Source organism: Hibiscus syriacus, unplaced genomic scaffold (genome assembly GCF_006381635.1).
Source record: "Hibiscus syriacus cultivar Baekdansim isolate YM2019G1 unplaced genomic scaffold, ASM638163v2 tig00111942_pilon, whole genome shotgun sequence".
NCBI lineage: Eukaryota > Viridiplantae > Streptophyta > Magnoliopsida > Malvales > Malvaceae > Hibiscus > Hibiscus syriacus.
In genome coordinates this window covers 5541-77629 of record NW_024063218.1, presented here as the reverse complement: position 1 = coordinate 77629, position 72089 = coordinate 5541, and the positions used below count along the sequence as shown (strand labels likewise).

The 72089-nt window shown below is 34.2% G+C and overlaps 2 protein-coding genes, 1 long non-coding RNA gene and 2 pseudogenes across 3 annotated transcripts; 2 read left to right on the top strand and 3 right to left on the bottom strand.

Moving 5' to 3' along the window:
* Positions 1-17027: 17027 nt before the first annotated feature.
* LOC120173223 (putative lipid-binding protein AIR1) lies at positions 17028-17387 on the bottom strand. Its single transcript, XM_039180453.1, has one exon. The coding sequence runs from the start codon at positions 17385-17387 to the stop codon at positions 17028-17030; it is 360 nt and encodes a 119-aa protein (XP_039036384.1).
* Positions 17388-21959: 4572 nt separating this feature from the next.
* On the top strand, positions 21960-22667 carry LOC120173289. The gene is made up of 3 exons (XR_005521046.1): positions 21960-22179; positions 22325-22378; positions 22602-22667. It is a non-coding gene; the product is annotated as an uncharacterized LOC120173289 (long non-coding RNA).
* Positions 22668-36643: 13976 nt separating this feature from the next.
* Positions 36644-37362, bottom strand: LOC120173248 (14 kDa proline-rich protein DC2.15-like). Its single transcript, XM_039180467.1, has one exon. It carries the CDS (start codon positions 37311-37313, stop codon positions 36897-36899), a length of 417 nt encoding a protein of 138 aa, XP_039036398.1. The 5' UTR covers positions 37314-37362; the 3' UTR covers positions 36644-36896.
* Positions 37363-63896: 26534 nt separating this feature from the next.
* LOC120173222 lies at positions 63897-66123 on the top strand (annotated as a pseudogene).
* A 2544-nt stretch (positions 66124-68667) lies between these two features.
* LOC120173265 lies at positions 68668-69292 on the bottom strand (annotated as a pseudogene).
* Positions 69293-72089: the final 2797 nt, after the last annotated feature.

The window sequence follows — 72089 nt, the reverse complement described above, 5'->3', positions numbered from 1 at the left end:
CGAAGTCAAAAGTATTTTAAAAAGTATACATGCCAACACAAAGTGAAAAATTTTCTGATCTGATAGTGTAAGGAGTATATTGTCTTGTTGATAGAGTTAAATTGTTATGTTATATTATATGTATGATTATGATAGGTTCCAAAGTGAAATACAAGGCAATAGACTGAATGTAATAGCATTCACATGCCCTGGCCAGGCATGGAGAAGAGCGAACACCTCAGGAAGTGCCTGTATAAAATTTGGAAATGTATTCATCATGTTGAAGAATGTTCTGATGTGTTTTCCATTTATACTTCTTTAACTCATAAAATGAATGTATCAAATTAGTTGAAAGAGTTACGAGCACCCGAGTTCAAGGGTGAATTTGAGCAATGTTCTATTATTATAGACATTTGATTAATGATAGGAATATAATGTTAGAAGGTTTCTATTTCTCCAAATTGGAGTAATTAAATTGAGTAGTTTCGTTACTACGTGGGCAAGCTAGAGTATGGTGGACAAATTTCACCATGAGAATGTTGAGAGACTCAATGATGTGGGTATTATTTGTAGAAGAATTCAAGAAATGGTTAATTGCGTTAAAGTTGTTGAGAGAGCTCGGAATAAAAGGATTGAAGAATAAAGATCTTAAACGATTAAGAGAATTAATGCTTCATAAAGTTAAGCACCATAAAAGAAAGATAGAGATTATGGTTTTCAACTTTAAAACAGATATGAATTAGTTGTATTCTCCGCTAGAGAATAAAGCCAATCAGTTCAGACAGATGGGAAATTGTAGTATTAAAGAAACTTTATTGTTCTGAAATAGAATAGTTTCTTAACAGTATGGGTAAGATAAAGTGGAAGAGATTGATGTTAATTGGAGAATATTAAAAGACCAATGAAGGGTTTAAGAATATGTATATCAGTGATCAGTTATAAGACAAAGGTAAATGGAACGGTTGAATTCGAACCAAAAGAATTGTATTATAGAAGAGTGAGAATAAAGGTTTGATAAGTGAAGGAAATAACGAATGCATTATTTGGACTGGAAAGAATACATATATGGATAGTTTGATGAAGGTATATGTTTTGATTGACAGAAATAAGTTGAATAATAAAGTAGTGTGATAGTGAATGTATTAAGGTTAAATGATTTGTATGTTTGACGAAAACTAATGATTGATAGAAAAGTTGAGAATGAGTATGTCGGTGAACTTTATAAGACAAAGAAAGTTACAATTGTTTGATTTTAAAACAGAGGAATAATATTGTATTTGAGTAAGAGTCTGAATTTGAAAAGTTGAGTAAGATACAGTTGAGGAAAATTTCAACGAAAAAAAATAATATGAGTATAAACAATGATTAAGATATGATAAAAGGTTGGAAGATATATGATTGGATGATTAGGGCTTGTGCCCTATATTGAACAGTTGATGTTTATTAACTGTAATAGTAAAGGTGATAGAGTTGTAAGATTTGGAAAGGATATACGGTTAAGTTCATCAAGTATGATGAATTTGAATTTGGTTGTGTATTTGGATTATATAGATATGATAAAGGCAAAGAGAATAGTATTTACAAGTTTTAAAGGGAGCTTTGAGAAAGAAAATACAACTGCAAGAGATGGTAAACTATGAGGTTCTGTATAAGTGAAGTTGATTATTAATGTTATGAAGAGGTGATAAATATATGATTTGTATATAAGAAAATCTTGATTATAAAAGGATAATTGGATAAAGAAATGAAAGGATGAAGTTTTAAGTAAGGGAAGCATTTGGAGAACATGAGAAGATATGTTCTTATCAAGATGTGTAGTGAAAATTCGAGGACGAATTTTCTTATAAGGATGGGAGAATTGTAACATCCTCAATACCGGGTTAGTGATCAAATTGTAAAGTTTCAGAATTTGGTAACTAAAGAATAACAATGGATTAGTTCAATGATTTATTTGGAAATAAATCCTAAAAGTTGTTAGTAATTATTAGATGAATTAGAGGGCAAAGTGGTCATTTGAATTGGAAAGGATAAGATAATGATTTATATGTGATAAGCTTGAGAGATTTCTCTAAAAACTCTCTTTTCTTCTTCTTCTTCTACTTTTCCTCCCGTGTCTCCCTAGCAAAGGTAAGTTTTCTGATTTGTTGATTATTTTTTGATTTTAAGTATGGGTTTTGATCATTAGATGATAACTAAGTTTAAAGAAAGCTTAAGTTATCTTAAAATCAAAAGATAAAGGAGTTAGAGAATATTAAAGATTTGGAGTTCTTGAGTGAAATCTTGAAATAGAGTTTATAATAAGAATTGAAAGTTAAATTTGACTTGTCATCAATCTAGTTAAGACATACGAAGTGTTAAAAGTGGAATTAACACATGTTGCAAAATTAATGTAATTATTGAATCTCATATGAAGGATAGGATTTTGAGGTTTAAGATGAAATAAATGAGTACAAATTGGTTTAAGTATGTGTAATGGAGTTAATAATGAAAAAGGGGATGAAACATGAAGGATTTAAGCAAAAATGGATGAATTTTTGGGTTTAAAAAGAGATTTCTGGACAGAGTGCATCGGTGCACATTCAATGTGTATCGATGCATCAATGTTAAATCCCAGAATTTGTTGAAGGTGCATCGATGCATAAGGAGTGCATTGATGCACTCATTTAAATTAAATGAACATTGAATGCCATTAATGCATCGATGCACCTGCTTAAAATACAAACATCGAATAGGATTTATGCACCGATGCATGGGTAGTGCATCGATTCACCCGTCAAGGGATGCATTGATCATGGTGTATTGCATCGATGCATACCTTTAATAAGAGATGGAAATAGCTTTCTTTTAGCCTAAGGATTTATAGTTTGAAATATATCAATTCGTATGCTGATAAGTATCAATGTATTACTATGTAGATTTAGAGCGTAATCTCATTCCAAAACAATCGAAGGATTAGAATCGAATCAAAGCAAGGCTAAGGTGAGTGCAATTTAAATTGTACTTATGTATTAAATAAACATTGGCTTGCGATGAGCCAATGATGGAGTTACTATAGTAAGAAGGGACTTCTAAAATGTTATTTGAATTGTGATTCTTATGTTTACATGAGTACATGAAAATGGGTACATATGTTATATGTATTGCATCTGTTACATGAATTGAGTGAATAAATGTTAGTGTGATGAGTTATGTGAATTGGTTTAAGTAGTGTATGTAATTATATACGTTATGTAATATAAATATGTGATTTAAGACATAAGTTAAAGAACTATATGATATGAGATAAGATAGACACATGCTATTATAAGTGACTATAGGATCACAAACTATATAAAATAGCAATGATTTATATGATAACAAGAGAAAGGATATAAATTACATGAGTTAGATATATATATATATATATATATAGGAATTTGTATAATCAACTTATGAGATTAGATGAAAAGTGAGATAAGTTAAATAACATTGATTTATAGGACAATATAAGAATAATATATATATGAGGAGACATTGACAGAAGTGATTATATGAACATGAAAAGTAAGTTATACGGAGAGGATTTATGAGCTGAAATGAACATATAATATATGAGTCATATGGTAAAGATTTATGAAGCTATAGGAAAATGTTATGGGAACTATGTGATGATAACTTCTGAGAAAATATTTATATAGGTAACAAGCTACGTGAAATTGAATTAAGTAATATATGAAACTAGAATATAATTAATGTGAAATAAGTGATTAGGTAAAACTGTGAGAAGTTATAGGGCATTGTTATTCGAAGTATATGAAAGTATGTATATGGATACCTGTATAAGTTTATATGTTATACTATGTTCTATGTGATGTATATATGAACATATGTGAACAAGATATGACATACGAGTTTATATGAACAAATGAGGAATGATATAAGTCATATGAAATGATCTACGTGAATATATGCACTTGTGATACATGTGATATGATATGAAATATATGGTTACACATACATATGGTATGTGACAGAAGAGAAAGAACAAGTGATATGAAAAGTATAAATGATAATGCCCATGTTATATGATATGAGAGCTAGTGGTATAGTTGGCATGCCAAGAGTCAAGGATATATTAGTCCTTTGGGACGTATCCAGTGGTCCTTCGGGACATAGTAGCCCTTCGGGACGAATACTAAACAAATGTTTGGTGCCCCATGAGGGAATTTATACGAGCTGTGGTGACAGCATTAGTGCACAACCTCAATGTACTCACATACCTTAAGTTCTCACAGGTGTATATGGGCTAATAAAAAGACAATAACAAATTCAATACATATGATGCATATGTTTTTGGTGATATGGAATATGTTCCATGAATTATATGATATTATGTATGTTTATTTGAGAAATGATAAATGTGTTATATGATATACAAAAATGATAAATACAAGATCATATGATAAATGGAGATTTAGAAAATAATGGTATATGTACATGTATATATTTTGATATATAAAATGTACCATGATTTCTATTATATATTTTATATGTCTCACTAAGTCAACGACTTAGCGTGTGATTGTTTCACACGTAGGTACCAAGAAGAGGAAGAATGATAAAAGTTAAGAAAGACAGGTCAGTTCCTCCTTTCTAAAGATCAGATCAGAAAAGCATTGTATAATTTGTATTTTATAATACGGATGGTAGTTGGCATGTAAATAAAGATTTGAATTTGATATGCTCTAATTAGTTTTTCTAAAATCATATAAATATCTTTTATGTAATTTAGTCAGTTGTTTTAATAAAAGTTTTAAAATTATTCACTAGTTTGTACAAGTACCGGTTTTGAAAAGTCAATGTGACACCTCGGATTCATATCCGGGTCGGGTACGGGTTGGGGGTGTTACATTTAGCCTTTCCCCACCTTTACCCAAGCCTTGTTACAACCAATATAAACCCTTTGATTTATGCATCTTGTTCTTATTAGTAGTGGGGATTTGATTTCGTGTCGTTTCTGACATTAAGCGTTTCTATACCCCAAACACATTGAGTGAATCCTAGTAATGTGTTAAGTTATGGGCATTAAGATTGATGAATGAATGGATGTTACAATTATATTTAACTTGTTCCAATTGGTTATGTTCAATTGATTGGTGTCTTGAATTGGATGATTATTGTGGTCTCTACCTTGCTTCATCGAATGTGAGACTTGACAAAGGAAGGTAAATGTAATTTTTGGTTGATTTGATTATATCATAATTGAGGACAAGAATAAGATAAGGGAGGGGGAATTTGATGAGTGTTCTAAATCGATAATATTTGATTGTCCATTATTCGATCTTATGGATTTATTATTGTCGATTTGGTTGTGTTATACTTATTTTTGTGTAGGATTTTACTTTCCATAGTTAATAGTAAAAAGGGTGCATTCTATAATTTTTTTATTATTTGGTCACGGCTGGAGACATGGGAACGAATCTGAGCATAACACGTTCTGACGTGGCAGTTTCTAGAAGGTTCAGTCAGTAGTAGTTTTCTAGAAGATCTAGTCAACACATTCTAGAAGGTGGACGAGCAGAGATATCTTAGGAGATTTATTTTTAATTTTAAAGTTTGAATTTAGAAAACATTTGGAATTATCTTTAGGATTATTTTTCTTTCAATTTATATGTTTATCTCTAGGATTTTAGAGGCTATAAATACCCTCTTGGGGTAAGCCTAAACTCACAACTCAGATTTCACTCTTCTTATTATTTCTTTTTTTATAAAGTTTTTTCTTCTCTTTTCTTTTTATTTTCAGGTTTTCATTTTTATTTTAATTTAAGTTTTACTTTTAAACATGTTGAGTATGACTTATGTCATGTTTAGCTAATTTTCTCATAAGCTGAGAGCTTAACAGATGACTCAATTCCAACGTGATAATTGAAAAGCACTTGAATAACTTTGGAATATCTCTCTCAATCTCTGCGCTTATTTTCAAAATCAAAATGATTTTCAAAATCAAAGATTAAATTTGATCAAGATGTTGTTGCAATTAAATGTGTAGGAGGAAGGGTCGACTTATTGAAAGCACATTCGACTTCATGGGAACACACTTGGTGCGATTGTCTTGCCAAGAGGGAATTGAGATTGGAATTAGTAGTTATTGAAACAACAATCTGAGTCGGTCTTCACAAACCTAAACGGTTATTGATCTACGACAATTGATATTGATCACATCAATTTTCGAAGATGGAATCAAAGATTGCCTTGGGTATTCGGTATACAAAGAAGAGTCACGAGGATTACCCTTGTAGACAAAGTAATCAAAGTGAATCCAGAAGAGAAAATCTAATTCAATGATCAGAAGGAAATTGAGTCAAAGCAAGGCTTGAGGCTATTTTTACCATATTCATTTTCAACTTTATTTTCTTTATTTTTACTTTATATCACTTTTTATTATTTAATCATTTTTGCCAAAACCCCCTTATCATCTACTACATAACGACTGGTCAGGGCAATTCAAACCGAAATTTAGGAATTTTCTAAGTCTCTATGGATCAACCTACATATATTTACTATGTATTTCCTTTATTTATTAATTGAGAAGAATGAATTTATTTTGACATCAAAATGACAGTTTCAATCCTAGAATCGAATAAGGAGATGTTTTTAGAATTCGAAATTAGGAAGCAAATTATGGAAGTGACTTAAAAAAAATGGAGTGCAAGAAACTAATTATTGAAGTACTTCTAAGTGGTGCGGAAAACTTGAATTAACGTCAATAAGGGGTTCGATTACAAGATTTTGGTTACTATGGTGTTGAAGTCAATGAATTGAATTTTGATTTTAATAGAACATGTATGTAAGTTGAAGTCAACAAAGGATTATCTTAGGAATAGGGGCTTGGAGTTGGAAGGGTTAGTTTGCTCTTGTTGGTATGGCTTGGTTAGGAGAACTCAAACCTTCTGTTTGGGGAAAATAGATCCATTGGATGCTTTTGGAGGTTTTTTTTTGGATAATGGTGGGGGTTAACTGAAGGAAGTGAGCGATGTTTCAAGCCTTATAAAATTTAATTATCTATTCAACTATCTAGCATGCTATGCAGTGTGTAGTCAATTTCTATTGTGATTTGGTGCATTTGGTTGGCTTGTCATGGTGTGGTCTTCATTGAGAAATCAAGTACTCTTAAAGATCTCGTGTTTTTTTAAAAAGCTTTGAACTTTTTGCGTGGATGGAATGGCCAAGGTTGGAAATGCAGGTCGTGTTAGGATTATTTGCAGGATGTTGGTACAATTAGAGCTTTATGTTCTGAACCTGCTCGTGAAATTAATCTAAATCAAGCAAGGCCATTACTATAAAACAACATTGAAATGGTATATTGAGGCAAGTGGGTGGGTTTGTCTTCTTGGCTGTGGAGATTGAGTCTTGGATGGTATTAAATTAGATTGGAAAGCTATTATATTGTCCTAAGATTTATAGAATGCTTGTTTGGAAATAGATGCTTTGTTCAATCATATTGGTAAGATTAAATTTTGAGAGAAAATGAAATGGGATAGCTGCATGGTTGGCTAAAGATGGAATGAAAAGCGTATCAATCTTTAAGACTCGATGGTAATATGTCTATTTGAAGTATTATTTAACTATGTGTGTAATATTCAGTTGTTTTGTCAGTGCTGCAGATTAACAGATTATTGTTTAAGTATTCTCGTACTATTGGCTTTAGCTTTTCTGTGTGGTTGTGGGTTTTGCTTCCGCTATTTATATATACTATTTTCCTTTATTTAAGATTATGGAGGTTCTCCTCTATTCAGTTGTTCAAACCAAAACAAAAAATGCTTTCGTTTCCATTCTTTGTGAATATTTGTTAAATATGAGCAACGGTGTTTGAAGGAGAATAGAATTTCTCTACCCCTTTCATGTCCTTATATATGTCTCACCACTTATATTATGATATATGCATTAATGATATTTTAGTAAATAGGTGAAGTTTATCATTTTCTTTGTTTTCCTTATTTTCATTTAATTTTTTATTTTTTACTACAACAAAATCAACATTACTTTGATAATATTTTTTAAAATGTTTAATAATATTAAATTATTTTAATAAATTTAATTTAGTTAACTTATTTATTAAATTATTTTTTATTAAATTTAATTTCATTAAAAATTAAATCATTTATAATAATTTAGTTCAATTAATTTTATTTATATTTTGATTTTGATTTTAGCATTTAGGATTTAGGGTTTGATTTGAGGTTTAGGATTTATCGTTTATGAATTAGGGTTTACGGTTTAGGCATGATTTAAATTAAACAAATTAAATTCACTAAAATTAACAAAATAATATTGAAAATTTAAAAAAATATTACCAAACTTATATTGATTTTGTTTTAGTAAGAAAATAAAAAAAATTAAATAAAAATGTAATTAATAAATGTGGGATAATATAAGCGGAATAGCATATATAATAGAGACCTGGAAATTCTATTCATTTGAAGAGTTTGGCAAGATTCGAATAATTTAAGATGTTATAAAAACTAAAGATAATAACTTCTTTTATGGTGTTATAACTCATCAAGATGAGAATCTTATTAATAATCATGATTTGAGTATTTATCCTCTGAATTAATTATTTTAAATACTTGTATCATGGTATTATAAGACATAGTATTATGATAGCATTAATAACGTGTATGTTCTACCATATGGTTTAGTACCTCAAAATTGTTATAATTTTGAAGTTTTTGTCAATATTTTTTTAACTAAAAGAAACTGATTTTATTAAAAAGATAAAATATTCAAAATTATAATGAAAGTTGATAATTATAGTCGTAAATTAAATATATAATTAGAATATTTTTCTATAACTATTAACATAAAAAACTAGTTACTTGATATCATAAATCATACAAGGAAAAGTTAAAAATTAACCATATAACTCGAACAAAATATAGATATAACTAAATATGACTGCATCTACAAACGAACCACAAAAATAGATCAAACTACTGAAAAATTACCGAAGAACTGTAATTGAAGTAAAACGACTTTAGAAAACTATCTACTAACACAATCTCGTTTAAAAAAAACAACTCTCTTTAGCATGATGTTGCCTTTTTAGCTCCACCCTTAACTGTTTTTATCTGATGATATCCTTTCTTACCTTGAACCTTAGGTGATTTTAGTTGATCCATGATACAAAATTAAGATGCATTTTTTACAGTATTTCAAAACATCAATGCATAGGTTTGGATTCGCAATAACATCTAAAAGAGGGGTGTGGGGGGGGAAGTTAATCACTTATGCAAAGGTATCATAAAAAGCAGAGTTGCAACAATTATTTTCGTGACATTTTATAGATTAAAATACTATGATTACATAATTAGAACCACATCATCGGAAAGGAAGGTGATACCCATCCGTCCATATATAAAAAACGTTAAACGTAGAAACAATTATTCATGCATGCAGGACAACTAAGACCTACATCATTCGTGGACACGATTATTCATAATTGCAGGACACCTGAGTGAGAGCTACACAAGTTTTAATAGTTAAGAGGGCAGGTGTAGGTTTTGGTTGTTCCAATTTTGCAATAACTGTTGAGAAGAACGTTAAGATCAGCGTCAATGTTGAGGCTGAGGAAACCAAAGATTTGGAACTTGACCATAGCACAAAGGCAAAGTTCCGCATCGGCAGCGACCAAGTTTCCAAGGAGGGTGCAGCATGGGCTACCCTGTGTAAGACCTCCCCCGAGAATCCCGAAGGGCAACACGTTGACGCAAACATTCAGGTCAGTGCCGGGGCATTGGGTAAGTGTACCAGTAATGAGAGCGTCGGTCATTGAGAAAAACAGCAGGTTGAGGGAGAGAAGAAGGGCAATTGCTGCTGAAGCCTTGGAAGCCATTTCTCAAAGGAAACAGAAACTTAATTTGTGTTGAGAATATTATAAAGCCTGGTGGAGTTGATGAAAAACATTAGAGTTGGAAGAGGCTTTTTATAGATGGAGGTGGGGAACAATTTGGATGCTAAAATATAAAAAGATTATCCAACTTGGAGTGCCAATGGGAATTTATATATACCGAAGTCAAATGGGATGGAGATAGGATCCCGTTATTTGGGATTTTTAAAACCTTGTAGTAGTACTGTGTCAGCTCCATAGATGCTTCGTTTTTTTCCTATGAGTTTCCTAGGCTTCCTGCTCCAGAGCCAATGATGTATTTCGCTCATGAACATGCACATTTTTAGGGCGAAAGCAATTGCATTACAAATCTTACGGCTAAACCTATGCTTTAATGCTTATACCAAAAATATAATAGTGTTTATGTAGTGTAGTGTTTGTGCATTACAAATCTTACGGCTACACCTACGGTTACACTCGTGGGCAAACCAGTGGGAATGGTATATTACTAGTTTTTCAAGGTGAACGTATTACGTATTTTAAAGGCGACTCAAATGAGGAAAAAAAAAACTATTTAAATGTGCCTGTCAATTAGTTTTGAGCTGGCCTTACAGTACATGTATAAATTTACTTGAGAGGTAAAACCGGTTGTTTATGAACCTTAAATAAATGTTGAATTTTGCGTCATATTTATATACACTAAATTATGATGGGTTCATCGGTAATTTGAATGATTGTCTAGTGAATAACGTTTGAAACTAGTATATATATATAGTTATTTAGTTTTACATAGATTTATAACCGTTGCATAAGTGGACTGCAGGAAACTAATTATCAAAGTGCTTCTAAGTGGTGCGGGAAACTTGAATGAACGTCAATGATGGGTTCGATTACATGATTTTGGTTACTAGGGTGTTGTAGTCGAAGAATTGAATTTCGATTTTAATTGAATATGTACGTATGTTGAAGTCAACAAAGGATTATCTTAGGAATAGAGGCTTGGAGTTGGAATGGTTAGTCTGCTCTTGTTGGTATGACTCGGTTAGGAGGACTCAAACCTTCTGTTTGGGGAAAGTAGATCCATTTGATTCTTTTGGAGGGTTTTTTGGATAATGGTGGGGGTTAACTGGAGGGAATTGAGCGATGTTTCGAGCCTTATAAAGTTTAACTTGTCTATTCAACTATATAGCATGCTATGCAGTGTTTAGTCAGTCTCAATTGCGATTTGGTGCATTTGGTTGGCTTGTTATGTTGTGGTCTTCATTGAGAAATCAAGTACTCTTAAAGATCTCGTGTTTTTTAAAAAGCTCCGAACTTTTTGCTTGGATGGAATGGACAAGGCTGGAAATGCAGGTCGTGTTAGGATTCTTTGCACAGATGTTGGTACGATTAGAGCTTTATGTTTTGAACCCTCTCGTAGAATAAATCTAAATCAAGATAGGCCATTTCTATAAAACAACATTAAAATGGTGTATGGAGGCAAGTGTGTGAGTTTGTCATCTAGGTTGTGGAGATTAAGTCTTGGTTGGTATTAAATTAGATTGGAAAGTTATTATATTGTCCTAAGATTTGTGGCCTGCTTGTTTGGAAATAGATGCTTTGTTAAATCAGATTGGTAAGATTAAATTTTGAGAGAAAATGAAATAGGATAGCTGCATGGTTGGGTAAAGATGGAATGTAAAGCGTATAAATCTTTAAGACTCGATGGTAATGTCTATTTGAAGTATTATTTAACTGTGATTATTATTCAGTTGTTTTGTCGGTGCTGCAAATTGACATATTAGTGTTTAAGTAGTCTCGTACTACTGGCTTTAGTTTTTCTATGTGGTTGTGGGTTTTGCTTCCCCTAGTTGTATATACTCTTTTCCTCTATTTAAGATTAGGGAGGTTTTCTTCTATTCAGTTGTTTAAACCAAAACAAAAAACGATTTTGTTTCTATTCTTTGTGAATATTTGATAAATATGACACTACAACAAAACAGAGTTTTAGCGGCGCTTTTTTAGTCCTATAGCGGCATTTTTAAGCTCCGCTAAAAGCACTTACGTCGATAGGAAAAATGCCGCAAGAAGCGCCGCTAAAGTTAGCGGCGTTTGAGAACAAAAAATACCGCAATAGGTCAAGATCTATAGCGGCATTTTTGGAACAGACGCCGCAAAAGGTCGATATCTATAGTGGTGTTTTGGAAAAAAATGCCGCAAAAGGTCAGATCTATAGCGGCGTTTTTGGAACAAACGTCGTAAAATGTCAGATCTATAGTGGTGTTTTTGGATACAAACGCCGCAAAAGGTCATATCTATAGCGGCGTTTTTGGATACAAACACCTCTAATTACCTTTCTTTAGCTAAGATTAATTGATTTTGAATATTTCATTTCTGCTCTACATCACCTAAATTTAATATCATGTAGCTTTATCTAATTAACAACAACCATACATTTCAATTAAAACACAAGTTATGCAGAAAAATACTTAACAACAAAATAAATTAAAATTTATAAACATTAAAATTAAATGTAATGTAGTTTGACATTGCTCTCTAGAATTTAGTCTAGGTTCTTTCACTTTCAATTAAAAAAAATATTGTTCACTAGAATTTAGTCTTCATTGCTCCTTCATGGGGAAAGAAAGTAAAAAAAACAGTTTTCCTTATTTGATGAAGCATCGTTAAGTTCCCCCCCCCCCCGTGTAAACTGTATATGGAGAAGCTCTTCATCCATTTCACCAAATAAATCCCCTAGATCCGGTTCACCAAGAAAACTCATTGCGCGCTTCAGTGCTTCACTTGAAACAGATAACGACCTTTCACCTACGGTATGAAACTTGATTGGAGGTGGCTTGGGAATTGAATCAAACATTAAAAAATTTAAAAAAAAAAGAGAAGTGTTTACTTGGAGTAACAGTAGAGGCAACGTCGTCTTCATTGAGGATAGATAATGCTTTTGCAATTGAAGATTCTTTCAACGCCATAGATTTCCCCAATTCGGTTCTAAACATCGGGTATTTATCCACTCCTCTATCATCGTTCTCAATAAGCTTCGAACATCCTGCATGCGTACGATCTATGAAATTTGAGAGTACAAAATAAAATATTCATAATGCACGCAAAATAGAAACAGAGTTTAATCCCGAGCTTAGTTAAAGAAGAAGGAGAAGGAACTTGAAATAATGTCATCAACACACATAGAGAAACACATTAAAATTTATACAAGTTCTTACAAATTTAGATTCACCGTTATACATTTATCGGTAAAAAGAAAAGGGGAACTTGAAAGAAAGAAAAGTTACCTCCATACCTGTATGTGACATACGACTCCACTTTCTGCAGCATCTCTATCACACCCTCAGTTGCCTTTACAAAGACACCACTAAAAAATTTCCTCAATCTCAACCTGTACAAGTTGTTCCTAGTTTTTGGACGTATATCATTTTTGCTGCAACAAAGGGGAAAATCAAACTAAAAATTTTGAAAGCAAAAATATTGAACAAGAACAAGATGCAAAAGGTCATCAACCCTTGTATATGTATAATGAAAAGTAAATTTGACCTCAGTTTTGGTATCATCGACTTTGGCCTCTTTTCCCTCTGTTTCATTCTGATCAGATCCAACTCCTAAAATCCAAAAATAGATTTAGATTATCATTACCTTAATTAGCTATCTTACTATGTTAAAGAGTCAGAAATGTGTTGGATGTAGATAATTCAAGCAAAATGAAGATTCTGAGCAACATTAGAAAGTAAAACTACAAGGTGCAAGGTGTTGATCTGATACAAAGCAAAGCAAAGCTCAAATGAGCCTTTTACATTTCACCCTCGAGCTCAGCTTAAAAAACCAGTCAAGCTACACACGACTTGATTAGGATTAACATTACTCAAGTAGGGAATTTGAAACATGACTCGAGCTTGAGTTTGGAAACATATAAAATGAACCAAATCATATGTATACATCCATATCAAATAAAATAATAAAAATTCAAAATCCATGTTAGGCTCACGAGTAGCTCGATTCAACTGTTAATGATAAACAAACTTGACTCAATTGATTACTCTTACCACCCAAAATTTGCTCGAGCCTAGTTAGAAAAAAATCAAGATATAAAATACTTAATTAGAATTATCATTACCCAAAAGAAGAACTTGAAACTTGACTCTAAAAAGAGTTAAAACAAACAACTTTGAAAACATGTAAATAAAATCAAAATCTTGTTGGGCTCGTGAGTTGCTCAATTCATGTATTAAAGATATTCAAATACACTCAATTTGATCTCTAATTACTCCGATTTAACTCGAACTGCACCTTAAATTCGGAGAAGTTGTGTTTGAGTACTCAATAATTACTTTCACTCATATGCAGTTACAGACTTACAATCAATACTAGAATGTATACCATTATAGTTAACAGAAGAAATAAAGTAGTAAAGCTTTGAACACAATAATACATAGAATCAAATTAACAGTATCAAATCAACAACCGATTCAGGAAACAGGAAGCGTAATCGACATGCTAAATAGACATAAAATACCCGATGCAGTAAAGCTTCGAACATTTTCAAATACAATAATCCATAATCCACACAAAATAGAAACAGAGTTGAATCCCGAGCTTAGTTAAAGAACAAGGAGAATGAAAAATTTTCCAACCAACAAAGATTGAAACTTTAGGTTCTAGGGTTCCTACATATTCAGAGAAAGATGGAAATGGGCAAGAAAATGGTGGGAAATCAGCAAGCTTTACCTTGGAGGGAGAGGGGGTTTGAAATTTTCAAAAATATGAGCTGCTTCCACTCTTTTTACAGCAGATTTAAAGTTGGCAGTCGCTCATTCCTTTCAAAAACCCTAAAATAGAAGAGACAAAGAGAAAGCTTTATAGTGTGTGAGTTATTAAAACCCGTGTTGGGAGGGTTTCTAATATAGCGGCGTTTTTTACACAAATGTCACTATATATCGAGCTATCACGTCGTTTTTTATATAAACACCACTAAACTATGCGTGTTTAGCAACATTTGTTGGAAAAAAATGCCACTATAGATTAACCCTATTGCAACGTTTGAATAAAAGCGTCGCTAAAGTACTATTTTGTTGCGGCGTTTGTATAAAAATACCGCTAAAATACTACTCTTTTGCGGCGTTTGTTGAAAAAATGCCACTATAGATGAACCCTATTACAACATTTTTATACAAACACCGCTAAAGTACTACTTTTTCAAGGCATTTGTTGAGAAAAGCCACTATGGATGAACCTATTGCGGCGTTTGTATAAAAACGCCGCTAAAGTACTACTTTATTGCGGTGTTTGTTGAAGAAACGCCACTATAGATGAACCTAATTGCTGCGTTTTAATATAAACGTCGCTAAAATACTACTATGCCGTGGCATTTTGTATAAAAACACCGCTAAAGTTATCATTTTGTAGCGTTTAGGATGTAAATGCCGCTATATGTTTAAAGTTAGTGGTGTTTACTCTCAAAACGCAGCTAAAAATGCCACTGTAGAATAATTTTGTTGTTGTGTGAGCAACAGTGTTTGAAGTAGAATATAATTTTTCTACCCCTATATATGTCCCACCACTTATATTATGATATATGTATTAATGATATATTAGTAAATAGGTGAAGTTTATCATTTTCTTTGTTTCCTTATTTTCATTTAATTTTTTTGTTTTTTTACTACAACAAAATCAACATTACTTTGATAATATTTTTTTAAAATGTTTAATAATATTAAATTATTTTAATAAATTTAATTTAGTTAACTTATTTATTAAATTATTTTTTTTATTTTTTAGTAAATTTAAGTTATTTAAAAATTAAATCATTTATAACAATTTAGTTCAATTAATTTTATTTATATTTTGATTTTACCGTTTAGAATTTAAAGTTTAAGATTTAAGGTTTGGATTGAGGATTTGGATTTATGGTTTATGAACTAGGATTTAGGGTTTAGTTACGATTTAAATTAAACAAATTAAATTCACTAAAAGTAACAAAATATTATTGAAAATTTAAAAAATATAAATTGCCAAACTTATATTGATTTTGTTTTAGTAAGAAAATAAAAAAAATTAAATAAAAATGTAATTAATAAATGTGGGATAATATAAGCGGAATAGCATATATAATAGAGACCTGGAAATTCTATTCATTTGAAGAGTTAGGCAAGATTCGAATAATTTAAGATGTTATAAAAACTAAAGATAATAACTTCTTTTATGGTGTTATAACTCATCAAGATGAGAATCTTATTAATAATCATGATTTGAGTATTTATCCTCTGAATTAATTATTTTAAATACTTGTATCATGGTATTATAAGATAAATAATACTATGGTAGCATTAACTACGTGTATATTCTACCATATGGTTTAGTAACTCAAAATTGTTAGAATTTTGATGTTTTGTCAATATATATATATATTTTTATTTTTTTAACTAAAAAAATTGATTTTAATAAAAAGAGAAAATATTAATAATTATAATGAAAGTTCATAATTATAGTCGTAAATTAAATATATAATTAGAATATTTTTCTATGACTATTAACATAAGAAACTGATTACTTGATATTATAAATCATATAATGAAAAGTTAAAAACTCGAACAAAAGATAGTTATAAATAAATCTGATTGCATCTACAAACGAACCAAAAAAAGAGATCAAACTACTGAAAATTACCGACAAACTGTAATTGAAGTCGAACGACGTTAGAAAACTATCCACAAATACAATCTCGTTAAAAAAACAACTCTCCTTAGCATGATGTTGCCTTTTTAGCTCCACCCTTAACTGTTTTTATCTGATGATCTCCTTTCTTACCTTGAACCTTAGGTGATTTTAGTTGATCCATGATACAAAATTAAGATGCATTTTTTACAGTATTTCAGAGCATCAATGCATTGGTTTGGACTCGCAATAACATCGGGGGGGGGGGGAGTTAATCTCATATGCAAAGGTATCATAAAAAGCAGAGTTGCAACAATTATTTTCGTGACATTTTATAGATTAAAATACTATGATTACATAATTAGAACCACAACATCGGAAAGGAAGGCGATACCCATCCGTCCATATATAGAAAACAGTAAACGTAGAAACGATTATTCATGCATGCAGGACAACTAAGACCTAAATCATTCGTAGAAACGATTATTCATAATTTTAGGACACCTGAGTGAGAGCTACACCAATTTTAATAGTTAAGAGGGCAGGTGTAGGTTTTGGTTGTTCCAATTTTGCAATAACTGTTGAGAAGAACGTTAAGATCAGCGTCAATGTTGAGGCTGAGGAAACCAAAGATTTGGAACTTGACCATAGCACAAAGGCAAAGTTCCGCATCGGCAGCGACCAAGTTTCCAAGGAGGGCGCAGCATGGGCTACCCTGTGTAAGACCTCCCCCGAGAATCCCGAAGGGCAACACGTTGACGCAAACATTCAGGTCAGTGCCGGGGCATTGGGTAAGTGTACCAGTAATGAGAGCGTCGGTCATTGAGAAAAACAGCAGGTTGAGGGAGAGAAGAAGGGCGATTGCTGCTGAAGCCTTGGAAGCCATTTCTCAAAGGAAACAGAAACTTAATTTGTGTTGAGAATATTATAAAGCCTGGTGGAGTTGATGAAAAACGTTAGAGTTGGAAGAGGCTTTTTATAGATGGAGGTGGGGAACAATTTGGATGCTAAAATACAAAAAGATTATCCAACTTGGAGTGCCAATGGGAATTTTTATATACCGAAGTCAAATGGGATGGAGATCGGATCCCGATATTTGGGAGTTTTAAAACCTTGTAGTAGTACTATGTGTCAGCTCCATAGATGCTTCGTTTTTTTCCTATGAGTTTCCTAGGCTTCCTGCTCCAGAGCCAATGATGTATTTCGCTCATGAACATGCACATTTTTAGGGCGAAAGCATTTGCATTACAAATCTTACGGCTAAACCTATGCTTTAATGCTTATACCAAACATATAATAGTGTTTATGTAGTGTAGTGTTTGTGCATTACAAATCTTACGGCTACACTCGTGGGCAAACCAGTGGGAATAGTATATTAATAGGTTTTCAAGGTGAACGTATTACGTATTTTAAAGGAGACTCAAATGAGAGAAAAAAACTTATTTAAATGTGCCTGTCAATTAGTTTTGAGCTGGCCTTACAGTACATGTATAAATTTACTTGAGAGGTAAAACCGGTTGTTTATGAACATTAAATAAATGTTGCATTTTGCGTCATATTTATATACACTAAATTATTGTGGGTTCATCAGTAAACCATCCATCATACTTAAGCTCTGCACCATGTCTGTAATATCCCAAAAATCAGGACTAGTGACTAAAATGGAAGTTTTGAAAATTTGAGGTCTGATTTTGATAGATTGAATGTTCAGGGACTTAATTGAGAATATTTTGTGAAGAATTGTTTAGTAAATATTTGATGAAGTAAAGGTAAATTTGTCTTTTCAAAGAAAGATTTTTATTATCCCTTTATAAATGATATAACCACTTGGAAATGAGAGGGGAGAAAGGAAAGAAACATCTGGAGAGTTGGGTTCAGCTTCTTCTTCTCGTGAGCTCAACTAAAAGGTGAGTTCTTACAAGTTGATTATTCCTTAATTTTTATGATGGGTTTTGATTCTTGGAGGATTAAGAAAGCTTATGGAATGCTTAAGGTGACTTAAAACTCAAAGGTGAATGAGTTATGAGAGATTAAGTTAATAAGTTTTTAAGTGAATTATTGAAAAAGAATGGGTAAATGGATTTTTAAGTTGAATTTGATTTGTCAAGGGTCGAATTAATAAGTTATAAGTAATAGGAATAAATTACAAACATGTTGGAAATTGCGTAGGATTTTTGGTTTCAAGAATTAAGATGAGTTATTAAAGATGATGATAGGTTATATGGATATAAGATGATTTGAATAAGTGTAGTTAAGATTAAAGGACTAAAAGAAGGTTATGGTAGAAGAATTAAGTAAGTTTGGTAAGATTTTCGGGTAAAATAAATTAATTCTGGGCAGGGGGTATCGGTACTGTTCATCAAGTATCGATACTTCAAAGAAAAAATGAGTGATTATTGAAGCATGGGTATCGATACTTGTTGAATGAGTATCGATACCATTGGGTACAAATTTATAATTTGTTCAAGGAGTATCGATACCAAGGGAGTAGTATTTATACTGAGGGTATCGATACCATCTAGCAAGTATCAGTACCATTTTGAAATAAGGATGGCAGAATCGAATTAGGGTGTCGATACTGTGGAAGGGTATCGATACTACAAGCATAGGGGTATCGGTATTGTGCTTGTAGTATTGATACTACTTGAGTTGGAAATTAAAGATTAGTTCTTTGATTAGATTGCAATAGTAAGAACCTTTGCAAGTAATTAGAATTCCGATACTTGTTGAATTGTATGATGGTGAAGATATTGATCGAGAGCAAAGTTCGGACAAGTCGACAAATAATGATTATCGAGAAAAAGATAAGAGATCGGTATTGACTAGTGAGGCCAGGTGAGTGCATCTTATTTTATAGGATTATATGGAAATTGGACTTGCGATAAGTCTATTTCCTATCATTATAGTACATGAAGTCTTGATTAAAAGTATGTGAATGACATGAAGTGTATGTATACTTAATTATATATGTTGATATGTTATGTATGATGTATGTAAAAACACTATTAAGTGATAATGGGAGAATATAAAATAAGTTATGTAATTATATGAATAATACACTACAAGAAAATATACCTTTAATGACACACGAACAATGACACACGCTAATTTATGACTTGTAAAACATGTGTGTCATAAAATAAATGTCATGTTTTTTAAAATCTGAACGATTTATGACTTACAATAATGTGTGTCATATTTAATAGTCATAATACAACAAATTTATCAAAACACGAAGTACACTTTTAATTGTGTGTCATCTATAAAAGTATTTTCATCCTTTATCGCTTCTATTCCTGGCCTCCTCTAATCAATTCACGGACGCATATGCTTCTCCCCTTCTCCTCTTTTTCCCTCCTAGATGGTGAGAAGAAAAAGATTGAAAAAATGTTCAACATGGATAACATGCTGAGTTTGTCCTTTTTTTGTTGTCTTTTTTCCATCTCCTTTCCTCGGATAACAGGAAGAAGAAAAAAAAACTTAATTTAGGATCATCAGCTTCAATCTTAAGAATCAAGTATGAAACCCTAATTTGATTTATAGCTTCTCGTGTGTGCAAATATTTCCGTGGAAAAACCAGCAAAGGAACCCCAACGATTTCTCCAAGGCCATGGCAGCAGATTTGAGCACTTCACACTCTGAACCCAGGTTTTTATTTTTACTATTGTTTTGTTGCACTTATGTCGTTTCATGTTTATTTCGTAGTTTAATTTTCATTCGTAATTATTATTACTTTATTGTTGATTAAAAGGAATGTATTATCAGTTGATATTCCTTGATTATTGTTTATTTTTTGCAGAGAAAAGCTAGAGATGGAAATTAAGGATCCAGTAGTTGCAAGAAAAGTTCAGAAGGCAGACCGTGAAAAACTGAGGAGGGACAAATTGAATTAGCAGTTTTTTGAGTTGGGAAACACGCTTGGTAACTTAGGACGATTAATCGATTGTTTATTGCTGATAATTAATCATATGGCATTGGATTTGTAAATGTTACTAGGAAAACTCAGCCTTTACAGTTTCTAAGAGGTCTTCATTGAGTAGTGTAGACACTATTGAACTCGGAAAACTCGTCCTTTTCGGTAGCTAAGAGGTCTTCATTAGGTTGGAAGAGTGACAACTGAACCATTGCATTGCCATTTGATTGTTGATGCTCATCTGATGTATTCGATTATTATATATCGTTGTGTGTATGCAATCAGTTCAAGGTCGAGTTTGGGATATCTACTCAACTCGGTTAACTTGAAGCTTCTGGTCAATTTCATGTAATTTGTTTCATGTTTTGAGCACATAGCTTAAAAGTATTGCTTACGGCAACAAATAATAAAAAAGAGTTGCTTGGATTATCATGTTTTGTGGAAATGCTCATCTTTTTAATAAATTGTTTCACTCTTTTTTGATACATATTTTAAGATCTATTTGAAGTTAATAGAAAAAGTATATATGTTTATTCATTCTTGTAGATGGTAATTTGCTTCAATTGTAAATGATAGTTTCATATCTTCTTCTCACATTTTTTCTTGTATCAGCCTTCTGCAACGACAGATAAATCTTGCTCAGCATCAAGTTAAGAGGGTAGAATCTAAACTATTTACTTTGTTAACACAACCACCTAGTTGTCATTATTTTCTCTAAATGTTAGCAACATTTTCAATTTACAGGAACAAAATCAAGGCATTAACTTGTGGAGTACCCTTCCTATCAATTCAACCACTCCCTATGGGGCAAAAAAAGGCAAACTTCCAGTGACTTGGCCTCTTGTAGCAGGTTGTCTTGCACCTTCGTCTGGTTTGAGTTCATGCTGGAAAATCTGATCTCTTTTTTACTTGTGTATATTTGAAGATGGGATGAATATTGGATATCTGATCTATTTTGACAAGAAGAATATGCACACAACATTGGCTTTGCTTTATTTTTTTGGCATTGAAATTATATATATGTTATATATATATATATATATATATATATATATATATCAAAGTTGTGGTTTTTATCTTTTCAGGCTTGAATGAATCAATTGACCCAGCACCACTGAATGGATTGCCTTTGGATGTAAGTGGCATGTTAATTAATATTTGTTGGAGCCTTGCGAACACCAACTTTTACACTTTTTGACACTGTAGATGTTTAAATCCTGCCAAGTGTAAATAGAAGTTTGCTTAAAGTTCCACTAACAGTTCTGTAGTTGAGCTTTCTTACTTGATTTGGGTTATAGTTTAAATTTACTCTTTCAGGCACCAAACTATCAGCAGCAATTTCAGATATTGAATTGTCAACCAGAGTTGAGAATAACATACTGGTCAATTGAAGCAGTAACATAAACTTATGGGTATATATTATTGTCATTTTGTTTTCGGTAAAGATAATATGTATTTTGCATCTAATGGATTTGTCACTAGGTACTCTCTGTAAGATGTTATGATGATATGTATGCTATCAACCCTCCTTTAAATAGTCATAATTTAAAAAGAGATCTTACAGTAGTAATTGCATGCAACTTAAAACTTATATGGTTGTGTTTATTGGTTTCACTTGTTAGAAGCTCTTTCACTCTCGTTTTGGGGGGAAAATTATCATGCTTATTTTCTCATTAGTGACTGATTGGTGATGAACCAGATGCCAATCCAAACAGCACAAACAGAAGAACATCAAAACCAATATAGTTTGCTGCAATAACTGCAGGTAATATACAAGTAATTCTTAAGGAAGGCTGATGCTAATGCTGATGCTATTGCATCTTCCGTCTTGGTTGAAAATCCTAGAAAAGTCTCTGTCTATGTGCATGTATAGTATGTTATCTTCTTATAATTATATTTTCTTTGATCAGACGGGTAGAAAGAAAAAGAAATTATCAAATTCAACAACAGCAGATCAGAAATTGGTATGTCATCAAACTTCAGAAAATATTTGATGTCTTTTCCTTTGCCATTGACCTGTGATATATGAGGGGATTTATTCCATGTTAGTGGAGAATGTCGTCATATTTTCTTGATCTATACTTTGTATGATCTTATTTTTTTTCTTATTCTTTGAGTCGATCTTTTCTTCTTCTTCTTTTGTTTGCATCATGATTGTTGCATGTTTCATGGAATGTTCATCTGCAGGATTTTATCAAGGCTGAGGAGCATAAACCTGTCGATGACACCGTTGATTCTTTTCATGTAATTATCATGGAAAATGGCGGGGAACAGATGTTGCTGTAAAGAGAATAAAAAAGCTTGATAACCTTTTTCACTTAAGTCTCATGAACTCAAAGATGAAAGATGAAGCTTATGAGCAATCACATATGACACCAAGGATGGTGTTTTTAGAAGTTTAATGTGCATATTAGGAATGTGTTTGTTCTATATATTGCAACTAATTTTAACTGTTACAATTATTTTCAATTATTTCTTGTGTATACGCCCGGATGGCGAGGGTATATTAGTATAACTTTATTATGCCATGATATTTTGTATCGACATATGATTACAATATTTTTGATAACTTAATGTGAATATATTGTATGCAAATGGATTGCTTATATATAATATGATATATATATTTAGTATTATGAGGCATTAAATGTGATTTAGTTTGATTATTTGTCAATCTACAATATATATATATATATAATTTACGAAATACAATCACGACACACGAATGTGTGTCATTTTCATTTATGACGGGGGCTTCGATGACACGCAATGTAAGTCATAAATGTGTGTCATAAATTTATAACACACAAATGTGTGTCATCTTCATTTATGACGGGGGCTTCAATGACGCGCAATGTAAGTCATAAATGCGCGTCATAAATGTGCGTCATAAATGCGTTTCATAAATGCGCGTCATAAATTTATGACGCACAGTTGCGCGTCATCTTAAATTCATGTCGGTGGCTTCAACGACAGGCAAATGTGTGTCATCCGCACCCATAGATGACGCGCAATGCGCGTCATTAAAGGGGTTTTTTCTACTAGTGATAGAAACATGAGTTAGGAAATTAAATAGTGGTATGATCATTAAAGGGGTTTTTTCTACTAGTGATAGAAACAAGTAATATGAAATGACTTGAAAAGTTGATATAAGCTATGCAAAAGTGATATATGTGTCTATATGTATATGTGATACAAATTATGTGATATGTGATTTATATGACAATGAGCTATGAGGCTATATGAGAATGTTATATGATATGATATATGTGAAAAGAAGATACGAGATTACAAGTACAAGGATATAAGTATGTGATAAGTTATGTGATTATATGAATATGTTAAGATATGATAAACATATGATAATGCCCATGTTATATAAAATGAGAGCTAGATGTATAGTTGGCATGCCAAGAGTCGAGGGTTCTACGTGGTCCTTTGGGATGTATATATAATCCTTTGGAACATATATGCGGTACTTTAGACACTTATTTAGTCCATTGGAATATGTATATGGTTTTTAAGGAGTGGTTCTTCGGGACATAGTGGTCCTTCGGGACAAATCATAAGTGCCCCTAGTGGGAACCATACGAGTTGTGGTGACAGCATATGTGCACAACCTCTATGTACTCACAGATCTTTAGTTCTCACATGTGTACATGGTCTAAATAATATAAATAAACTTGATATGATCATATGTTTGATTCCTTGTGAAGTGATATGTATGATATATGATGTGTATAAATGATAAGTATATGATCATATGATAAAAGGAATTATTGATTATACTAAGAATGAAGATGATGATATATATGCATGTGTTTATTTGTTATATTAAAGGTATGGTTTGAAATGCTACAAAGATGAACTATCAGATTATATATTCTAAATGGATTAATGATTGTGATAATGACAATAATGTGACTAGGATAATGATGATATGTGTGCATGTATATAGCTGGTTATATGAATTGTTATATGATGTTTGTAGTACATTATGTGAAATAGGAAATGTTCATGCATTGTTAAGTACCCAGAGTTTCTATTATACGTGTTTTATGCCTCACTAAGTCAATGACTTAGCATGTGAGTGTTTCACACGTAGGTTCCAAGAAGATGAGAAGGGATCGTGGGCATGCAAGACATGTCAACTTCTCCTTTCCAATAATCAGATCAGAAAAGAATTGAATCATATGTATTTTATAATATCGATTTAAGTTGGCATATAAATAAAGATTCGGATCAAGTATGCTCTGATAGGTTTTGTAAAACCATATGTTTTATATAATAAAGATTATTCGGTTTTATTGTAAATGACAAATTGCATATTTAGTTCTTTTGTAAAAATAAATGTTTTGAAAACTCAATGTGACACTCAGACTCATATCCCGGATTAGATACGAGTTGGGGGTGTTACAATGTCACCCTTTGAGATCAATGAAAATCACCGCTACCAAATTGCCTAACCTAACAATTTCATTCATTTTAATCTCATAAGAGACCCACTCATCAATAAAATTGTTAGAATTTTGATGTTTTATCAATATATTTTTTTTATTTTTTAAGTAAAAGAAACTAATTTTATTAATGAAAGATAAAATATTCATAATTATAATGAAAGTTTATAATTATAGTCGTAAATTAAATACCTAATTATAATATTTTTCTATGACTTTTAACATAAGAAACTAGTTACTTGATATCATAAATCATGTAAGGAAAAGTTAAAAACTCAACCATATAACTCGAACAAAAGATAGATATAAATTAATCTGACTGCAACTACTAGCGTACCACAAAAGGAGATAAAATCACTAAAAATTTACCGACAAACTGTAATTGAAGTCGAACGACGTTAGAAAACTATCCACAAATATCCAAATCTATTTAATTTTTTTTAAACAAAAGTAAAGTCTATCTATAATATTAAATAGGATAAAGTACACAAATGATCCCTCGACTATAGGATATTGCTTTATTGAGTCCCTTAATTATTAAAAGCTATAAAATGATCCCCCGACTATAGAGAGTTGCTTTGTTGAGTCCCTCAACTATTAAAAGTTACAAAATGATCACTCGACTATTCATTATATTCCAAAATCATCATTTTCGTTATAAAATTAACGATCGTTTGAGCCGAAAGTTAACATGTTAACTGAGATAGATAGTTGTTTGAGATTGTGATATCATATTTTATCATATCTTAGTCATCATGTTAATGTACAGCTCAGACTACCGTCAATTTTTAACAGAAAATGATGAGTTTGGAACATAATAAACAATCGAGTAACTATTTTGTAATTTTTAATATTTAATGGACTCAACAAAAATAACCCTCTATAATCAAAGAATCATTTTTTAACTTTTAATAGTCTTAATTAGTACTGAATAAAGTATTATCTTATAGTCGATGGATCATTTATATACTTTATCCTATTCAATATAGGTAATCAATATTAGAAAAAAATGATAATTTAATGATTTAAGTTAGGAATACTACAACAATGCACCAACTAATTAATGTTCTAATTCGAGAAAACTATTGCTGGAAATTTCAAGTAAAAATAATATTATTTATTTATCATATTAATTAATAATAAGGGGTATTTACAAAATAATACTTATTTATAATTTTTTAAATCATTTACAACACAAAGCTCTTGTAACTTTAGAAAACAATATTCTCTTTAATCGTCAATGCCATTAAATATATAGGGCAAAATCAACGAGATAATGCGTTGAAAATTTTTTTTCACGAGATAGTGGGATCGCCAGATTAATTGCTCAGGTGGTGTGGTCTACAGTTCCGGGGGTAGGTCGCCATGCACGCCCGGCGACCTGGTAGGTCGCCATGCACGCCCAGCGACCTGGTAGGTCGCCATGCATGCCCTGCGACCTACCAGCACCTCCATGCACGCCCATGCACGCCCAACGACCTTCATACACGCCCATGCACGACCTCCATGCACGCCCAGGCACGCCCAACGACCTCCATGCACGCCCAGCTCGGCAAAGGTCACCATGCAGTCCATGCTTGGACTGAACAACTTTGGGCCATGCAGGATAGGTATCCATACAATCCTCTCCACTTGCAGCTGCTCAGGAGAACCTATTCCTCGCGTGATTCCTCTTACATCTGCTCAGGAGACTCATGCATGCAGGTGTAATAACTGTATTATTGCAGCATGATTTGAGCTGCAAAGTGTCATAGATTCGTGCCCTAGCTTCTAGCCATAGCTGGTCCTCATGCCATAGCTTCGAGACTGTTCACTATTGTTATCATAGCTGTATTGGTGCAGCATAAAATCAACTGTGTTGTATTATTGCAGCGTTCAACGGTTGAAAAATTTACAGCTTTCAACGTGAATTATACAGCTCAAATTGATTGCAGCTTACCTACCAACCGTTGAAATATCATTATATATTGGATATGAGGGGTTTAGGGTAGAATCATAAGAAAGAAAGAAAATTTGGCGAGAGAAAGGAAATGAAAGGAAAATAAGAAGAGGAGGAAATGGAGATAAAGGCTCAAACATCGTTTGTGAGGTAATTTTTAATTGTTTAATTTAGTTTATTAATATGAAATTATGAAATAATTAGTTTGTTAGTTTAGGGTTTAGGATAAAACAGAAATTTAGTTAATTAGTTTGTTAGTATAAATTATTAGTTTGTTAGTTTAAGTTATATTATATTAAATTGTTAGTTTAAGTTATATATTAGATTATATAAAAAATTAGTTAATTAGTTTCTTAGTTTAAGTTATTAAATGTAAAAAATATTTAATTAATTTGTTAGTGTGTTTAAACGTATATTAGGTTGTTTGTTGAAGTTTAAGTTAAAATATTAAAAAAGTTAATTAGTTCTTAATTAGTTTGTTAGTTTGTTATTTTAACTAAATTATATTATAATAAAGAAATAGTTTATTAGTTTAAGTTATATTATAATATATTAGATTATATAAATTTAATTTTTTTAATATATTGTTGTTTAAAGAAATAATTTTTTTACACGTACAGAGCATTATTCCACAACATTTTTCCACGTACATATTGATTCGAAGAAAGAAACAATAAAGGAAAGGAAAGGAAAGGAAATGAGCAACAACTTTTTCACGTTATAATGGACAGATTATGGAAAATGAGATCGGAGTAGTTTTTCAGTCTGAAAAACCAATAAATATGATATTCAAAAAAGAGATCACATTTATAGAAATGAAGCATAAGATAGAAAGAAAAATTCGAGTTGCAGTTGATGGTTTGAGGTATAGGTTTATGATATGCCCCAACCCAGTCAAATATGCTGCAGTTCCACTTGAAGAAGATGATGATATTGGAACCATGGTTCGATTCCATGAGTTAACCAATATAGCAGTTATTGAGTTATTTGTTGATGTGCATAACATATGTGATGTTCCTGGGTCATCAAGAGGTGTGGCTCAAAATCCATCTGAAATGACTTTATATAGTCAGTTTGAGGAGCCGACATACAGGTTCCCGAACAGTTTTATGGCACTATTGGAAAGTGTAAATGAAGTCGGGGGACATCTGCAACAGAAGAGTGTGAGACGAGAAACATACCGGAATTGGTTGTTGATATTGACGCTGAAAATCGATGGGGAGAAATTCATGATGATTCAAGCGAAGATGAAGAAACCGAAGAACTCGTTTTGGGCGGTGACGAAAATATTTTTGGTGGAGGTGCAATTGATGAAGTTCCGGAACCGTATGAAGCTACTCCTCACATGTACGAGATAGACTATGATGCGATGAGGGCACCTGAATTCCCAGACATGCCACATTTACCTCCATACCAAATGACTGCATCATTCGATAATTCTGGTGAATTTTCAGTTGGGGTGCAATTCAGAGGAAAAAATGAAGCTACGCTGGCTATTAAAGAGTACTGCATCAAATGCCATGTTGATATCCATGTTGCAGAGTCCAACCAGAAAACCCTATACGCGAAGTGTGTAAAATATGGCCTAGAGTGCAAGTGGAAGATCAGAGTGTCGAAAAATCAAAGGCACGATGTTTGGGTCATCACGAGGTACAATGGTCCGCACACGTGTTTGCGAAACTTCATCGAACAAGACCACCGACTATTGGACTCCGATGTAATATGTGAATACGTGAAGGCGATGGTTGAAAAGGATCCAAGGATATCTTGTTCAGTGTTAGCTGCATCTATTCGAAGCCAATTTGGATATCAAGTAAAATATGGCAAGGTGTGGAATGCGAAAATGAAGGCAATGAAGTTGACGTATGGAGATTGGGATACATCGTACAATGAGCTACCACATTTGCTACAAGCAATGAAGCGATTTATCCCAGGAACTATAGTGAAGTCTCAAACCATGCCCGCATATGACGAAGAAGGTCAACTTCTGCCAGGGAAGAAAATATTTCATAGACTATTTTGGGCATTCAAGGCATGTATTGAAGGATTTCCATTTTGCAAACGTATGATCCAAGTAGATGGTACGTGGTTGTATGGTCAATATAGGCATGTACTTTTGATGGCAGTTGCTCAAGACGGTGAGCGAAATATCTTCCCAATTGCATTCGCCATTGTTGAGGGAGAGACAACAGAGGCTTGGGATTTCTTTCTGACCAATCTACGTCAATATGTCGTTCGTGAAGATGGAGTTTGCTTGATATCCGATAGAGGAACGGGTATTTTGGCGGTAATTGAACGACCAGGAAGTCGTTGGATACCTCCGTATGCATATCCGACATTTTGTATCCGTCATATTGGCAAGAATAGTATCGACCAGTTTCATAACGCACATATTCGTAGCGAGATAGTCAGCATGGGTAAGTTTTATTTTCAATATTTGTGTATTTTTTACGTGGTTTTTTTAATTGCGGTTTAACACAATATATTATGGAACAGGATACGAACTACGTCGACCAAATTTTGACAAGAGATTGGAGAATTTGAAGGTATTTTACGATGATCAGCGTGTTTGGAAGTGGGCTTCAAAAATACCGCGGGAAAAATGGTCACAAGCATATGATGAAGGTCGGAGATACGGACATATGACCACAAACCTTGCTGAGGCCATTAATTCGGTACTAAAAGGTACACGCCATCTCCCAATTGCGAGTGTGATGAAAGAGACGTACTTTAGATTGGGTAAAGTTTGGTCGGACAAAGGCAAAGAAATAGAGAGTCTTATAAATAGAGGTAAAACTTGGGCTCCTACAGTGGTGGAATCAATGGAAGCAAATGAGCGATTGGCAACATCAATGGTTGTTCATAATTTCGACCGAGTTGGTCATACTTTTGTCGTGTCGTGCATACGCCGTAACGTCGGAAGAGAAGACCAAACATTTAGAGTTGATTTACGACATAAATGGTGTGATTGTGGTCGTTTTCAGGCATGGAAATATCCATGTGCTCATGCAGTCGCAGCATGTATGTATGCTGGTGTAAGCGCATACACTTATGTTGATGAGTGCTTTCACTTACGTAGGATATTAAATGTCTACAGCTATGAGTTCAGACAGATACCAAATGAATCATATTGGCTCAGAAAAGATCATGACGAATGGCTGCCAAATCCAATGCTTCGCAGAAGTCCAAAGGGTCGACCTGAGTCCACTCGTATTCATACCAGTATGGATTTCCATGCTAGAGAGAGAGGTCAAACAAAGAGATGCGGATTATGTAGGGGTGAAGGCCATTCAAAAAACAATTGTCCTAATTTACCAAGATATAGGCCTCATCATTAGTAATCATATATATTTCTATGTATTTATTAATCATTATAAAAATGATTTAATAATGATTTAAATAAATAATGATTTGATGATTTAGTAATGATTTGATAATAATCATTATAATAATGATTTTATAATAATTATTTAGTTATTATTTAGTAATTATTTATAATAATGATTTAATACTAATGATTTAATAATTTAGTAATGATTTAATACTAATGATTTCATAATTTAGTGATGATTTAATACTAATGATTTAATAATGATTTGTTACTAATGATTTAATAATGATTTAAATATTTAATGATTTGATGATTTAGTAATGATTTGATAATAATCATTATAATAATGATTTTATAATAATTATTTAGTTATTATTTAGTAATTATTTATAATAATGATTTAATACTAATGATTTAATAATTTAGTAATGATTTAATACTAATGATTTAATAATTTAGTGATGATTTAATACTAATGATTTAATAATGATTTGTTACTAATTATTTAATAATGATTTAAATATTTAATGATTTGATGATTTAGTAATGATTTGATAATAATCATTATAATAATGATTTTATAATAATTATTTAGTTATTATTTAGTAATTATTTATAATAATGATTTAATACTAATGATTTAATAATTTAGTAATGATTTAATACTAATGATTTCATAATTTAGTGATGATTTAATACTAATGATTTAATAATGATTTGTTACTAATGATTTAATAATGATTTAAATATTTAATGATTTGATGATTTAGTAATGATTTGATAATAATCATTATAATAATGATTTTATAATAATTATTTAGTTATTATTTAGTAATTATTTATAATAATGATTTAATACTAATGATTTAATAATTTAGTAATGATTTAATACTAATGATTTAATAATTTAGTGATGATTTAATACTAATGATTTAATAATGATTTAATACTAATGATTTAAATATTTAATGATTTGATGATTTAGTAATGATTTGATAATAATCATTATAGTAATGATTTGATAATAATCATTATAAAAATGATTTAGTAATAATCATTATAAAAATGATTTAATAATGATATAAATATTTAATGATTTGATGATTTAGTAATGATTTGATAATAATTATTATAATAATAATTTTATAATAATTATTTAGTTATTATTTAGTAATTATTTATAATAATGATTTAATACTAATGATTTGATAATGATTTAAATATTTAATGATTTGATGATTTAGTAATGATTTGATAATAATTATTATAATAATGATTTTATAATAATTATTTAGTTATTATTTAGTAATTATTTATAATAATGATTTAATACTAATGATTTTATAATTTAGTAATGATTTAATACTAATGATTTAATAATAATGATTTAAATATTTAATGATTTAATACTAATAATAATGATTTGATACTAAAAATCATTGTTAAGGTTAAAAAAACTAGTCTAATTTCAATAAATAATTTGTAATAAATAGCAAACGAGTTTACAATTGTTGTCGATGCCGGGGTGTTGTTGAATGATAATGTCGGGGCAGACGTCTGATACGTTGTGGCCGTTGTGGCTCAGGAGTATTGTACCTATCCCCCTCATTCATTGGGGGTATTTGAACTGTCATGTGTTCAAAGTCATACGTCGACGAAAACGTAGGAGAATAGATGGGTGCCTCAGGCTGCACAAACTCTGGTATGTATGCCGGGACAGTAGAATCATCAACTGCGTGATGCAATGATTGTGGTGCGCTATTATCCACATCGGCCATTTCCGCTTCAGGTTGTAGAGATGAACTCCCACTCCCACTCGGTAGAGAGTATTCAGCTTTACCAAATCTTTTCTTAAACCTCAAAAATTGTCGCCTCTCTACTATTGTTGTGAGGAACGGCTTTCCATTATCCAAAAAATAAGCAAGGTAAGCCGAAGTCTCAAAATTAAAGTCGTCGTCTTGAATGGCGTCAAGAGTTGGCATGAATGAAGCCCTATTGTTCCAAGCATTAATGTAGGTTGCATGCTTCTCAACCCAATTAACGCTTTCTTTACGACGACCATCAAATATGTGCAGGTCGTCATGCGTCTCAACCCAATTCACTGGACGACGACCATCTAAGTTTTGGAGGAGGTCATGATCCCATAGACTTCGCGGAATAGGTTGGTGGAAGTGGAATTGCCTCAGCACTCTATCCCCAAATTGGATCTCAACAAAAGCAAAATTGATCAATGGTGTAACAGCACACCAATATTGAAACCCATCTAAAATATCGTGCGGTATCAACGCAAATAATTCTTCATTCATGTATGGTCTCCAATTAAACTGTAAAATTACAAAAACAATTTAATGTCGATCTTAATGTTAATTTAAATAATAATTAAAAAATACAGATTATGCATACCTCCTTTTTGGCCTTAATGTCGATCTTCAACCTGAACTCTTTAATGTTATTGTGCACCAACCCTGTGCCTTCAATTTTATGCCTCCATCTATATATCAATCAAAACAAAAATAGAGACATTTTGTTCAATAATTTTAATCAAAATAAATATTTTTTAATTAATATTTTATATTAAAATAGAGGATTCATATTACCTTCCGGCAAGTGGAAAGTCAACCGCAGTCCGACTAATCGGTGTCAAAAACGGAAGTCTATGCCAAGCCCATGATTGTAGCAGCAACAGACATCCACCGATTTCTACTGTATTATTATCATTCACGACCAATGACGCCTTGCACATCTCACGATACAAGAATGCCAATATCGCCGAACCCCAGCTATATTGCCTACAATTCTCAAAATTTGTTAAAAAAAGAAGATAATGAGTGTGAACATAACTACCGGATTTATCAGGCATCAAAATTCCCCCAATCAATTGTAATATATATGCTCGTGTTGCATATATAATTTCGTGCTCCGTACTATTTGATTGAAGTTGAAATTCATTCTTCAACCATGACAACCTCACCCGCCACCCTTTACACTCTGGTGGTACGGGCGCTTTCCCAAGAAACAAGTTGCAAAGTTGTTCCACCTTATTAAACTCATGTGACATTACCACCGGCATCCCATTAGTTTGGACCCCGAGTTGCATTGCCACATCCTCCAAAGTTATAGTGCATTCGCCACACGGCAAATGAAACGTGTGCGTTTCTGGTCTCCAACGTTCAATCAACGCACTGATCAAACCTGGGACCAACTTGTAATCTCGCACAAATGTTATATACCAAAATCCAACCTCTTGCAAATTTTCTTCTATCAGTGGGTGTGGCTTGGGCACTTTATGTAGTCGAAGACGAAGGACTCGCTGCTCGTCCTCCTACAATTAAATATTTCAAAAAAATTATCACAATCATAAAATAATATTCAAATATTTATTAATTATAATTCATTAAACAAATATTTTTTCACCATTATTCCCAAATGACTTGAAATATGTTCATTGTCAAGCCTCAACAGTGGAATTTGGTCAGCCATTGGAATGAATCTGTAAAAAAAATTAAACAACAATATTTAAAAAATCATTTAATATAATCTAATATAAACTAACTAACTAATTTTCAACACAAAACTTTAATATAATAACTTATAATATAATAAACTAATAAACTAACAAACTAAACTTTTTAAATTATAAGTTAAACGTAAACACCAAACCCTTAAACAACTAATAAAATATTTTTTTATATAACTAAAACTAACTAATAAACTATTTTTTCATTATAATATACTACTAATAAACTTACTAACTAATTTTTTATATAATATATATTCAACAAACAAATATAACTTAACTATTTAACTAACAAAAACTAATTAAATAATTTTTTTTATATAACTAACTATTAACAAAACAAACTAATTAATTATTTTTTAACTATATAACTATCAAACATATACTAATTAAATAATTTTTAATTTATGTATACTATAACTTAAACTAACAATCATATAACCCTAAACTAATAAACTAATTAACATTTATAATAATAAACTAATTTAAATATAAACAAATTTACCTTATCTCCCTTTCTTCTTCTTACTTTCCTTTCTTTCTCTCTTTCTTTCTTTCTCGGCTGCAATCTCTTCTCCCTTTCTTTCTTTCTTTTATGTGAGATCTTTCTTTTATGTTCTTGCGATTTGCACACCCCATATATAACCGGCTGCCTCAATTATTTCACCCACAGCAATGGTTCAGTGCATGCATGGTCTCGTGAGCTAGGATCACATGGCATCAATAGCTGTAGGCATGCAGCGGGGAGCAGGAGCACGTGAAGTAATCTTGGCTGCATGTGCATGCATGGTCTCGTGAGCTAGGTGACGCCGGGGCGACCTACAAGGTCGCCGGGACTACATGGCGACCTACAAGGTCGCCGGGACTACATGGCGACCTACAAGGTCGCCCAGACTGCATGGCGACCTCTCCATTGGCTGGCTCGTCTGCATGGCGACCTCTCCATTGGCTGGCTCGTCTGCATGGCGACCTCTCCATTGGCTGGCACGTCTGCATGGCGACCTCTCCTCGTATAATACTGCATGGCGACCTCTCCATTGGCTCGTGGCTCGTATATGGCTTGTATGGCTCGTATGTCACCCGTATGGTATGTCGCCTGGATTGTATGGCGTCCTACAAGATCGCCTGGATTGCATGGCGTCCTACGAGATCACTGTAGAATTCACCCCATCCCAGCAATTAATCTGGAATGTGCATTATATCGTGAATAAAAAAGTTCGAGAACATTATCTCGTGAATTCACCCAAATATATAGTTCGATTATCAATTATATGAGACAGAATGAGGTTTCACATGTTCGATTAGTGAAAGTAACGGAGAGGGAAAAAATACACACTGCAACAGCAAAATGCAAAACCCTAGCTACCTCACCGATGAGTTCTGCTATGACAGTCACTTTCTGTACCATCCACTGATCTTACAACTAAGCATAGCAGAAAATAATAGAGGATGCGTGGCAGTAAAATATTCACTTCGAAAAATCGTGGAGATTCTGGAGAATTATTTTCTTTTCCTCAGCCGAATCATTTGTAAATTAGGAGATATATATCAAAAAACGAAATTGCAGAAGTAACCCAATAAAAAGCTGAAACCTATGGCCAAAGCGTTCACAACGATGAAAAGGAAAACAAAATGAAGATGGGGAAGAAACAAACAAAGAATAGGTCATAGAAATCTGCGAAACTGAACCTGCTGCTGCGAAATTGAAAATAAAGTGTACTTTTCCATTAGGTTTGGTTAGGTCGCTTTGTCCTAGGGTTTCACCATTGTTGTATTTTCAATTGATTTAGAGTTTGTTTTTCTGTAATCTTCAGGGCTAGAACTTTTTCTTCAATCATTGTTGTATTTTAGTAGTACTTGTTGCATGTATGTGTCGTGGAGAGTGTGAAAACTTGATGATTGGATTATGATGGGTTATAATATGCGACAAAAATAGTTCACGGGTCCCTAAATGTGCTTCATTAGTTGCTTTATCGGCTCTCAAAACCATGAGCCATGGGCCACTACACCGACCTGAAACGACTCCATGGTTATCTAAAAAAGCCTGACACCTATATATCTATGTTTCCATACAACTCCAAGCAATAAACGACATGAAAAACGTAAGAATGGAAGAGACAGCTCGCACTAATCCCCGACCACCGTTTACACTTGTTGTGCCCTGCTTCTAAACATGTCCCGGATGTTATTTGCCGATTGTTCAAAAGATCAATATCTGCATGGATATCCGACCACCATTTGCTTCATTAATGAGATTACATTTTGCATACCCTATTGCTTAATCAATAGGTTTTGGTAGTGTCTAGTATATCTTGTGCTTTATGGTTACATTCCGTTAAGTTCCATTCACTTGTCTCACTGCTCATGGTTTAGCTAAATCACTTAATTTTTTTTTGGAAATGTTCTAAAGATTTTGTAGCTGTTTATGGAATATAAAATTCATGGCCGTTGTAGAATAATTTTGTTGTAGTGAATCCTCTCAATATTATTCAACATAAAATTAAATTATGATTGTGGTGTCCACTATTGATGCGATTATAATGAAATAATCGTAAGTTTTATGAATGTTATAATAATAATTGTCGCATATATAATTTATGTTTTAAAAATAATTAAAATATTATATTTATATATTTTCAACTATATTTTAATATTTATTTAATCTCAAGTCACCTAAAGGTATGCTATTGCGATATAATATTTAACTTGTTGAAGCGATAATTTTAGACGGTAAAAATTGTGATGCATTTTCCTTATTACATAGTATTAAAATGTTGTTAGTATTGAGAAGATGTAACTGTTGTGTTGCATCACAATCTAATACTAAGATTAGAGTTCATATTAATTTTTTTGTTCGGCGAATAAATATTATATTAACATCAGAATCAAAGAAAAATATCTTATTAAAAACCTACTTAAACCTAAATAAAAAAGAAAGACTGTAGCATGAGAACACCAGGAATCAGACATGCTTCTACTCTGCAGTGAAGAAAGATTGTCGGCTTCTTCAAATAAACAAGCTGAATTACACTAGTATTTCATTTCCCATAAATTAAGACACGTAGATTCGATGAAATTAAACACCTTCTTATAGTATTACATTTATTCAGTGTCAATCCAAAAGGAAGAACAACCCTACAAGTACAACAAGGTAATTGAACATTGATCACCGCATGCCGGATGGATGATATTATATCATCAAAAACCACGCAACAACACCAAGAAGAGAGAGAACGATTTAACGACATTGGAAACCGGGGGGAACTTTCTTTGAGCAGACGTTGAGGAGTAAACTGAGGGAAAGTGGGACATTAAGGTTGATGCCCAAAATGTTAGCCTTGATAGCAGTGCAAAGGCAAACGGCGGCCTCAAGGTCAGCTAGGCCTTGGATGAGGGTGCAGCATGGCTCGACGGGAGGGGTACCGAGGGTGATGTTGAGAAACCCGCCGAGCAGATCAGCACACACACCTAGTTTAAGGGCATCCGTGGGGCACTTGTATCCCGCAGGAGAGGGAGATGGGGTGGGTTTTGGCTTAGGTTTATGTTTATGTTTAGGCTTGGGGGAAGGGCAGGAACCACAAGCACTGACTAGGGAAAAGAAGAGAATGTTGAGTGCAAAAACTAGGGCTAGTGAGGCTCTTCTTTTTGTGGCCATGACTCTAGCTTCTTTCTTCAAATAGGAGTAATTGATAGGATTGAGTGTAGGATGAGAACTTGGAGCCAAGGGTGGGGGGTTTTATAGCGGTTTGAAGAGGGAGTCGGTTGATCTTGACGGTATCTAATTATGTATGCATATATTATCATAATTTGATTAAATTTAATGAGGTTAAATATAAAATATTTTATTAACAAACCATGGCCGACATAGAGTAATTCATCTTTTTGTCAGAGAGCATGAAACAATCCATTTCGATTCCATTTAAGTTAATTGGATAAAGCTGAAAATCAATGGAGTAATAAAAGCAACCCCATCTTATAAGGGCCCATCATTTGCCCAAGAGAGAATTTACAAGATTCTACTAGCCCAAGCTCGGTATGAAAGACGTAACTAACATATAAAATGATAAATAAAATTGTATACAATATTTTTAAATATAAAAGTTGATAAAAGAAATACTATATGGGTCCAAAAATACCCATTTGAAGGAATCAAAAATAGTTTATGCCTTGGACCGTGAAGCGACAACACGGGAGTTTTTCACCCTCGAGTTAACTGGTCTTCATGTTTGCATTGTTAATTGTTCGTTTCAAATCCATGAGGACTGATGAGGTGTTGTGAAGTGAAAACTCGAGAGGGTTGCCATCTTTTTCTCTGTATTTTCCACTTGCAATGTGAAGCCAAAGCTCGAGATTTATGGACTTTATTATATTTGTCGCTCTTTCCCTAAGCCCACCTTTAATATTCTCATGGCTGTGAAGTGAAAACTCGAGAGAGATGGGATTTTTCATTCTGTATTTTCCACTTGCAATGTGAAGCGAAAACTCGAGATTCATGCACTTTATTATATTTTTGTTCACTCTTAATTATTGCACCTTTATTATTCATGGTTGTGGCGCGGATCAAATTATTAGTTAAAGAGTTTATTGTTATTTTTAGACTTTAGAAATCTCGGGTTCGAGTAACAGTAACCACAAGATATTTGATTGCTTATTATCAAATGATTGAAAGCATATACTACCATTTGTAATCAACTTATATTAATAAAAATATATATATTCATGACTGTGAAGTGAAAACTTCAGCAGTGAATTTATATTAAAGAGTTGATTAATTAGATTGATTGATGTTTAGTAGAGAGTTTTTCTTTCTTTCATATTTGCATTAAAAATCTACTAATAAATAAATATCGATTTAACAATTAAAAATACCCTTAAGTTGTATAATTAAAAAAGGTTAAAGTACACGAATGGTCCCCTGACTATAGTATATTATTTTATTAAGTCTCTCGATTATCAAAAGTTACAAAATTGTCACCCAACTATTTATTATGTTACAAACTCATATTTTCTCGTTAAAAAATTGGCAGTTGTGTAAGTTGGACGTTAACATGTGATAATTGTTTGAGATTCTTGGATCAGATTTTATCATATCACAGTCAGCGAGTTAACGTTCAGCTTAGAATACCGTCAACTGTTTAACATAAAATGATGAGTTTAGATCATAATGAATAGTTTGGTGATTATTTTGTAACTTTTGGTGGTTGAGAGACTCAATAAAGCAACATTCTATAGTCGAATGATCATTTTATAACTTTTAATAATCAATGAATTTAATAAAATAATATACTATAGTCAGGGACACATTCGTGTACTTTACCCATTAAAAAATTGGTCATCCGTATCACGTTTATCACATTTTACCAACACCACTTTCTTTTGTCTTCATTCCAAATTCATTTGTATGGGATAAAAACCTCACATAAAATAATTTAAAGAATAGAAAATGGGTCTGACTCCAAAAAGTGAAGAAGTAGTACATTCTAAACGCATAGAATAATTATCCAAAAAAAAAAACGCATGGAATCATATTTAATCATAAAGAAATTGTTAGAGTTTGACTCGAATTCAAAGTGACACAAATTAATTAATATATAAATATTAGAAAAGTAGGAAACTTAGTTTGATTAAAAGTAAAAAAACTTTATTAAAGTAGATTTTTACTTTATTTAGTTTTTATTTGTAATTAAATACTTATACTATAAATAGATACTAAAGGTCACGGTTAGAAATCAAGTTATTTTCTATCACCAAAATCTTCATGTATTTTCTTCTTTCATATTAGTAAAATTATTTTCCTTTGCTCGTGGTTTTTCACTATTGGGTTTTCCAATTAAATTCTGGTGTTCTTTGTTTTTCCTTTTCAATCGTGTTTATTTGTTTGTCGATAATCATCATTCTGATATTATAACAAACTAATATCAGAGCTTTGGGTTCAAGATTATGACAACAATAAAGTATGATATTTCGATGTCGGATCAAAACACCAGGTTCTCGCTATGGAATGTAAAGATTTGGGATGTTCTTACACAGTTAGATCTCTACGATGCAATAAAAAGATTTGATGAGAAGCCTTAACTCAATGGACGAATGAAGAAAAATGTAAGGATCATAAAGCTATTTCTCAGGTTTGTTTACACAAATCAAATTTTACAGGATGTGTTAAAAGAAAAAACAGTTGTATCTTTGTGGGCGAAATTGGAGCAACTTTGCATGCAAAAATCATTTACCAGCAAGTTGCACCTAAAGCAACGTCTTTATTAGCTCAAGTTGGTTGAAGGTTCGTCTCTTGAAGAGCATATGGTCACATTCAAGGAAACCGTCTATGATCTAAAGATTTTAGAAGTGAAGTAAGATCAAGAAGACTTAGGACTGATCATCCTATGTTCGCTTCCTCATTCTTACTCATCTTTCAAAGATACAATCTTGTACAGTCACGAAACACTCACTCTTGGAGAAGTTTACAATGGCTTTCACTCGTTTGACAAGATGAAACATCTTGTATCTAGTTCCGAGCCCTAGGCAAATTATCTCGTGATGCATGAATCGACTAGCTCAGACAATGGGAAAAAAGGCTAGCATTCTTATGATAATATTGGAATTGGTAGATCAAAATCTTCCAACCAAGGTAAAACTTGTCACTGTTGTAAAAAGAAAGGTCATGTTAAATCGGAGTGTTACAAGTAGTAAAATAAAAAAAAAAGAAGCTGAAGAGCAGAACTTTGGGAAATCTGGTGAGGCCGGTATAGTAGAGGAGTACGATGACGGAGAAATCCTAGTTGCAGCTAACGACAACTTTATAACAAGTGATGAGTGGATGTTTGACTCTGGTAGTAGTTTTCATATGAGTCCTAATCGTGACTGGTTTCCGACATATAAAGCTATATATACAGGTGATGTATTTTTGGGAAATAATATCTCTTGTAAAGTCGTAGGTATTGGCACAATCAAGATTAAGATGTTCGATGGGATCGTTCGAACACTTGGTAATTTGAGACATTTTCCAGATTTGAGTAGAAATCTAATTTCGTTATGTACTCTAGATTCAAAGGGGTACAAATTCTCCAGTGAATGTGGAGCTATGAAAATTTGCAAGGACTCTCTTGTTGTGTTGAAACGGTGGAGAAAGACTGTAACATCCCAAACTACGGGTTAGTGACTAAATTGTAAAATTTCAGAATATGATGATTAAAGTAGAATATTTGAATAGTTCAATGATTTATTTGAAAATATTTCCTGAAAGTTATTAGTAATTATATAAGGAATTAAAGGGAAAATGATCATTTGACAAGAAAGATATTTTCCCCCTTAATAAATATGAATCACGTGGGGGTGGGGGAAGAGTTATCTGAAAACTCTCTTCTTCCTCTCATCCCGTATGCTCAAGCTCAAGCCAAGCAAAGGTGAGTTTCTTAATTAGTTGATTATTTGTTGAATTAAAGGTTGGGTTATGATCATTAGATGATAACTAAGCTTAAGGAAAGCTTAAAATCAAAAGATGAAAAAGTTATGAAAGATTAAAGAGAATGGGCTTCAAAGTGAAATTTTAAATAAAAGTGTTTAAATGAATTTGGAGGTTGAATTTGACTTGTCATCTATGAGAATAAGAAGTTATAAGTGTTAGAATTGAATTTGGAATACATGGAAATTTTGGTATGATTCTTAGTTTTAAGAATTTGAATGAAGTATGAGAGATAATAAGGTGAATGAATGATAAAAGCTAGTTAAAATGGTTGTAGTTGAGTTTAGTGATATAAAAGGAGCTTTGTGAGGAAATTCAGAGATGAGATGATGAATTTTCGGGTTTAAACAGTAAATTATAGGTTTTAACAGATTATGCAGGGGGTACTGATACCCTATGGGGGTACAGATACTACCCTAAGAGAAAATGAATTAAGCTTTTATTTTACTCTAAGAAATGAAGGATCGAATCATAGTAATTGAAATGTTGATTTGGATATTATATGTATAGATATCAAGCACAAGCAAATTCGGGAAGAACCGCAAAGTTAGGATCGATTCAAAGAGAGAAAATCATAGAGGTGGATTTGGTAATTAAGCAAGGTTAAGGTGAGTACCAATTTAATTTGTACTTATATTATCGAATAAACATTGGCTTGCGATGAGCCAGTGACGGAGTTACTATGGTAAGAAGTGACTCCAAAAATATTATTTGATTTACAATGCATGCATAAGTTATATGTGTGTTTACATGATTCGATAAATAATACATGATTTATGTGTATGAAGGAGTATATGTGTTAACATGTTATTATGTATGTTATATGATTTGTATAAGTATATGTTAGTGTGATAAGTTATGTGATAAAGGCATAAGGAATGAAATGAACATGTGAATATAAGATGACCAAGTATAATTTATATTATATGGTATAAGTGAGTACACGAAAAATGTTATGAAATTCTATGAGAACAATATTTAAGTTAGGAGACATAGACATAAGTGAATATATGAATATGAAGAGTTATAAGAGAACAAATATAAATTATATGACTGAGTTTTGTAATGTTTTAAATGTATGTATGTAAATGGTAAATGTATAGTGATGAACGTTTTAAATTATATGAGTTTTTAATAAGTGGACGAAATTACTGTAGCAAGGGTATCGGTACCCTATAGTAGGGTATCGGTACCCTGTAGTAGGGTATCGATACCCCTGATGCAATATGGAAAAAATTAGAATTCGGTACTATTCACGGTACTGTTCATACCGTATAATACTATTCATAAAAACGTTTCTTTCCTTAAATTTGTTATAATGAAACATAATTCAACATTATATTACCGGATTTGTTATAATGAAATGAGAATAATATCACGTAGGAAACTTCAATATAAAGTGATGATATGCACATATAATATAAGATATATGTTTATAAATATTACATAGGTTATGTGTTATATGATAAATATGAATATATGAGAACAAGAGATTAAATAAGGGACTTTGTGATAGAAGCTATATGACCATGAATGATGTAAATATGAATAATTTAAGTATTATGTAATTATGAGTATTGGAGTATGTATCTATGTGATGTGATATATGAGGTCATATGAAATATTATATGACTATGTGATTATATGAAAAGGAATATAGGTATATGTGAATTATATGGAAATGAACTACGTGATTAGATGTGATCCAAGTTTTGCGATATAAGCTACGTGATATGTGAAAGTGAACTCCGTGTTATGTGAAATGATAAGTATAAAGATAATGTCCATGTTATGTGTCATGAGATCTAGAGGTATATTTGGCATGCCAAGAGTTGAGGGTCTATGCGGTCCTTCGGGACAATTCTACGTGGTCCTTCGAGACATATATGTAATTCTATGGAACAAGTATGCGGTATTTCAGTACGCTTATTTGGTCCACTGTATTATATATGTGGTTTTTAAGGAGTGATCCTTCGGGACATATGTGATATGTGATCTTTCGGTACATAGTGGTCCTTCGGGACATTTCTATTCGGTCCTTCGAGACAAATATTCAGTGCCCCTAGTGGGAATTTATACGAACTGTGGTGACAGAATTCTTGCACAACCTCAATGTACTCACATACCTTAAGTTCTCAACAATATGTATGGGCTAATAAAAGCAAAAATATAAATATATTATATGTGATATATGTATGTGTGACATGTTATGAGGAATGGATTACAAGGATTATATGATGTTATGCATGATATAATATAAGTTGTTTTGTGTGTATTTTTTAATTAAGAATGACTAAAGATATAAATGATAATGGAATAAGGTAAAGATGGAAATGATTAGTTATGTATATGAATATGTTGGATTATATGAAATGTTATATGGTTTTGCATGATATGATAGTGTTAATTGTACATGCATTGTTATAAGTAAGAGTTTAAATTATATGTTTTATATGTCTCACTAAGTCAACGACTTAGCGTGTGAATGTTTCACACGTAGGTTTTGATGAGCTTATGGAACGATGAAGAGCAAGACATGTCAGTTTCTCCCTACTGAAGGTCAGATCAGAAGAGAAATGAATAGTATGTATTTTATAATACTGATTGTAGTTGGTATGTAAATAAAGGTTTGAATCTGATATGCTCTAAACGGTTTTGTAAAATCATATGATTGTAATTTATGTAAATATAGTTGTGTATGTTAATAAAAGTTTTAAAAATTTTCACTATTTTGTGCAAAGAAATGTTTTGAAATGTCAATGTGACACCTTGGATTAGTATTCGGGTCGAGTACGGGTTGAGGGTGTTACAAAGACTACCAAGTTTTATGTTCTACAGGGTTCAACAGTTTTAGATAATGCAATTGGTGTTTCATCCACCGTTTCAAATAACGTTGTTGAACAAAATAACAGTTGGCAGAACGGTTATGTGAAGCAGAAAAGAATTCAATTTCGTGAACATAATGAATTTAAAGATAGAACTATCATTGATGATAGGGATTGTGTTGTGCACGATATTGCTCGTGGTGAATCATTTATGAGAAAAGTTTGCACTTATGATAACCATGCGATATAAAGACTAAATCTAAGCCTAGAAAAGCTTGGACTTGATCGGTGTTCGTTATTGAAGATTACTCCTTTGAGGGGTGTTGTGGAAAAGGTGGAGAACTTGTTCGTTGAAGTGAATAATTGTTTTTGTTGAGTTTTGGTGTCACATCGAATTTGGGCGTTTGTCTAGAAAACTTTGCACTTTCAGAATTCGTGTCAAGATGTAGATTTGTTAGAGATTGACTCGAATTCAAAGTGACATAAATTAATTAATATATAAATATTGGAAAAGTGGGAAACCCAGTTTAGTTAAAAGTATAAAACTTTATTAAATATATACCAAGGGTCACGGTTAGAAATCAAATTATTTTATTTTACCAAAATCCTCTTGTATTTTCTTCATTCATATTGATACAAATTTTCTCATCTACCCGTAGTTTTTTTTTTTTTTTGAAAAGGTATGTATTTTGTATTGAATAGACGAAATAACAAAGTACGTCACAACCAAATGTCTTATTAAAAAACCTCCCTAAATCTATATGGAGAAAAAAGAGTGTGTTTTGGAATAAGCGAGCTAGAATACACGAATCAGCATCAGAAACAAAATCTAACATCCAACCATGGGAAACAAACTAACAATTGCACTATGCACAGAATAGCCACTACAGCAGCAGCCGAAGACCTCATCAACGTCCTGCACAGCCAGAATGCCTGAGACGGACAAACAGTACACTATCGCTCATAGCTAGCTAAACTAGTACAGCAAAACTATCACATCTGATCAGCCAGCAAAACTAGCCAGAATACCTATTACATAAACACCCTCAACCTCACAGCATATGCAATTCAAAACAAACAGCCCCTAACTATAAAGCTCAACAACGAATCAAAACCAACGAAGGCAAACTATCGCCAAACCACAAAGATATATATACCAGAAAAGGAAGAAATAATAGAAGGATAGAATCTGGAGAAAACCAAAGGTGAAGGGAACCTTTGAGGCCATTAACAGCGGCACCAAAGACCAATGCTCTGGATCCATATCCACTGCACCATTTGCGTGGCAGCAGCATGAATGTTGTATCCAAAGCCCTGCAACATTATGCGTGGCACCAGCATGCAAGCTAGATCGATAAAAAAGAAGGTTATGTCATGTAAAGATCGAACAACATCTTATTTAAAGGATAAATTGCATATGAGAATCAGCTAACGCCATGAAAGGTGAATTGCAACCACCGATGTGGAGACTCGGCAGAATTCACGTTCGAAAACAAGCGATCAAAACCAGAGATGGAAGAGCATAAGGCGAAAGTAGGTTCTGACAGTCCATAATCCATTTCTGGAAGTGGCAGCACCAACGAGTAAGGGGCGCAACATACGGGCTCCATAGGGACCCACAAGTAAAATTTTGCATTTTCTCTGCACCTGTTAAAACAGTGCTGAAAATTTCATATGCAAATCCAGCACTATATTTCACCAGTTAAGATCTATTACACAGCACCATTATCACAATCTTCTATTACCACAAACAATTGCTTCCGGATTACAAACAATTGCTTCCATATTACAAACAAAGTCATTCACCAATGGAACCTGCATCGGAAATAAATAATTCGCCCAAACCCCTATCTGGAGCATAGCTTTATTAAAATTCTGATATGCCAAAAAAGAAGTACCATTGAATCTGGTTTTATTTCTGCAAATCCAGATTATCCAACTCAAACCAAAAAAACCAATATGCCATAGATCTCAAACTCTCATTCGAATTCTTTGAGAAAACCAAACATCTAATAATTGTTTAACATTCTTCGGAAACACCATATTTACTTTTCACACGCTACATCAACGTTGCCAAACTTTACATACTACAAAACAATGACACATAATATGGTTAATTTCTTCCGGCTCGCTTTTACAGAACAAACAACAATATTGATCCATACATTTGATTCCTCTCTTTTCTAACTCATACATGACCGGCAATCACTGATGAACTGATTTCCACACAACAGCAGAAACCTTCGGCGGAGCAAATTTAAACCAAACAAATCTCCAAATTGGTTCTTCTATCATAACGTCGCAGGCCATTTTTATACAAAATGGTTTCGGATTATAACAACCATCCCGAGCTCCAGCCCATACTAAACCATCAATACCTTTATCAACACTAATTGCTCTGTTCAAAACATTCAAGAATTCGCTCCAAATTAGATTTTCCCATTCGAAAAAAGATCTTCTCAACTCAATCCTCCATTCCCATAACCCATGTACCCAACAACCAAAATCCTTGATTTTTCCGCTTTTTTTTTTTGTTATACCGAATATTCTCGGAAAAGCGATTTTCAGTGACACTTTTTTTGTCCAATAATTTGTCCAAAAATCAATCTTATTCCCATTACCCATAACACACCTCAAATCTTTCAAAAAGTCTGACTCATTAGACCCAGCAGTTGAATTAACAATATTGCGCCACACCCACGAAATTTGTTTATTATTTAAAGCTTTGGGAAGAATCGACTCCTTATCATAATTATATTTAGCTATAACTATCTTCCTCCATAAACTATCATCTTTCACAGTAAACCTCCAAATCCATTTATTTAGCAAGGCTCAATTCCTAATTTTAACATCAAAAACTCCCAAACCCCCATGCGATTTGGGTCTACAAATTTTATCCCGACTAATCCAATAAATGCTCCTATCAGTATTAGAATTCCAAACGAAGTTCACTATACATCTATTTATCGACTCAACTATGGATTTAGGAATTGAGAAAATAGACATGTAATACACGGGCAAGTTAACCTTCCACCAAAAGAGAGCAATTTGCCTTTCCAACTTTGAAGCCGATATCTGATTTTGTCCAAAATGGCCTGTCAAATTGTCTTTGAATTCTTTCGATTCCCTAACGGTAGTCCCAAATAAGTCGACAGAAGTTCATCCCATCCACAATGGATCAATTCTGCCCAACTCCTTACTTTACTCTCTTCCTCGTTGATGTTGAATAACTTAGTTTTTTTCCTTATTAAGCTTTAATCTGGCAGCCACTTCGAAGATTTTTAGAACCTGGTAAAAGTTTGAAATCGACACTGCTTTTGGTTCAGAGAAAATGAGCAGATCATCTGCAAATTGGATATGAGATAAAACAACGCCTCCAGACCCTACTGCAACCCCACTAAATAGACCAATGTTCGTATCTTTCTTTATCATACCGCTAAGAGCTTCACCAACAATATTAAAAAGCAGCGGCAACAACGGACAACCTTGTCTTAATCCCCTCTTCATTGAGAAACTTTTGTACGTACACTCATTTACTAGGACATCAATCGTAGGAGTTGAAATACACGCATTAACCCATTTTCTCCATATTCTGTGGAAACCCATTTTCTTCAGAATCAGGTTCAAAAACCACCAATCGATAGTATCGTAAGCTTTGCTAAAATCTACCTTAAACAACACTTCTCCCTTATTGCTTTTAAATAGGCCGTCAATGACTTCATTTGCTATCAAACTACAATCAGCTATCTGTTTACCAACAATAAACGCGAATTGGTTCTCTTCAATGACTTCAGCAAGACAACTACCCATTCTTTTCGCCAACACGTGAGATACAATCTTGTACAAACTACCCACCAAAGAGATTGGTCTAAACTTATCAGGATAAATTGCCTCTGCTTTCTTCGGAATTAGCATGATGAAAGATTTATTAAAAGAAAAGTCTTCAACTCGACCCCAATAAAACTCCTCCATAAATTTCATAACTTCACCTTTAATATGCATCCAGAATCTCTTAAAAATATAAAATGAACCAATCCGGTCCTGGCGCTCTTGATCCATCGGGCAACTTAATTGTAAGCCACACCTCCTCTTCCGTGAATGGACTTTCAATAATCCTTCTGGTGGCGGCACATAATCTCTTGAGGGGATATCAAATCTCTCCAGTTGAATTGTTTTCGACTCATTCACGAAAATAATTAACAAACGCTTGTTGAATTCCAGCTTGTGTCTTGAATATAGAATTCTCAACCTTCAGCTTTGTGATCTGATTTTTTCGACCCCTTGAAACGGCTGAGATATGGAAAATTTTCGTTTTTTTATCACCCTCTTTAAACCACTTAAGCATAGATTTTTGTAACCAATCTCGTTCTTCCTTCCTCATAACAACCACAATCTTATCGTCAACAATGAAATCTGCATCTGAATTTGAGTATTTGTAGGATCGGACAACCCGTGATTTTTCTCTTTTGAGTTTTCTACATAAATCTTGATGTTATTTGTTTTTCTTTTTCGAACGTATTTATATATTTATCAATAATTACCGTTCCGATAGTATAACAGAAATTGAATTGATGATGGCGCAAATTATTATTGTTGTCGACACTTCCCCAGTTGTGGACTACCTTAGGTGTTAGCTTCAGCAGCAACTCCCATTTCTGTAATTATTTTAATTAATTAATCAAAACCCTTTCTACCATCTGTCTACTATCAGGCTTCCTAGAACCTACAACATTATCTCCATTCTTTTTTTCTTTTAAAAGTCTTAATTTCCTAGCAATTAAAGTTCATTACGGTGGTTGATCATTTTACCTTCTTCCAAAAAAATTATATTAATAATCCATTCTTTCCCAAATGGAATGTTCATCTATATAAATTAAAGTAGCTTAGACACATATGTGCTCAAATTGAAATATCTTGATATTTTATCTAATAAAATAATATCCTGATCAGGTAAAGGAGTTAGTGTGTCATCTTATAATGAAGAGAAACTATGCACCAAAGAATACGACAACCATGTCGGTTTAATTGCCACATAAGACATGACGTCGTGTCTGTTCCAAAACTTATAATGCGTGGTGGATGATGAAATCTTTGGCTATGTCCCAATGCTGAATTTTTAAAATTTTTAGTCTCTGATTATTTACATTGTTTGACTTGCAGGAGTTTGTGCCGTCATTCATTAGGAGGCCATAGATTATCCATTCAAAACCAGTTTCACGTATTAAAACTTGGGGCGGCCCTAATTTTTCTTCTTCTTTTGCCTAGTCTAATTCAAAATAAAAAAAATAGCACAGCATCCAATCAAAATGTTACACGTGGATTAATTGCTTCTCTCTCTTCTATTATGGTAGTACTATTTTAGTGAGAAGTCAACGTACTCAAGTGGCTTATCGTTTTCGATCCTCGAAGTTTGGTAAACAGCTAAAACTTCTTATGGTGTGTGTATAATTTGTGCAGTGTATTGGCTCTTGGAGAAGGTGAAGAAATACATGAATATTCTACTCTGTTGTCATTACAAAACCTTAATGATAAAAACATTTAATACATTATAGTATATTTGGTGTTATGTCATTACCAATTCATATGAATAACGAGAACATAAAAGGATGGGATATCCAGCGTGAAGCACATAAACAGACCAATGAATTCCTTTTTATCGACTTCTATTTCTCTATATAACGAGAACATAAATAATTGTAAGTTATAAAATAAAATTCATCAATTTAAATAATTCAAAAACTTTTAGCTTTAGCTGGCAAATATGAAATGACCTTTCCAGAATCCAAAAACCAATCCACAAAATATATATTCCAACACCTGGGGTATCCTAAAAGATTCCTTTTAACATCTTTACAAAATACATCCCTACAACGTAAACTTTAAAGATCAAAAAATTGTAAAAATGATTAATCTCTCAGAAATAATTCTCTCTCGTACTTGTGAAGATTAAGACATACATTCATAGAGAAAATAATTTTGGTCCCTAAAAATTCTTAATTTATAAGAATTAATGCCGAGATAATTTTATTCACCAAATAATATCTAACCATTAAAATTACAACATAATTTAATAATTTTTAATAAATTCTAAATCTAATTTTAATCTCACCTAGAGGGAGGAGAAAGAGACTCCAGGAGAAAGAAAAAGAGTGCCCCTAGAGGGTTTAGAACTCATAACCTAAAGAAATATGAGAGAACAAAATTAAACAATTCAACCAACCAGAAAAACGTACTTGCTCGTATTTGATATTACCAATTAAACGCAATAGATATCATCAACGCTCAATCGATAAAAATAAAAATAAACACTAACAATATATTATGTGTTGAAGTTTATTTAAATCTTCAACATCATAAAAAGATTAATCATAATAAACTGAAGTAATATTCAATTAATAAAAAAACATATTTAAATTAAAACCGCCTTATTGTATGGACATATTCATCCAACTCATTGCATATAATTAAAAAAAGAGAAAATAACCTCAGTGACCAAAAATCTCATATAATATACGATTTTAACCAACTTTTTCCGCATTTTCCAAAATGACCAACAAAATCGTAATGCGATCGCTAATTCGCAACGCGATCTCCATTATCGCAAATTCGCGTTGCGATAGTTGGAAATCGCGTTGCGATGGTATACAATGTCGTTGCGATTTTCCCAATTCGCAATGCGAATAAGTAAATCGCAACGCGAATTGGGAAAATCGCAATGCGAATAAGTAAATCGCAACGCGAATTGGGAAAATCGCAATGCGATACTGACTATCGCAATGCGATAATAAAAAATCGCAACGAGATACTTACTTTCGCAACACGATACTGACTTTCGCAACGCGATAATACATAATCGCAATGCGATTTTCAAAGCGCCATTAGTATCCTGGCCAAGTATTTTATTTTTAAATTCCAAACATGAATATTAATATATTGGAACACTGAACAGTCCACAGTATATCCCGTAATCGCAACTCATAACCTGAAACCTAATATCACAACTCAGTCCCATCTCCATCTCTCACTCTCTCACCCATCTCCGACGATATCCGTCCCCATCTCCAGCGAAATCCGTCTATCTCCATCTCTCAGAGCCACCCTCACAATCAGAAATGGAAAATCAACCAAATCAACCAACGAGGGTTAGTTTTTTTAATTATTTTCTTTTTGAAATTTTTGCATTATTATTAGGTTTTTCATATTGAAATTGATGATAAGTTTACTGGTAATTTCAATAATAGATTAACCATTTCACTTAGATTGCTTATTAAATCAACCAAGAATCGCAACACGAAATGCAAATCGCAATGCGATTTTAGTTTCGCGTTGCGATAGTAATTTTCGTGTTGCGATTTTCATTTTTAGAAACTATTCTTCTTCTGCAAATTGAAACTTGAATGAATTGTATTACTTCAACCAAAAAACAAAGACAAATACGAAATTCACAGTGTTGCATATTTAAGTTTGAAGAATAAACTACTACTATTTATGTTTATTATTGTTTTTGGTATATCTTCACAGTGTAGTTTTTGGTATATCTAATTTAGTATGTTTATTGTTTTTTTAGAACTTTTATTCGGCTCAATTGACCTTGAGAAATAAAGTCAGCCTGGCCAAAACAATTGCGTCGAAGCTTTCACCTGCACAAAGAAAAATGTTTGAGGATACATGCTTCGGGCCATGGCTGAAAGTACAACATCCCGGTGGAGATGCGATGTTGACACACCTGTTTCTTCAAACCATGACTAGCGATCTACCAGAGACTATACAACGTCGTGATGAAGAGATATGGTTTGATTTTCCACCGGCGTATACGTGTTTTGGGCGGGAGGAGTTTTGCTTAATCACCGGTCTACGCTTCGGACACGATGATGTAGGTCGGTACACCAGACACATTACCCGCCCATCATGGCTATCCCGGGTTTTTCCTGAGCTGGAGAGGCCGAGTCTACACGTAGAAGACCTGACAAGATTTTTGAATAATAAAGATGGTTTTACTCGGATGGATGACGTCGACGTTGTCCGAGTATGCCTTCTAATTCTTTTGCATGCCGGCTTTTTAGGCAGAGAGGCCAGACAACCTATTCCAAATGATCTAATCAAATTGGTAGAAGACCTAAATGCGTGGAACCTGTTTCCGTGGGGCTCGTATTTATGGAAAGCTACATGGAATAAGTTATCGTCTGCCTTGGATGATCGAAAAAGTTTGCATGGCGATGGTTCCAAATACACTTTGACAGGCTTTATTTGGGCCTTTAAGGTAAGAATTTTTATATGATGTTTCCAAAATTATAAGTAATTATTTAACAATTACTAATGTTTGTTATTATATTGTTTGTAGATTTGGATATTTGAGGCCTTTCCCGCCATGAAGACATATGTAATAAAAACTTCAAATGATATTCCCAGGGCTATTTCCTGGAAGAGGAAACGGACCTTGCAATGGGAAGATTTACTACGGTATACGACAATAAATAATGTAAGTTAACATAAATACTACCATATGTTTATAAACAAGTTATTACTAGTACACGTTTAAATTTGTTTGAGCTTTTATATTGTTAGGAGGCCAACACTCCTCTACAGAGGCTGACAACCACGGAAGCTGAGCTTGCCACTGATTGGTGGCAAGCTAGTAAGCGTTTTTTTGATGGAACGGTTGATGAGCAGCCTCCACTTCGGGAGTCATCACCTCGCCCAGAGCTATCACCTCACCCAGAGCCATCATCTGATCGACCCGGCTATACACCTCCACAACGACAGCCATCACCTATTCTGTCACATCATCGAGCCTCTTCTCCACCATCACCGCAAGATAGGCGACCGGCAAAGATGCCACGACGTTTATCTCCCTGTTCTCCAGCTCCACCTCAACGGGATGAGTTAGGGGAGTTACGTGATGAGGTCAATGCCTTGCGTGAGGAGGTCGGTACTTTACGCAAAGACGATGGTGCATGGCGTGTTGAGGTGTCTACATTACGCGGTGAGGTAGCCGCTCTACGTGAGATGGTAGCATCGTTGTAGAATGAGGTTCATACTCTATGCAACGAGGTAAGTTTAAGATTTTTCATACTCGTAATTCATTCGGTTGCTGCCAATACTGCTAAACTGTTTTTGTTAGTATTTGTTTTTGGTTTTGTTTTTGTCTTTTGGTTGAAGTAATGCAATCCATTCAAGTTTCAATTTGCAGAAGAAGAATAGTTTACTTTCGCAACACGAAAATGACTATCGTAACGCGAAAATGGCTATCGCAATGCGAAATGAAAATCGCAACAACAAAATCGCAACGCGAAATGAAATCGCAACGACAAAATCGCAACGCGAAACACAAATCGCATTGCGATTTTCATTTCGCGTTGCGATTTTGTCGTTGCGATTTCATTTCGCATTGCGATTTTGTTGTTGCGATTTTCATTTCGCATTGCGATAGCCATTTCCGCGTTGCGATAGTCATTTCGCGTTGCGATTTTAAGTTTCGTGTTGCGAAAGTAAACTATTCTTCTTCTGGAATGTTTATATATGTTGTCCTTTTAAATGTTTATATAAGTGCTTACTTCTGGAATGTTATCTGAGCATTTTGTGAACTATGATAGAATAATGATTTGGGTGAATACAATGCTAGTTTGAAACATATTTGTCTTTGTTTAATATCATGTCTGTTTATTTACTGATTTATGTGTTAATTTTTTTAGCGGCCCAATAAGGTGGATGCTTTACGTCGGGTTTTCCTTGCACGACGGAGTTCACGCATCAGACGGCGTGGACGTGCTATTACGTCTCCGTTCACCCCAATGGTGCGAAGACTCCGCAAGAAGAAGCCCGACTCACCGGTCATCCCTCAAGAGTCCCCTCCAATCGTTCAAGAGGCCCCTATTCTCCCTCAAGATTCCCCCCCCCCACCGTTCAAGAGGCCACTGTCATCGTTGAAGAGGTCCCTCCCACCATTCCAGAGCCCGATTCACATGGGGTAATATATCGAAGTATTGAGAAACCCCCACCGGTTCCGGACATGATGGATGAGAGTTGGCTCTCGTATGAGTTACCGGCTAGTACCCTTCCGGTATCTAAAGTGGAGAGGAGACAACTACCGGAAACAATTGTGGATAATACCCTTTGGGCTAAGACCGCAGTTGATTTTTATCTACATGAGCGGAGCCAAGGGTGTTACACTGACATCAGCAAACTCAACGATGAAATGTTTTTGTTGCTTGATCGGTCTTGGTGGGGTGTGCTATTAGGGGTTGAAGACAGTGGCTATTTGGATGGGGAGGTAAGTCTTATATTTGTCTTATATATGATTTTGATTAATTTGTTTAAAAATTAATGTAATTAATTTTTTTGTAAAAACAGCATATCGATGCGTGGGTGTCACGTCTACTAATAATAAGGAAGCTTAGGAAAAATAAAAAAAATTCGCTATATACAATAATGCCGACGGCTTTTCACGCAGTTCACTTGAAGAATCAACGAGATGAATCATTTTTGTTGGGCAATGGACAAGCTAAACTTTATCCTGCATGGTGGGAGGTCGATAAGGTTAGTGTTTATTTTTTAAATTTTTTAAAGGTGTTCATAAATAAGTGCGCAAATAAATGAATTATTACTTATGATCACAGGTGTTTATCCCTGTTTTTGGAACGTCGTCACTGGCTTCTCGTCCAACTTCAGCTCCCATCCCTGAAGATAATAGTGTATGACAACATGATCAATTACATATCACTGTCTGATTTGAGAGATATTTTCAAGGGATAGAGCTCTCATTTGGCTAAATTCTTGGATGGGATTAAGTATTGGAGTCATTCTGGACACAAGAAGCCAAAGAAGTTCAATGTCACAGTTGTCAGAGACGAGATCGCGCCACAGCAATCGCCGGGAGCCAGAGGGGATTGTGGTCCTCTCGTATGCCTTTGCTTGGCGCGTTTGACGACGGGAAGCATAGAGTTTTTACCTCCCACCGATAGAGATAGAGCTGCAGTAGGCTTGTGGTTTCGGCATTATATGGCTAGAGCAATATATTCGAGACGCTGCCTACCTGCATCCGCGTTATGAAAGTGTCCATTGTTAATTGGTAAGTCAAATGCAAGTTTTGTTAACATATATACTCCTTTTGGTTTGAAAATGTTTGGTTAAGTACCTAGAATTCAATAATAATTGTTAAAAGTTTATGCATGTTAATCCTCGTTGCCTTTTTCATTTCGCATTGCGATTCTATCGTTGCGATTTGCATTTCGCATTGCGATGGTCAAATGATTGCCTTTCGCAACGCGATTCTGACTTTCGCAACGAGATAATACAGAATCGCAATGCGAGTTTCAAAGTTCGCAACAGGTTTTAGTTTCGCAAGCCAATTTTTTGTGTATATATATACGCAGCAGCAACAACTCATAACCTAAATCCCTAAATCGCAACTCATTCCATCTCCATCTATCACTCTCTCCGGCGACATCCGTTCCAATATCCAACGACATCCTTCCCCATCCGGCAACAGGTCTTAGTTTCGCATCTCGTTTGTTTAGTTACAACCATGAAATCATCTAATGTTGATCATGTTTGGATAGATTTGTGTTTTGGAGGGTCATGGGAGAATGTTCATGGTGTTTTACAATATATGCCTTTACCCATGAATCTTCAACTAAAACTGTCATTAAAGAAGTTAACTTATGAAACCCTAATGTTACGTGTTTCAAAGAAATTGAATTTAGAGCCCCTAAGTGGATTTAGGCTATCTTATCAGAGAAATTGTAAAGTTTATTTGTTAACCGACAATGAAGATGTTGAACGATTCATTGCTTACATTATGTTTCAAGTGATGATGTTACATTGTATGTTGTTGAACCTAGAAGTAGTATTGTTGGGTCAGTAGCGGGTAGTAATCAACTAAGTGGGTCTCAAAACCCACAGCCTTTCTCTAATCCAAATCCAAATCAACTTTCAGCACCAAATTCCGGTTTTCGTATTGACCAATTAGACGATGATGAGCCAAGAGAAAAAATTGTGAGTACTAGTCAGTATTCGAAATTTGATCTTGGTCAATACCCGGACTTTGATATTGGTCAATACACGGATTTTGATGATGTTTCAGAAGAAGAAACAGACCCTGCATGTAATGATTTTGATATTGGTCAATACCCGAATTTTGATGATGAAACACCCGTTGCCGAGGAAGATGTTGTTGATGATAATGAGGAGGAAGTTACGACTGTGAATGAACATGTTGAACATCCATTCTGTAATTCATATAATCCTGAAGAAGAAAAAGAAGAAGAAAAGTCCCCGAAGAAAAGAAAATGCCACGGAGTATAACTGGAATATGCCAGAATTACTTCAGTTACCGGAAGAAGAGTTGGCAAAGAAAGCAGTTGATTGTTACACAAAAGTTATTCGTATCAAGAAAGATGATTGTTTTGATACAAAGGAAGACTTAAAGATAGCTTTGTATACGAAATGTGTGGAAGATGGCTATCAACTAAAAGTTAACAAATCAAGCAAAGATCGTTTCGAAACAAGGTGTACGATTGACAAAACTGTACGTGGCGTATGATTGCAAAGAGGATAAAAGATTGCGCAATGTTTCAAGTTAGGACTTTTATTGATAAACATACATGTTCAAGAACCCAAGTTTTTCCTCACCATAGACAGGCAAACAAAAAGGTGTTGGGTGGTTTTCTGGCTGAGTTAATGTTTTTGAATGGCAGGGTATATCGGGGACATGAAATTATGACTGACATGAATGCTCGGTTCAAGATTAGTATATCATATTCTCAAGCTTGGAGTGCCAAATGTTATGCCTTGGAATTATTGAGGGGGTCGCCAGAAGCATCGTTTGCCCAACTGCCGGCTTATTGTCACAATTTAAAGCTGAAAAATCCTGGGTCGGTAACTCATATCAAAACAGATAGAGATGGACGCTTTGAGTTGCTGTTTATCGCCATTGGTGCTGCGGTTAGTAAATCAATATAATTCTGTTGACTCATTTCTGTTAGTTACATACATTTCACATTTAAATGATTATATTTCTTGTGTATATTATTTTGTAGATTCGTTCGTTTATTTCTTGCATGCGCCAAGTTATTATAGTTGACGGAGCACATTTGAAAGGTCGATACCTTGGAGTAAACTTATTAGCAGTAGCCATGGATGCTAACAATGGGATATTGCCAATAGCTTACGGGGTTGGCAAATCTAAAACCTCTGATTCATGGACATGGTTTATGGGGCATCTTAGGGATTGCATAGGTCCTATTAGCAATCTGACAATCATATCTGATAGGGCAAACTCAATTGACAACGCTGTTAGAAGGTGTTTCCCAGATGCTTTTCATGGACTTTGTGGTGTTCATTTGTATAGAAATCTAAAATCAAGGTCTGCTGGTATAAAAAAGCACAAATGGACATACTGGAAGGCTGTAAAGGCTTATCGGGAAGTGGATTTCAATAAGCATATAAACTGTTTAAGACGTGTTTTGCCTCAGTGTGCTCAAACACTAGAAGATGTCGGGTTTGAAAGATGGTCAAGAGTACATCAACTTGGAGTAAGATATGGTTTCATGACGTCTAATAGTGCAGAATCAATTAACGCTCTAAGTCGTCATTCCCGGAAATTACCCATTACTATGTTAATGGAGTTTTTTCGAGCTTCTATTCAACAGTGGTACTACAAGAAAAGAAACCATGCAGGTATTATTTCTTTGAATTCGTAACTTATCATATATTTTACTAAGTATTATTTATTTAAATTTACAGGAACATTGGAACATCGTGTTACACCATGGACTGAAAAAAAGATAACGAAACGTGTTGTGAAGTCAACGTCATGGAGAGTTGAATCATGTTCAAACACTTTGTTTGAAGTACTGGATAATAACTTAAATGGGCTTGTCGATCTAAATGCAAGGACGTGTAGTTGTATGAAATGGCAAACATCTGGTTATCCATGTGGCCATGTTATAAAAGTTGCTCTTCATCTAAACCAAGATGATTCAAGCACATACGCTATGGATTGCTACACTACAGAAGTATACCGACAGACTTATGCCGAGATTGTCTACCCTATTTCACATCCTTCTGAGTGGGACATACCAGATGACTTACAAACAGTTTTGCCACCAGCCATGGACAGAAGGCTACCTGGCCGACCAAAAAGTCACGATCGTATACCGTCTAAGGGTAAAGAGAAGAAGAGATCGACATGTAGTCGGTGCAAGGAAAGTGGTCATACAAGGTTGACATGTGGATCACCAGTGCCATCACAATCATCTTTTCCTCTACCAAAATATGGATCATCATCAAAATCCAAAACTCATATGGTGTCAAGAAAAAGGCAATCAAAATCGCAATCATCTTTAAAATCCCAATCACAACTGGCTTCACCTTTTGGGACTGTTAACTTAGGTGATTTTAAATGCAAACGTTGTATTATGTAGATTTTATGTGTGAACTTTTAACATTTTCAGTTAGGCATGTATTAGTAACTTGAGTTTGAAAATTTCTATGATCTGTTCCAGTTGTTATCACTTAATAGGCAATCATCTTAATGTCCATCGCAACGCGGAAATTACTATCGCAATGCGAAATGAAAATCGCAACGAGAGAATCGCAATGCGAAATGAAAATCGCAACGAGGGAATCGCAACGCGAAATGAAAATCGCAACGCGAATTTAATTTCGCGTTGCGATTTTCATTTTCGCATTGCGATTCTCTCGTTGCGATTTTCATTTCGCATTGCGATAGTACTTTTTGCCTTCAACATAATGCAGATTGAAATCAACAAAATCAACGATTACATTTCAATCAATTAAACAAGCACAAATAAGAATTATGTTAACATCAATTAAACAAATCAACTTTTACAAATCACCTTTTACAAATCAATTAACAATCAAAAAATAAGCAATAATTATTAGAGAAAATAACACTTCTACTATTGAATCAACTTTTGCAGCCATACATCATTTTCACGCAGCTCACTTCTGAGATTAACATGCATAAACCAAACATTTGCTCAAACAACACTTTCTACACATCTAAAACCTACAAACAGCAAATTATTGAATTCTAGGTACTTAACCAAACATTTTCAAACCACAAGCCTATAAACATACCAATTGTTTATGGACATTTTTATAACGCGGATGCAGGTAGGCAGCGTCTCGTATATATCGATATAGCCATATAATGTCGAAACCACAAGCCTACTGTAGCTCTATCTATATCAGTGGGAGGTAGATACTTTATACTTCCTGTGATCAAACGGTCCAACGCCAAGCATACGAGAGGACCATAATCCCCTCTGGGTCCTTTCGTTTGTTGTGGTGCGGTCTCGTCTCTGCTAACTGTAATATTGAGCTTCTTTGGCTTCTTGTTTCCAGAACGAGTCCAATAATTTATCGCATCCAGTATTTAGCCAAATAAGAGCTCCATCCCTTAATAATATCTCTTAAATCAGCCAATGATATGTAATTTATCATGCTGTCATATACTATTGCCTTAAGGGATGGGATCTGAAGCTCGACGAGAAGCCAATGGTTACGTTCCAAAACAGGGATAAACACCTGCAATCATAAGTAATAATTCATTCATTTGCGCACTTATTTATGAATACCTTTAAACTCAATCTAAAATAACACTAACCTTATCTACCTCCCACCATGCAGGATAAAGTTTAGCTTGTCCATTGCCCAACGCAAATGATTCATCTCGTTGATTCTTCAAGTGAACGGCGTTAAAAGACGTCGGCATAATTGTATACTGTGTATTTCTTTTATTTTCCTTAAGTTTCCTAATTATTAGAAGATGTGACACCCACGCATCGATATGTTTTTACAAAAAAAGACATATATTAGTAACTTACATAAATTTACAAAAAAAATAATCAAATGAAATATAAGAAAAATATAAGACTTACCCCTCCATCGAAATAGCCATTGTCTTCGACCCCTAATAATACGCCCCACCAAGACCGATCAAGCAACAAATAGATATCACCATTGAGCTTGCATATGTCAGTGAAACACCCCTGGCTTCGCTCATGTAGATAAAAATCAACTGCGGTCTTAGCCCAAAGGGTGTTATCCAGAATTGTGTCCGGTAGTTGTTTCCTCTCCTCTTCAGATACCGGTATGGTACTGGCCGGTAACTCATACGAGAGCCAACTTGAATCCATCATGTCCGGCACGTCAGAGGGTTTCTCAAGAATCCTACATATGACGCCATGTGAATCGGGCTCTTGAATGGTGGGAGGAACCTCTTCAACGATGACAGTGGCCTCTTGAACGTGGAAGGGGACTCTCGAGGAATGATAGGGGCCTCTTCAACGATAGGAGTGGACTCTTGAGGGATGATAGGCGAGTCGGGCTTCTTCTTGCGGTGTCTTCGCACTATTGGGGTATACGGAGACTTAATAGCACGTGCACGCCATCTGATGCGTGAACTCTATCGTGCAAGAAAAACCCGACGTAAAGCATCCACCTTATCGGTCCGCTAAATAAAAATACAAATATCAGTAAATAAACATACATGATATTTAAACAGTGAAAACAAAGATAAATATATTTCAAACTTTCAACCAAAAGACAAACAAAGACAAATACTAACTTCACAGTGTTAAAGTAAAAGTTTAGCAGTTTTGGCAGCAACCGAATAAATTTACTAAGCAATCTAAGTGAAATGGTTAATTTAAGTGAAATTACGAGTAAATTTATCATCAAGTTAATATGGAAAATCTTAAACTTACCTCGTTGCGTAGAGTATGAACCTCATTCTGCAACGATACTACCATCTCACGTAGAGCGGCAACCTCACCACGTAAAGTATACACTTCCACACGCCATGCACCATCGTTATCGCGTAGAGTACCGATCTCCTCACGCAAGGCATTGACCTCATCACGTAACTCCCTTGACTCATCCCGTGGAGGTGGAGAACAGGGAGATAGAAGTCGTGGCATCTTTGTCGGTCACCTATCATGAGGTGATGGTGGAGAAGAGACTCGATGATGTGACGGGATAGGTGATGGCTCTCGTTGTAGAGGTGTATAGTCGGGTCGATCAGGTGATGGCTCTGGGTGAGGTGATGGCTCTCGAAGTGGAGGAAGTGGAGGCTGCTCATCATTTGTGCCATCAAAAAAACGCTGACTAGCTTGCCACCAATCAGTGGCAAGCTCAGCCTCCGTGGGTGTCAGTCTCATTAATGGAGTGTTGGCCTCCTAAAAATATAAAAACTAAAACAAAGTTAAACGTCTACTATTAATAACTTGTTTTATATGATAGTATTTGTGTTAACTTACATTATTTATTGTCGCATATGGTATTAAGTCTTCCCAATCCAACATACGTTTCCTCTTCCAGGAAATAGCCCTAGGAATATTATCTGAGGATTTTAATGCATATGTCCGCATGCTGGGGAAAGCCTCGAATATCCAAATCTACAAACAATATAATAACAAACATTAGTAATTGTTAAATAATTAATTATAATTTTGAAAACATTATATAGAAATTCTTACCTTAAAGGCCCAAACAAAGCCTGACAAAGTGTATTTCGACCCATCGCCCCGCAAACTTTTGCGGTCATCAAAGGCAGACGACAACTTAGTCCAGGTAGCTTTCCATATATACGAACCCCACGGAAACAGATTCCATGCATTTAGGTCCTCTACCAATAATATTAGCTCCTGAGGAATAGGTTGTCTGGCCTCTCTGCCTAAAAGCCGGCATACAAAAGTAGTAGAAGGCATACTCGGACAACATCGACGTCATTCATCCGAGTAAAACCATCTTTCTTATTAAACAATTTCTTCATGTCGTCGACGTGTAAGTTCGGCTTCTCTATTGACTCATCAGGAAAAACCCTGGATAACCATGATGGGCGGGTGATATGACGAGTGTACCGGCCTACATCATCGTGTCCGAATCGTAGACCAGTGATTAAGCAGAACTCCTTCCGCCCAAAACAAGTATACGCCGGTGGAAAATGAAACCATATCTCTTCCTCACCACGTTGTATACTGTCGGGTAGATCGCTAGTCATGGTCTGAAGCCACAAATGGGTCAAACTAGCATCTCCACCCGGATGTTGTACTCTCAGCCATGGCCCGAAGCAGGTTTCTTCAAACAATTTTCTTTGTGCAGGTGAAAGCTTCGAAGCAATTGTAGTGGCTAGGCTAACTTTATTCCTTAATGTCAATGAAGCCGAAAAAAATTTCTACAAAAAAATAATAAACATACCAAGTTAGATATACCAAAAATTACACTGTCAAGATATACCAAAAACAAAACAATAAACATAAATAGTAGTTTATTATTGAAACTAAATTTGCAACACTGTTTTTGTCTTTTGGTTGAAATGAAAATCGCAACGAGATAATGAGAATCGAAACGCGGAAATGACTATCGCAACGAGAGAATCGCAACGCGAAATGACTATCGCAACCAGACAATCGCAACGCGAAATGAAAATCGCAACCGCGAAATAAAAATCGCAACGCGAAATGAAAATCGCAACGCGAAATGAAAATCGCAATGCGATTTTGGTTTCGCGTTGCGATTTTTATTTCGCGTTGCGATTATCTCGTTGCGATAGTTATTTCCGCGTTGCGATTTTCATTCTCGAAACTATTCTTCTTCTGCATTACTTCAACCAAAAGACAAAGCAAAGACAAATACTAACTTCACAGGCTAAACAGTTTAGCAGTATTGGCAGCAATCGAATGAATTTAATAAGAAATCTAAGTGAAATGGTTAATCTATTATTGAAATTACCAGTAAACTTATCATCAATCTCAATATGAAAAACCTAAAATAATGCAAAAATTTTAAAATAAAAATAAAAAAAAAACTAACCCTCGGAGGTTGATTTTCCATTTCTGAATGATTGTGAGGGAATTTTGACTGTGAATGGTTGTGAGGGATTTTGCCGGCGATGGGGACGGAAATCTTCGGAGATGGGGACGGATTTTGCCGTAGAGAGTGAGAGATGGAGATGGGACTGAGTGTTGTGTTTTTGAGTTTGAGGTTATGAGTTGCGATTACTGTGGACGGTTCAGTTTCCGATTTATTAAGAAAAAATTCGTGTTTGGAATTTGAAAAAAAAATACGCGTTAATACAAATGGCGCTATGTAAATCGTGTTGCAAAAGTCAGTATCTCGTTGCGATTTTGTATTATCGCATTGCGATAGTAAGTATCGCATTGCGATAGTCAGTATCGCATTGCGATTTTCCCAATTCGCGTTGCGATTTACTTATTCACATTGCGAATTGGGAAAATCGCAACGACATTGTATACCATCTCAACGCGATTTCCAACTATCGCAACGCGAAATGCAACGCGAATTTGCGATAATGGAGATCGCGTTGCGAATTAGCGATCGCATTGCGATTTTGTTGGTCATTTTGAAAAATGCAGAAAAAATTAGTTAAAATCGTATATTATATGAGATTTTTGGTCACTGAGGTTATTTTCTCTTAAAAAAATCATGAAAAGCAATGAGTCCTCGTCATGCAACATATACAGTAAAACCATGGCACTAGGTGGATAGGCACTAGTGCAACGTAGATTTTGGCTCTTAAATTCATACTAGTATAAAGGAAGCTTTTCACAGCTGATCTGGGGAATTGGGTGGTGTTCATAGCAAGAGAAATACGAAGCGTTAACTTTCAAAGTTTTATTAGATTAATTTGATATAATATTTATTTGAAAATAACTTTCAATTATTTATATGAAAAGCATATACTCTACATATTTATGGTATTCGAGTTCAGTATTTTAAAAAATAACTATTGTGCCCAATTCCAAGGTTGAACGTCCCAAGAGGGGAGGAGGTGTGCGTATCAATCATTCGTGCAGTTAAATAATAGCAAAGCCAATCAGTGTAGGCCATAAGTGACATTTCCTCCAACTTTGACTTTATATTATCATGACTCTGCCACCACCCAAGCTCCCTCTATATAACCATCCTTTGCTTCTCATCGTCGCCACAGCTACACCTTTTATCTTACCATTACAATCAACCCTTTTTTCAGCTTCTGTCAAACAATGTCCGTCCCTATAACACAAGGGAAAACCCTCCCTGATGCCTGGGACTACAGGGGAAAACCCGCCGACAGCTCCAACTCCGGTGGCTGGACCAGTGCTGCCATGATTCTTGGTCTTTACATTTCCTAGTTTTTGCTTTGAATTGTCATTTACTTCTGGTTTGGATCTAATTAAGTATATGGGGTTTCTCAGGAACTGAGGCATGTGAGAGGCTAACAACGTTAGTATCGCTGTTAATTTGGTGACGTATTTGACTGGAACCATGCATTTGGGCAGTGCTACCTCAGCCACCACCGTCACCAACTTCCTAGGCACCTCCTTTTTGCTCTGTCTGCTCGGTGGTTTCATCACAGACACTTTCCTTGGCAGGTTTGTTTGCCTACTTTTGTAGTACTTTCCCATGCACCAACTCGGTTAATTTGAATTCTCTACTATTCACAGATATCTCACCATCGGAATCTTCGCCACCGTTCAGGCAACTGTAAGATTGATTTCTTTTATTAGACCATCTCTCTACTTTACATATCCTAACTGAAGAATTTACCCTATAGCTGGAACGTCCAATTTAAAGCTAAAGTTGATTTTGTTTTTTAATGTTTTTGAGCAGGGCGTCACCATCTTGACAATCTCAACAATAGTCCCAAGCCTAAGGGCTCCAAAATGCAGCAGGGACAGTTCAACAACTTGCACCCCAGCTAGCGGCATGCAACTCATTATTCTCTACTTAGCTCTGTACATGACTGCCCTTGGGACCGGGGGGCTCAAGTCCAGTGTCTCAGGGTTCGGGTCAGATCAATTCGACGAGTCCGACCCCGAAGAGAAATCCCGGATGACAAACTTCTTCAACTGGTTCTTCTTCTTCATAAACATAGGCTCGCTCTGTTCAGTCACCGTCCTCGTGTACATCCAGGACAATTTAGGGCGTGGATGGGGTTACGGTATCTGTGCTTGTGCTATCTTGATAGGGTTGGTGGTGTTTCTATCGGGGACCAGGCGGTACCGTTTCAAGAAATTGGTGGGCAGCCCACTGACTCAAATCGCCGCCGTGTTTGTAGCCGCCTGGAAGAAGAGGCATTTGGAGTTACCATCTGATGCGTCGCTGCTTTTCGAAATTGATGATGCAGCTGAGGCATTGAAGAAGAAGAAGAAGAAGAAGCAAAAGTTGCCCCACAGCAAAGAGTAACGGTAAGTAACTAGCAATTTTGGATTCTTTATTGCTTCATATTGATCACATTCAAAATGATTCAACAGTTTCTTGTTTCTTTGCTTGAAATTTTGTAAGTTTCTTGGACAGGGCAGCGATCAAGGACCCATCTGTTGCCAAAGCAAACAAGTGGAACTTAGCTACCTTAACATATGTTGAAGAAGTGAAATTAGTGATAAGAATGCTACCCGTTTGGGCTACCACAATAATGTTTTGGTCCGTCCATGCCCAGATGACAACCTTTTCAGTGTCCCAAGCCAATACCATGGACCGTCACATGGGCAAATTCCAAATCTCACCTGCATCACTCTGGGTTTTCTTCATCGGTAGCATTCTCTTGACCGTCCCAATTTACGACAGAATCATTTCTCCAATCGCCAGAAAGGTTCTTAAGAACCCAGGGTTTAACCCCTTTGCAAAGGATCGGTGTCGGTTTGGTTCTATCCATTATTGCAATGATATTGAGAGTCGCGAGCTCACATGGTCTGACGAGCAACCCATCGGCTCAAATCCCGATGACCGTCATCTGGCTGATCCCCCAGTTTCTGATAGGGGGTCCGGGGAGGCCTTTACATACACAGGGCAGCTCGACTTTTTCTTAAGGGAGTGCCCTAAAGGGATGAAAACAATAAGCACGGGGTTGTTTTTTGAGTACCCTCTCATTAGGGTTTTTCTTCAGTTCATTGCTGGTAACCATAGTTCACAAGGTGACTGCAACCAAGCATCCGTGGCTACCGGACAATCTGAACAAAGGGAGGCTCTATGATTTTTACTGGCTTCTGGCAATTCTGAGCTTGTTAATTTACTTTGTTTTTGCTAAGCGGTACGTGTACAAGGACAAGAGACTTGCTGATCATGGGATTGAATTAGAAGAAGCGGAACCCACCTTCCTTAACATGAAGAATTACAAGAGACTTGGAACGGAACAAAATCACTTTCATTAAGATTGTGTTTGTAATACAAGTCCTTCGTGGGACGTTCAAATAAGCTTGAAACGCCCTTTGCATGTACAAAATGAATGTGATAAAGGGGAATAAGAATGGAAGAAAAAAGTAATTTTTTTTTTTTTTTTGCTTTAATTTGTTTGAAAATGATAAGTTGTATGAGTGGCACAAAGTGTTAAAAAAAATTCATTCAACTATGATGGCTTAAGAATTAATTAATACTTGGTTTGCTGATGAATAAGTTATTAAATTGTGAAACTTAAACTAAATCAAGAGGAGCACAAGATACTTTAAAATAGTGAATTTTCTTACGTGTATGTATGGAATCAACGAAGCTGTGCTTACAACGATGTTGGAACATGTTTGTGCAATACAAGAGTGACCTTTCGTTCATCCGAAAAGTGGGGCAAAATGCATATTCTATCGGTCCTGCTTGGTATTATTTATACTTTCCATGCACCTCTTAAAGATATATAATACACATTTACAATCGATCCTGCTTGCAGGTTGGAGCAATAGTAAACAACTCGAAAATTAATATAGGATAAGTATTGTACTAAAGATGAGATATAATACAGTTAATTTTTGCTGAATCACTAAACATGTAAATAAATTTTACTATAAATATAGAGATTGCAAACAAAAAAATCATGAAATTATTTATATCTTATAACTTAATATATATCAAAATAACAAGTTTAATTATAAAAAATATTTATTATTAAATAAATTCAAACATCAATACTTTTCTGTTATTATAATTATAATAAAATATAATCAAAATTTGAACTAATACCTACCGTTATTTATTTATCATCCAGCCAGTTGTGTTACTAATATTTATTATCACCCCAGCTTGGTACAAAATTAATTTTTTTATTTATTTATAAAAGTATCATACAAATAAGACCCAAATCTCTTTCTTTCTTTCTTTCTTTCTCATTGTAATAATATTGTAGAACCCATTCTAATTTAATCATAGTGAAAATAATACACAATAAGAATCATAATGAAAAATAGTGCAATTCATGAAAGTTCTATAAACAATATTTTATTGTTGACTTTTAAAATGTGGTTTAAATACTTTTTGTAACTTTAAAAGTAATTTATGTTGGTAATACCTAAGAATTTAAAATCAATAATCTCACATTAGAATGAGAAATATATTTGAATGAGTTTTAATTTCTTTTCTTATTAAATGTAGAATGTAGAATGATATGCTCGTCTTCACTAGGGTAAGCGTTTGATCGAGTCGAGTCGATTTTTTGAGTTTTTGTATAACTTTAATTGTAAAAATTTATAATATTATAGTATTATTTGATTCTAATTTAAGTAACTTTCTATAACCATATATACAATACAAATATATTTCTTCATATTTGATACATATATCATACAAAGCAAAATGACTCACTCAAACTTGAAAATAAATCCACTAATTACTAAAAATTTAGAGCTATTCAAGTTGTATTTTACAACTCGGTTTGAACTTGAATTTTTTTTAGTCGAGTTTATTAAATTAAAACTCGAAGTTAATTCGAGTCGAAATAAGTCGAAAAATCGATTTTCGAGTCGAGTTTTGTTCACCCTAATCTTCGCATAATTACGTGTCTATTATACATACCATTTGTATTATTTCCCGCTTATATTGGTGGTCTTAGCCTATGAATACAAAATGTTTTCAGCATTTCTAATGCACTTCAAAATTGATTTTTCTCTCAACGTTTTTATTCTCAAGAGTTCTCTGCTTTCTTTCGAGTTCCGTTCTTTAGAGAAGAACAATAGCGCCCAAGTCCGTTTCAATTTTTAGGTGTATGAATTTTTGGAGAGACGATGTTAATCTTGGGGGACATTATTACATTATAACGATTACATAAATTAGGACAAATTCACTTCTAAGACATTAGTTTATAACGACATGGTTTTTGTGCCGCTCTTCATTATTTATTCAAATTGGCCTGTCAAGTAACTTTTACCAACAATTTACGGACTTTAATGTAAGTTCAGGGGCAATTACACAAAATTCTCTTAGAAAGGAATATGTTACCAAGTTTCTACATGTCTATTTGCACAAAAATAGAAATAGAATTACCGAGTTTCAACATGTATTTGCACAAAAATAGAAATAGAATTACCAAGTTTCTAAGGGTTCTCTAGAATGGATGATTTCCTCTACCTGCTAGACCTCAAAGAAACACTATAAAATTCTCTACCAAAAGGTCACTGATCTTATAGAGCTAATCGTATGACTCGGTTGATGATTTACACGATGAACTAGGCTACTAACTTCATCAATTAACAACAAACCATGCTGTTCATAAAAAGAAATAACACCCTCATCCAATCAATAACTAAAATACCTTAAAAATGTGAAATTGGTAAAAATGGATGCCAAAACTCATTTACATAGCTGATCGACGAATAACCATGCGCAATGTAAAGCATGATGAAAGCAAAAGAGACGTATGCAAACATTTCTCAAGTTTAGATGATTAGCTTAAAATACACAATTGCAATTTGAATTATCAACGATTTTGGCATAAGTTAAATAATTCACTCCCCTCGTGTAAAAGGTACAAACTTTAGCAACAAGAAGCGACCCCATACCTCCGAGAACGCATCCTAGAACCTCAAATACCGAAACGCAACAATCCCTTCAAGCGCCCCAACAAACTCCCCCGCCAAAACGTCGAAAAGGAAATGCCTTCCAAGCAAAACCCTTGAAGTAGCAGTCGTTATAGCCCAAACCCATACGCCTAATAGAACGAAAACGGGTTCTATTCTAATCCAGCGTTGAATAAAATCCGAAACGAGTTCCTCGTTGTGTCGAAAAACAAGATGGAAGAGAGTAGCTAAAAATAGAGCCCGCGAAGCGTGGCCACTTGGGAAAGACTTGGCGGTGTGAACCGATGGAGTTTGGGTTGTAATTAGGACGGGCACGGGGGGAAATCAGTTTGATGCGGCCGATCAAAGTGCAATCAAGGAGGTGGCCGAGGATGAGAGGGACGGCTAAAGATGAAAAGGAAGGGGAGGCTAGAAAGAGAGCGATGGAAACTGGGAAGGTAAACTGGAAATCGGCGGAGTATTCGAGGAGGAGGAAGAGGAAAGCCGGGAGGATAGGTTTGAAGAGCTTGTGGAGGAAGAGTGAAACGGAGGCGTCTATCGTTATTAGGGGTGAAGAAAATGTGGGATGATGGAGCTACTGCTTCGTCGAGCCCATTGATGGTTGTGGCGGCGGCGGCGTTGTATATGGGAGTAGGTAGTAGCGGTAGTGGAGGTCAACTCGGAACAGGCAGTTAACGGTTAAAATGGCAAGGTCTATTATGACAACTTGTAAAGGTGTTAAATGGATTAGAAAGCCAGGTACACAAAACGGGTGCCGTTTGGTAATATAGACCGTTATTTTGTAGGAGACTTAAATGATTGTTGGAAAATAAATATGGGGCTATTCGCGTCTTATTTTCATCTTTGTTTTTATTAAAATAATTTAGAGTAATTTTGTCACTATATTCTATATATTATAAACTTTAACTGAAATCATTTATCATATAAAAATCGAAATTCTTGATTTGGGGTAAGGTTTCATTTGATTTTAAAAAATATATAAATTATTTTTATAATCGTCGTGACAGTTAATGTTTAATTCTATTGGTTAATAAATTAAATTGATTATCTTAAATGTCTCATTATCCCTTAACTATATCATTATATCAAATTATCTCTTAAAATATTTTTCAAGACTTTTTACCCTAAAATTTAAAATGTTACTCTATTTGCTCCAAAACATTAACTTTGTTAGAAAAAAAAATCGGACCAATCAAAACGTGTCATGTCACCATTTAATTTTAATTTATTTTATGTGAACAAATAATAAATAATTAAAAAAATAAAATTATAAAATATGTCGAAACTACCCCTCCCTCCTCCTCCTCCACCGTCCACCCTCCCAACACCAACACCGATTCACCTTTGGCTTATCCTTGTCCCTTCTCTTGTTTGAAACATGTTTCTCATTCTTTTTCCCAGGTTTACGTTCATGAGCAGGTAAACGCAAAGTCTCCCTTTCCCTCCACCGTCAAACACTCCCTTTCCCTAACATCCCTCTTTCTCCTTCTTCACTCTCCTTTGCCGCCTACTATGCTTTCTAGGGTTTTTGAGATTGTTCTTGAAACATCTAGCATCCAAGTCAAAATGGTTCTCCAAAACGATGCGATTTGCTGAATCCTCCAACGGAGCTTGAGAAGAAGAAACACAAGTTCAAGCGTCTCGTTCAGTCCCCCAATTCTTTCTTCATGGATGACAAAAGTCAAGGCTGCTTCAACATAACAACTGTGTTTCGCCAGTCTCAAGCTCAAGCTGAGTCGAATATCATTGTCTATTCTGGTTATTAATTTTGGTCTTTTCAAGGTTCTGGATCTAATGAGATATTGCTTGATGATTTTGTAGTTGTGGGTTTTTTCCCATTTTGGTTTATTTTACATGTGTTTCTTCTTTCTTTTCACATCTTGAAGGTTTAGAAATTGTGATGATTTTAATATTTGGGAACTGTTTTTTGCAGAATTTTTAGTGTATTTGATTAAATTTTTAGTCATTCTACTAATTTTAAAAGATTTGAAGTTGTAGGCATTGTGGGGTTTAGTTTTCAATTTCACTTGAGGCATTAGTTTATTATAAACTAAACTAAATTTATGTTATGAAATTTCTTATCAATTTATTATTGTATATTTGCATAATTCACATATTGAATTATGTAATGATTTTTTAATAATTATATTTTAATTTAATTATTTAATAATTATTTGTTCATCTCTATTTTATAAAATTAGCTATCAAATATTCAAATGTACCCTGAAACTTTTGCTTTCCTAACCAGTTCATTTTTTAAAATGGATATTTACACCACCAACTAAACTCAACTACTCCATTAATGTTTCATATCTTCATCAATGACTGTATATGGGACAAAATCGTTGGGAAATAAGTGTCTTCTTCAAAATCACTTGGAAATATAATAATTAGATAAAATAACATCAGTGACCAAAAATGCCTTATAATATACAATTTTAATCACTTTTTTTGGATTTGCCAAAATGACCAACTAAATCGCAATGCGATCGATAATTCGCAACGCGATCTCCGGTATCGCAAAAGTTTCCAGATTCGCAACGCGATTCTGACTATCGCATTGCGATTTTCCAAATTCGCGTTGCGATTTTCCTATTCGCGTTGCGATTTTCCTAATTCACGTTGCGATTTTCCTAATTCGCAATGTGAATACGTAAATCGCAACGCGAATTTGGAAAATCGCAATGCGATTACGTAAATCGCAATGCAAATACGTAAATCGTAATGCGAATACGTAAATCGCAATGCGAATATGTAAATCGCAATGCGAATCTGACTATCGCAATGCGAATCTGACTATCGCAACGAGATTTGACTATCGCAACGAGATTCTGACTATCGCAATACTGAATTCAAATTCGCAACTCGATTTCTGAATTCACAACAGGTTTTAGTTTCGCAACACAAATGTTTTGGGTATATAACTACGCAGCAGCAACAACTCATAACCTAAATCCCTAAATCGCAACTCATTCCATCTATCATCACTCTCTCTGGCGACATCCGTTCCTATATCCAACGACATCCTTCCCCATCCGGCAACAGGTTTTAGTTTCGCAGCTCGTTTGTTTAGTAAATTAATTTACAATAATGAAATCATCTAATGTTGATCATGTTTGGATAGATTTATGTTTTGGAGGGTCATGGGAGAATGTTCATGGTGTGTTTTACAATATAGTCTTTACCCATGAATCTTCAACTAAAATTGTCATTAAAAAAGTTAACTTATGAACTCTAATTACGTGTTGCAAATAAATTGAATTTAGAGCCCCTAAGTGGATTTAGGCTATCTTATCAGAGAAATGGTAAAGTTTACAATGAAGATGTTGAACGATTCATTG

What these genes read in the sequence shown, in the direction of transcription:
- LOC120173223 (XM_039180453.1), bottom strand. Translation starts at nt 17,387, where the DNA reads ATGGCTTCCAAGGCTTCAGCAGCAATCGCCCTTCTTCTCTCCCTCAAC.
- LOC120173248 (XM_039180467.1), bottom strand. Translation starts at nt 37,313, where the DNA reads ATGGCCACAAAAAGAAGAGCCTCACTAGCCCTAGTTTTTGCACTCAAC.